Genomic DNA, 72089 nt, shown 5'->3' with positions numbered 1-72089 from the left:
GCACAATTGTCATAATTCTACTTGATCAATAAGGTTGATGACCGAGAGATCAGATGTGATGAGAGACAAAGATGCGACACATTGTATGTGTCTGTATTCTTGTAAATCGTTATTTGTCCGTCTTTGTTGTAATTGTTTAACTTGAATTGTTTATATATATATATGTATATATATATATATATATATATATATATATATATATATATATATATATATATATATAACATTTAAGTGCATATGCAAATAACACAATTTGACACTGACAATTTGCGTTCAGGCTACTTATGCTTACATTAGAAATGTTCAACTGCTTAGTAGTAAATATGGTTAAATATGTTGTTCTTTGTGTATGAGTTATAGTATCGTGTCAGTCTTACATTGGCTTAACTATATTGCAATTGAATTGTTATTACTGCTGCACGCGTTTGCATAGAAGAGGGCAGTGATCCCATGAAAGGCGTGGAGCATAATTGGTCAATACAAAATATTCGGCAATGTCCGTGCTACATTAGTCCTCATTCTTTTCGTAACAAGAATCGCTACCATTGACATTACTAAACTGCCAAGTCTTGTAACAATTTGTGATTTCCCTATGCCACAAATAAGGCGAAGAAACTTGATATGAACTACTGCTCCTAATCTCCTTTTCAACTTTCTACAATCAGGTTTTGGTTTCGTTGTTGACGTCCGAGATGGTTTTATTGTTGTATTAATTTTTAAGTCGCCTCTTCTAAGATTTGCAATAGTGCGGAGTGTTCAAGACAAAACGTTTGCATGTATTAATGTCGTTGAAAAACGATATATTTTGATCTTTTTTCAATTTCTTTAAACGTGCGTTAGTTTCTTTTTGTGTATTTACATATACGGCAGCGAAGCATTAACGTTTGTAAAAGCGCTGTTTTGAAGACTGCGGAGGATAAACACTTTTATTTTCATTCTGTTCTTTGGTTTATTTTTATTCTTGTTTGTTGTTTTCTGCGTTGTTTTATGTTATTATTATTGAATTTGTGCATTCAAGCAAAACTGGTTATTAAATTGGCGCATTTGCAAACATGTATAGCCCATAGCGACGATAATAATGACCAAATCATTACGATTAAAGAATATCATGCATCTGGAATCGCGTGATAGCGCATGTTCTTTGGAATCTTTAACATGCATAATATGATTATTTCTTACCATGACTGTTTCAAAGTTCAATTTCTTACAGAAGCTTTACGAGTCGGCATTTCACAAGGTATTCTTTTTTTATTGTTCAATTAACATTGTCATTCGTTAAAAAGTTCGGAAATAGTTTGTACCGTCATGTGTTCAATATACCCAAGTATTCGCGTATAGCGGACAAAGAAAGCAGAAGTGTGTATAAAAGCTTCATCCATGAAATGGGTTTCTAAAACCAGCTGATTTATATGCTTATATCATGAAATTTTAGTGAAAATATACAATCAACAGTTTAAGAATAATCAGTAATTCAAAGCACAACCATACTGTAAAAGCATTGTTCTTGTCCGACAAAAAAATAATTTTCTGCTAGATTAATGCCAAAGTCGAAACAATTTGCCAATGGCCATGTACGTGATTATACTAGCATCAAAGCGCTGAAGGCACTGAAGTTGCTCGCCTTTTGCATGATCTTAGACGCAACTCAGTTTTCAAAATTATGTTAAAGCTTTTTATATCGCAAGTTTGAAAAATTGATAATCCACCGAATCCAACAAATATCCTCTATATATTCGCAATATAATTATATCCAAAGAAATGATGCATACGAAATGAATTAATGATTAAAACCGATTATATAACCATAATGTTTAGATTGTTATTTTCTTGGTGGAAATAATAAATTACAGTTGAGAAACTCCATGTGACATACACATGACATAATTAATTCTCAAACATTATAAACCAAATACAATATATACTTCGGCTCACTAAAACGGCTCTATGCTAGAAGTATCCAATATCTCTTACAATACCTTTAATAACACTAGGTGCAATAATAGAAGCAGCAATATTCTGTTAAAGAGGGCCTCGTTACATATTGTGGAATGTATTGAAGTTTGCCATTAAATTCTTTAAATTTGTAAATCTAAACATTGGAACGAAATAGCTCCAGTAAAAAAAAATGAATAAAATTAAAGAAATGAAAAAAGTAATCCTCAAGTGTACTCGAACCCCTAACCCTTGCTGTGTGTATGCCATAGTATATTTACAGGTCATGTTTTCCATTTTGTTTATTTACGAAAATGTCAAAAGGTCATTTAAGCCTTTAAGTGTAAAGCTAAACTGCACATACCAGTGCATATGCACCATCGATGTTGACAAACGTCTTGTCTCGTAAATAGTTTAAAACGACTTTCACCTTGGCACACATAAAATTGTACATATATCACTTGAATATGTTCAACAACAAAAAAATATAAACATTTCATTGGTCGATATATTTGGAATGATTAAAAAGCACCGTTAGATTACTTTTGTCCGTAAACACTGTTGGAAAGTGAAGTGATTACGTGTAAAATTTCACATCAACGATATTTGAGACAATGCGAGGTTGTCACGTTGACACAACACAATGATATAATTGCCGACATGTGCCATTGGAGCTTACTTGATATTACGCTTGCAGACCTTTTAAAGATAACATTTGAATAATTACTGTCGCAAAGAGCTGCCGGATTGCAACGGCCTACTTGCAATATTCGTTCTCTCTGGGAACATGATACAGTATGTTTATCAAACGAACAAATGGCGCTTCGGTGAACCTTTGCCTTTTTTTTATCAACATAAGTAACCGAACTGACAATTACAATGCAAGAGCATTTGTCAGTTAATACGTGCACTTTTTTTCGTATTTGTGGACATGTATACAATGCCTAAAACAATTGATCTTTATTTCTGATTACGGATTTCCACTTGGTTGGTTCAGATGAATAATTTACCTTTTATTCTATATGACATAATTGTGAGTACAGTAACACGCCTGCGATATTCATGGCCAATAAATTAGAGATCTTCATACGTTTCCTGTATTAACTTGACCGAGGTGCACCAATCCGTATGTAGGTTTAAACACTTTTGAATGCCACATACTGTTCGAAACTGAAACTTCAATGCAGTGTTCTTAATGGGTTCGTTTTTAACAAGGATAAGAAAATATGTATTGTTACTTAATTAACCCCTTCAAACGAATACTACAGACACGAATAAAAAAGTTTCAATAAATCGTTTAACAATTAAATTGATTTAAATCATGGATAAGCTTTATATTAATATATGTTATGCAGGCATCTGTCCGTTTAGAATAATTAAAATAAATACAATGCATGCCAATCAAATATAAGTAATTGCCTTAATGTTTCCTTTTTTCTTTTCATATCTCACCGCCATTAAGGCTATGACAGGAACTGTCTTTAAAAGTATCATTTTGTTGTATGCGCGTACACATATAGAATCCTGAATCACTAAAATAGAAAATGGACATCAACTTTTCCATTCCCATGATTATTGGATTCGCCATTGGTTAAGTAAGGAGGACCGAACTTATAAGACTTGAACTCATTAATGACAAGTGTGTTACTTGGTATGTTGAGGGGGTGTTGGTTCGCTACGGGCAATGTTTTAGTATTGTTTACGTTTTAGCAATGTTAAATGAATAAACAGCACACTCTCACGACAAGCAGGCTATCGGAGGCGTCAGTATTGAGTACTTATATAATGCTCTTAATTAAGGCTTCTTTGTATTGTTTGAGGTTTGCTAGTCTATATCGTCTGATCAAAGAAAACACTTCTAATATTGTATCAGGGTCGAAAATGAAATGCATGATGCAGTGTTTACCTATTTAATATTTCGCGAATTATTATATAAAACATGTAAAGAGGTGTGCGCTATTGTATAAAATTAAATGAGTTTGAGTAACATAATATTCACTCAGTAGATGAATCAAACATTAACACATGCATGAACGTTGTTTGGAAACTGCAATTTGTATTGTCTTGTAAACGATCTTAGAAATGATGTTGATATACATATCACAGTTCTTGCTACCTTAAACATTAACAACGTTTTAAACCTAATTATTTGACGCGCGATATAGCTACATTACTCGCTGCTACATACATGTACAGTACTAAGAGCTAGGAAAGTGTCAATCATAAAAGTAAATGTCTAAATCAACATCAAACTCATATACTGAGTATTTTGAATCAGCGATTTCTATGAAGCATATTTATATGTCTATCGCTCATAGTCCGATTTCAATGTTAGGTTATTTTGCAGAACGCATCTAAAGGTGATCGATGAACACTGAGATATTACACCGTCTGTTATGCAGACACATTCATCGAGCTGTTCTCAATCTACGTGGGTTGCTCCAGTTACTGACTTCACAACAACACGATACAGCAGAGAGAAAGGCTTTAAAGCAGTGCACACAGGTAAAAAATAAGTACCCGCCTATGTGTTATTACCTGAAGTACGTATACCATTATAATGTCGGCAGCTGAACTTGCATTTATAATAAGAAATTATTTAAAGAAGGCATTAATGCACTTTGTTGATAATCAACCGCGTCATTTTGATGACTTTTATATAACTGAATCGGTAACAGGACAATGGTCAGTGAATTGGTCAGTGAGAAGCGTGGTCAAACAATGACATTATATATGTATGGTACAAATGTCAATGTCAATAAACAAGTCCAATTTTCAGACTGGTTACTCAAAATGACGACTAAACACTTTATAGAAATTAGTATATTCTGGTGTCAAAGTAGTGATCATTTATTTTTTAATGAACACAAAACGCAGTGTGGTTCAACACCGTTACACCTGGGAAATATTAACCTTCAAGAACATTTGCTTTCACGTACACAAATACTAAAATGTCCTGTTATGACTTACCTGATAGACGCGTCCTATTTCTGGATTTGTTTTCTATTTTCGATATAGATAGCGCGCTTTTTTGTTTGCGTCCAGTATGAAACAAATATTAAAAGTGCACAAACAAAATTGTACTTAAAGCGGGTATATGCGATTTTGTCAAATATTTATGAATTTATAAAAAATGTGTAAAAAAACTTATTATGTATATATTTCAATATAAATTAAAATAAAAGTTAACAAGAACATGTGTCGAAAAATGCGAAATAAGCCAGATATTTAATTCTGAAATTGAAAACGGCTGTACAGCCGAATTCGCCAGCATGTATACCATACATGTACGATGTGAATCTAAACTTAGTTTAACGGTTTATTTGAATTCCTGCAACGATATCTATTCATACGACACACGAACACTAACTCCGATCCTAATACAAAGACGAATGCTTCGGTTATTGTAGGAAAATATGTACGTCACAATCGGCTCGGGGCGCTAATTTGTCTTTGCTGCATTTTATGAAATTCGGCTTTGATGTATATTTTTTCTTGCCTATTGTGTGTTATTGTAACGTATTTTATTAATATATTACAATTAAACTCATATAAAAAATCGTATATACCCGCTTTAAAGTTCGCAATCTTATTCGGTGAGCTGATCGACTCTCATGCGTCCACACTTCCCAATACACAAATTATTTAACAATTTTTTTTTCAAGGTAAGTTTGGCCTTTTGAGTCTTGCCGTAATTCATCAAAACGTTATATTTAATTGTGTCCTTAACACATTTTAGACCTGTAAATTCTGTTAATGAACGTCTCGCATTTCTTTAGGACTTGTCGTGCGGGTCTCACATAAAAATTTGATTTATAATCCAGTTTTAGCGCTTCAGGTAAAAATTAAAGGAAAGTTATTTATTTGCTATAAAAGTTGTGTAGTTATTTTGTATCTCTTTATAGTCTCCCACTCGGTAATAGTTGCATTGTTCACCCCATGATGACAGTTTTCAGACTAGAATATCAGCACGTTTCCGTGATACACCATATCATATCCACTTTTCATTTCTGTTTTATTTCTAACAATGTCATCTTACATATAACACATTTTCTTTGTGGAAATAGAATGTAATATTAATAAAACAATAACAATAATATTGTGGAATAAAATTATGGGAAATATGCTGATTTATTAAAGTTTATCGAATGTTCCTCGTGGACATAAAAGAAACATGCATAATTATTGTTTGTTCATGCAATTAAAAAAACTAAGCCATTTAATTATATTTTAAAGCATGATTGAATGTTATGCAATAAAGAGACACAGAAGAACTAAATTTTTATAAAACAGTACCAAATCATCCTGGACTTGTCAGCTGCATGATAAATCACATTCCTGTGCGTGGCATGTACGACAAGAAATAGTAAATGCTCTAGTCCAGGATTGTGTCATTTACATTACAAGCTTTGACGAATAAGCCAAAGTATTTAAGGACAAAACTTACAGTAGAGAAGCGCCCTATAGTGGTTAACATTTAACCTTTTTCATCAAATATTATTCAAACACAAATAAATTTCTCTATGTTTCTTAGTAGCAAAAGCATGATCCGTCTGCCATGTATTAGCCCCTTTTATTGTTTACATAAACATAGGTCGCATTAGAAAGCTGAAATAAACGTGTTTGTGAATGTTTGTGTAAAACGCTATTGAACGCAGTACTTGTTAGATGTACCTCAATGCAGTACTCATGCTGTACATTCATATACGTATGTATGAACTAAAATTATCTTCAACGCGCGGCATGTAATTGTCGCTTAGTGGCATTTTATAGCGTTTCTTTCACGTTGTGAACAGTCTCCTCTTAACAAAATGCAAAATTCAGTAAATGTGTTATAATGCTGTCATATAACAGACGGCCAATGGCATAAACTGACCTTTCCTATGCTAGTGTTTCTTTCACGTTTTGAATATTGCCGTCTTATAAAGATTCACAAATATACAGTTAATGTGCCTTTCAAATGAAGCTTTTCGTTATTTATGGATATAGCGTCCGATTTATCATATGCCAAAAATAACGCTGGCAATGCTTTTTCAATGCGCTTAATTTTTAACATTATAATGAAATGCAACCAATGATGTGAAGTTCATAACGTAGTCCGTCACTAAGTCACTTTTGCCGTTAACCCTTTGCATGCTGGGAAATTTGTCGTCTGCTAAAATGTCGTCTGCTGAATTTGAAAAATAAGCATTTTCTTCATTTTTTCAAAGAATACTATCAGAATAGCAAACAGTTTGAATCCAGATGAGACGCCACGTTCTGTGGCGTCTCATCTGGATCCAAACTGTTTGCAAAGGCCTTTAAAATTCGGTTCCCGCACTGAAAGGCTAAGCTTTCCAACCAATGATGATTGCCATTAATTGCTAACGTCGTCAAATGCTTATCTACAACACTTACAACATATATAAGGCAAATGTATTTTGGAAGATAAGTTCTTGATCAATCTTACGTCAAAGCAAATATGCATTTATATTTAAGAAGAATTGTGGTTCAATTCTTTATTATTCGACAGGACATTCATAAGCATGCCCGAATATTCCAACATTCTATCGATTACTGTACTGCATAACTCAACGGTGAGGCCGATTTGTTCTTGACGCATTATATGCAATCTTAAAACAGGAGTGCACCCTTTAGTTCTACTTGCGGTTAACGCATTTAACTACGTGCAGGAATGTGAGCCTTGTTTGGAATTCAAGGACAGATAACAACAGTTGGTAACGTTTCAATCGATTTAATAAAAGAACTTGTCAATTGTATACAACATATTTATTCCAAATTTGAACAAAGGGTATGTATGTGCAAATACGACATAGATTTAAGGCATTGTTCTGCAAATTACAGTTAAACACAAACATACTATGTTTTTCAATTATTTGTTTATACTGTAAAATTATTTATGTAAAAGTTCATAACACAAGCTTTGACGCAAAAATTGCTAATACAGAATTAATACATTCTTCAAATAACTCGAATGGTCATACACGAGACACGAGTCTTCACGAATCTATACCAAAAGTTCATATAGTTTGACAGTCATATGGTGAAACAAAGCAATTTCAATCCAGGCGCAATGAGTCATCTAGGCTACCTTTATCACAGTGTCAAGTGCAGACAGTGACCGAATAACAAGTCGTGATCAACGTTGTATAAGTGACGATTGGTTTACCTCTGCATTCGTGATAAAAGCCCCACGCCGCTTGATAGGATCTGCACTAGACACCCAACCAAGAGTCACATTAGACAATTGTCTCCATGCTATCGCTTCACATTCTTTCTAACAACTCCGCTTTGGTAATTTGTCCAGAAGCTCTTTCAAATGCGTACGCAATTGTTGAATGTTATGTAACGTTTTTGATGATGATGATGATGTTAAGATCTCGTCCTGGTATGGCCACACCATAGTCCAGGTAACGTCACTTTGACGCTGCGTTGCTTGAACCGATTTGCGATTAAACAGTTTATTGAACTGGCGATGCTGTCGGTTGCATAATAAAGTTGTTATTTCGTCCAGCTTAATGGGGTGATCGAAGAACGTCAGATCCTCTCCTAATGCAGATTCCTCACGCTTGATGCCATCGGTTGCCAACCTTCACTAGCAATAGCTGCTGTTCGTAATCATGATGAATGGGTTGGGCTACCCTGTAAACAGACAACGAAAAATACAATTAGTTTTCATTGACATGTGTTATAAAATGTTATTTCACTTAATGATCTATTGACTTAAAGTGATAGTATGGGCATCAGTTTATAGGTGTCTATCGCAACCGTTGTTTATATTTGGTGTTTTCACTTCATGTACACTTATATTTGTTACTGCAGCATCAACATACTAAAACAATATCACGGAAAGAGAAAAATAATGCATTTGAATAACAACCGTACTTTTGTTTGACAACTGATCATGCATGTACGATGCGAAACTAAACTTAGTTTTAGTGCAGATTCGTTCATACGATACAAAGACACAATTTTGTTTTACGGATCATTTCGGCTTAAAGAACTGGGTGAGTCATGTTAGAATATAAAATATATTCTTATAAACAACTGGTAGCAAGATGAGTTGCAGATTATTGGTCAGTGACCACATTTTAACTCTTTTGACCTGTTAATTCTTTTCAGCTCAATGAAATAGTGAAAAATGCCCATAATATCACTTTAAGCAAGAACTAATATTCATATCGTATTTGATTACAAATCAAAACAAAACCAGAGAGCAAAGTAAAGAAAGCAATAGAAACCTACATTAAATGATTGCGTTTTGACAGGTGACTATCAACTAATGCTGTTGTTGATATCACTATCATCGATATCCGTGATGCTTGCGTCGCATGGCACAGTGGTCAACAAGACGCAGGTCAGATCAGTCACGGAATGCGCCTTCTTTCTGTTGACCTTCGCGATGCTTTGAAGGACCTTCTCCTGGATGTTGGCAACTCTGATGTCGTTCTCCCAGCAGTAAGCCTCAATCAACGTTTGTTGAATGTGCGCCGAGATGTCTTGGCTTTTCTCTTCTGGCAGGATGCACAAGGCTACCAGCTCCGGAGAACTTAAAACATAAAATATCAAAACAAATTAAGGGTTACGCCAGGGCAGCTCTTTAAATGCATGCATGTTTCAAACACATACCTATATGAACCGAATAATATATTATATAGATCTAATATCAGCCCCTCTAACATTAGTTTCTAATTGAATGGCAACTCTGAGCTATTTAATGCATCGATATTGTTCAAACATTAATCATAATGAACAGAAAAATAACAACTTAATTGCAACTCCACTCCAACTAGTTTTGAATAATAGCAACTCCAAATAATATCAGAAGATCATCTAGGTAATCACTAACAGTATCAAGAAAAACTTACTGCTCAAGAACGCTGGCGCACTTAAAGACCCCTTGCATGCATTTCGCCTCTCTCACCGCCTGTGAAATGACCTCCTCTATGTTGTTTATTGCTTCGTCACAAGACCTGTAACATAGAACAGGTACAAGGTGATTAGGTACAACATCATTCGATTTCCTCTCTAAGAACCATTCAATGCCCACGATAAACGAAATTAAATCCTGATGAAATTCTGTGTACTTATTAATTTAACTTTGTATGTTTTTTTCTATTTCAATTTAACAGTTGTTTACAGTTAAAGATATCATTAATACAATAAATCAAAATGTTACATTATAAGATTGCTTATATAATTTTGTTTTATAGTTTAAACAAAATATAAAGCAAATGCTTACATTTCACTGTCAGATCCAGATTCCACAGACATATTCCTAATGTAAGATTTCATTGTCACAATATTCCTTTTCATACTTTAATATAAACCTTGCACAAAGCAAAACGATGAACTCAATGTTGCGTATGGTGTTCTTGTTCGTAGCTCTTCGCTTTACGTTATGTTAAAAATAACTGAGCTGGTGGCTTTTATATCAATGACCTTAACGACGATAGTTATCGTGTTTTCATTGGCTGTACCGATGTACACAGTCACGCGGTTCGATCGACCTTATATTGAACATTTTATAACGAACAAAAGAAGTAGTCGCTATCGGGTGCAACGTTCTACTTTGGTGTTACCTGTTTTGAAACTAGAAGGTATATAATTATACATTAATAAGTTTCCAGGTACTTGATTTGGACTGTTTGCACGCGAATAAATTTGATAAATCGAAGCGAAATCTTTATATGTTATGGGCACATGATAAATATTAACCCAGACATTGATTATTCAATGTCTCAATATTTTCTGAAAGTTAAAATTATTTTTGAAAAATTCAGTACGAAATGTATAGATTGGTTTCTTATTAACCTAATAAATGTTAATGACGTGTGCTATATAGTATAAATCGTATCAATAATTCATAGAGAGATTTTGCGTTGCACATTTCAAAATAATATTCCCGTCGGTATCTTTATTATCTAAAATCAGCACTTCTTGTTCAACAAATCAACTATCCTGATTTAATAAATATTGCGTTTTATGGCATGATGTATGTTTAGCAAAACCATCGTTCTCTTGGTCATTAACATAACCCTCCAACTTATTCAGCTTAAGGCCCTATTCGAATGTAGGTCTTTGGGTCAGCAATATCTCACGGTCTGTCTGTTTTGTTAGTGTTGTCTGCTTGTATATTTACCATAATAACCCTACTCATTACATCGTTATTGGTATAAGTATCTACTCTCTTCTATACTATTGGTATAAGTATCTACTCACTTCTCTACTATTGGTATAAGTATCTACTTTCTTCTCTACTTAAACTACTCATTACATCGTTATTGGTATAAGTTTCTACTCTCTTCTCTACTTTACCTACTCATTACATCGTTATTGGTATACAAATCTACTCTCTTCTCTACTTTAACTACTCATTACATCGTTATTGGTATAAGTATCTACTCTCTTCTCTACTTTAACTACTCATTACATCATTATTGGTATAAGTATCTACTCTCTTCTCTTCTTTACCTACTCATGACATCGTTATTGGTATAAGTATCTACTCTATTCTCTACTTTATCTACTCATTACATCGTTATTGGTATAAGTATCTACTCTCTTCTCTACTTTACCGAACAACTTAGGCTTGAAGGCATCGCCCTTTCGATCTCGGGCACGTATGAGTGCGGCATCGTGGCTTTATTACATTTTTAATGATATTGACTCCATGTTTATCTACTTGACAGCACATTAAGAGAAATAACTGCATATATAATGATAGCGAGGTCAATTGCCGCCTGTGCGCTACTGACCGACGGAAAGTTCGCATAACATTATATGATATGAAGAACATAAATCAATAAAACGTTCCTTTTTCGCACGGGGCTAGTATACCATCGACTTAGAGAACAACGCATAATGAACGTAATATTTGTATGTAAAGGTTGCCATTTTGTTGACGTGAGTTGTCCTATATGTGAATGTTGTGATTTGAAGACTTAATTGAGTGGTTGTAGTCAAATTATTTCATCTCAGGGTAAACTATGTATTTATTGTGTTATTGGGTCCGCATGTCTATTGACTTCTTCTTCAAAAAATAACAACCATTTACATGACTGTACTTTCGGTGTCTATCAACAATTTATAAGCCTCAGTACATCAAAATGACTATGAAAAGCATTGACTTGTACTACTGTTTTCAAAATCCGTTTCCAAATTTCTGACGTTAGGTTTGTTTTGTTGTTGTTGAAGTCGGTGATGATTGTGTTGTTTTTAATGTTGAAGCCACGCAAGGCTTGCAATAGTGCGGAGTGTTCAAGACAAAAACATATGCCTCCTTTGACGTTGCGTTAATGTACAGCGATATGTTTTCATCTTGTTCGCTTCCTTAAAATGGACGTAAGTGTGGCATGTGCGTATTGACATGTACGACAGCGAATCGAGTACGTTTGTAACGGCGCTGATTTGAAATCAGCGTTTGATAATACGTTCTAACGTAAATCTAGTTTTTCGTTCATTGTTAATGTTGCTGTTGTAGTTTTTGTTTTTTTCCTGTGTGTTTTATGTCATGGTGTCAAGTTTGTTTTGCTTTCAAGCAACGTTGGTCATTTTAGTGGTACTGTCGCAAACACGCGCTCTGACAATTAGCGACGATAATAATGACGTCGAGCTGCACGCAAATGCAATTCAAGAGTGCCATGTCCCTTAAGTCACATATTGACGTTGAAGCTTAAAGCAATGCATAATATATGCATTATTGGGCATGAAAGTTTCCAGGTTAAATTTTCTCCAGAGACTGCATGTCAGAATGTGCTCAGGTAAAAATATTTATGTCCTCTTTTTATTGTTCAATTAAGATTTGTGTTCATTAAAAACAAGTTTGATGCCATTGGCAAAGACTCGATTGCAAAGTCATGTTGCTGACGTACATTAATTGAAGATAAAAACACCTTTACAGAAAAATTCATATGTGCGCAGATGTTTCGAAGAGAAAATACATTTTCTTGGAAAAGAACATGTAACACTTTGTTAATGGAATTCTAAAATATTTAACTCCAGATTTTAAAATTTAAATTTGACCAACGTTACCCTAAAGTTATAGGAGACCGACTTCTCGACATTTTATTTAAACAATGTTGATGCATATATTTTAAAAACAGCATTATGAATTGTAGTAATAATATACATATATCAGGTTAAAATCCTCTCTATAGCGAACATTACGACCCTTTTTCTTTGTAAGGAAGGCGTCGTGTGAGAATTTCCTTCCTTGTTGTATTTTAGTCATATTTTATACCTTCAGGTCATATATGTAAGTATCTAAAAATTGTATACAAATTCTCGTTAAATGGAAAAATAGAGGAAGGGAGTGTCTAATTTCGTCATGCAAAGAAAATTTGTTTCCAATTCCAGCTCAAAGATAGGTTTATATAATGAAAGAATGATGACTACATAAAATCGACAATTTAAGAATAATAAGTTACAAGGAAAACACAATTGTTCATGAATGGTTTTCATTTTCTGCGAGATTATGCCAAAGTCAATACAAATTGTCAATGACCTGATATGTCGTTATTCTAGTCTATCAATCCCGTAGAGAGAATTTTGTCCGATTGCTATTGAATTTATTCACCTATTTGTCCGATTGCTATTGAATTTATTCACCTATTTGTCCGATTGCTATTGAATTTATTCACCTATTTGTCCGATTGCTATTGAATTTATTCACCTATTTGCCGATTGTTGTTGAATTTATTCACCTATTTGTACGATTGCTATTGAATTTATTCACCTATTTGCCGATGAACTTGTTGCACTTCTTCACATCGAAATAGTGAACAACTGAACACGTGTACGTCTATTGGCCTGCACAACGAAATAGTGAACAACTGAATACGTGTACGTCTATTGGCCTGATAGTGCGTTCAAAAGCATAGTTGTAAACATGAAATTCAAACGGCCGCTTAAAACATTGGCCAAACTGCATGTAAGTCATATTTAACCTTATAAATTCAAAACAATATAACACACGTATTTATAGGCTAGGTCAATGACCGTCTGCAGCCTAAGCCTACAGCATTATTTGTATAGCTTTCCTCAAATTTAAAACGATCATAGCGCTATTATATATAAACAATTTATAGTCCAACAAATGAATAATATATACAAAATTAACTTAATTACAAACAGAAATATAATAATAATGCATACATTGTGATTTTCTGGGTGTAAGTTGTAAAACTACAGGTATTAAAAATTTCCATCGCATTAACGAAGTAATATAAAAGATATTTTGTAACCGGGTGACACAGTTCCCTTGTTCCAACACAAAGCGCGAACAGCAGTGGACAACATTACGTACATATAAGGGGATTATTGTATTAGTATCAAATAGCTATCACAGTTCCATTTAAAGTGAGATTATACGATTTTTATATACAATGTTAAATTGTACTAAATTGATAACAATACGTTACAATAACACAAAATAGGCAAGAAAAAATACATATTGAAGACGAATTTCATAAAATGCAGCAAAGACAAAATAGCGCTCGAGCCGATTGTGACGAATACATTTTGTACATACTTTCCTACAATTACCAAAGCATTCGTCTTTTTATTAGGACCGGAGTTAGTGTTCGTGTGTCGTATGAATAGATATCGTTGCAGGAAATTAAAATGATCCGTAAAACTTAATTTAGATTCACATCGTAAATGCATGATTTACATGCTGGCGAATTCGACTGTACAGACATTTTCGATTTCAGAACTAAATATCTGGCTTATTTCGCATTTTTCGACACACGTTCTTCTTAACTTATATTTTAATATATATTGAAATATATGTATAATAAGTTGTTTACACATTTCATATAAATGCATTAATATTTGACAAAATCGTGCATACTCGCAATAATAGAATAAGCAATAGTATGTTAAGGGTCACAATTGAACACTTCCTATATCCGTGCACATGTATCAATGATGTTGTTTATCAAAATACCGGATATCTATTTCTTATATTTAAAACAGACGTCGTGTTGTTTTCAATGACTGTTTATGCCTAGCGTCCTGAAAAAGGACATTGCAAACAGCGTAGACCCAGATGAGACGCCGCATAATGCGGCGTCTCATCTGGTTCTGCGCTGTTTGCTTTAAAGGAATTTCTTAATGAAATATTCTAAATATAGAAATAAATATACTTGAAATCCCTAATTTTGGAAATAAATTGATCCAATTTAGAAGGATGGGAGAGTCCACTAGGCATAAATGGGCTAAACTGTGCATACCATGCATTGTATGAGCATGAGTCTCGCTTGAAAAAAGGTGCATTGCAATTGTGTAAAGAATTGTCCCAGATAAGACTGCTCAGTCCACGCTGGCTAATCAGGGACAACACTTTCCACTTGATATGATTTCTGTTAAGAAGAGACTTTTTATACAGAAACAAATACAATACAGGCGAAAAGTTTTATCCTTGGTTTGCCTGTGCGGACTTTATAGGCTTATCTTGTACGACATTTTACGCATATGCATCAAGTCATATTTTCCCAGCACTGCGAACAAATCACTTGGGGTACTGCTCAAAATTATAAGTACACATTTCATTGCATCATTCATGTTAACAAAACAACGCTGATTACATTTTCCGTAACGAACGTTTGAAAAAAGAGCGACAATGTGTTCGATTGAACATCACCGATATTTGATACACTGACGCCTCCGTACTTGTCACAACTGACGCCTCCGTACTTGTCACATCGAAACAACGATATTTGATACACTGACGCCTCCGTACTTGTCACAACGATATTTGATACACTGACGCCTCCGTACTTGTCACATCGAAACAACGATATTTGATACACTGACGCCTCCGTACTTGTCACAACGATATTTGATACACTGACGCCTCCGTACTTGTCACAACGATATTTGATACACTGACGCCTCCGTACTTGTCACATCGAAACAACGATATTTGATACACTGACGCCTCCGTACTTGTCACATCGAAACAACGATATTTGATACACTGACGCCTCCGTACTTGTCACAACGATATTTGATACACTGACGCCTCCGTACTTGTCACAACGATATTTGATACACTGACGCCTCCGTACTTGTCACATCGAAACAACGATATTTGATACACTGACGCCTCCGTACTTGTCACAACGATATTTGATACACTGACGCCTCCGTACTTGTCACAACGATATTTGATACACTGACGCCTCCGTACTTGTCACATCGAAACAACGATATTTGATACACTGACGCCTCCGTACTTGTCACATCGAAACAACGATATTTGATACACTGACGCCTCCGTACTTGTCACATCGAAACACCGATATTTGATACACTGACGCCTCCGTACTTGTCACATCGAAACAACGATATTTGATACACTGACGCCTCCGTACTTGTCACATCGAAACAACGATATTTGATACACTGACGCCTCCGTACTTGTCACATCGAAACAACACTGTCAGTTAATGGTTTTCGGCATGTGCTCTTGAAGCATTACTTGGTAATACGAGTGCAGACCTTCTTAAGATCGCCATAGAAAAATTAATGTCACAAAGAAACTGTCGGATTACCAACGGCTTACTTGTACTACTCATTCTTCTTAGAACCAGTGTAAACAACATTGTATCAAACGAACAAAGGGGCCCTTCGGGGAGCCTTTACACTTATTATTGCCCAAAACTGACGTTCGAATGCAAGAACATTTTGCAGTTTTAATTGGTGAATTGCTTTTGCCGATCGCCTTTTCTGATATTTTTAGTTAAAATGAGTAATACCTTAAACAACGGGCCTTCATTTCTGACTACGATAATCCATGGCGCACATTCATTTGCTAAATGCACGTTTTATTTAGTGTGGCAACATTGTGACTACAATTGCATACCTATATAATTCCTTGCCGACCAAGCTGTGACATGCATTGCTTTGTTGTATAAACGTAATGCAAAATTCATGATTAACGCTTAAGACGGTTTCTCACTTATTAGGTGCACACTGCGTCGCCGCTGTAAATACATAATACAAGTCTTATCAAAAGAAATATCAACACCTAAAATTAACCAAATTGACATATATCAAGTGTTGCTCACGCTTAATATTGCTTTTAAGGATTTTACACGCAAAATGAACCAGTTTTATATCAAAAATTAAATTTCCGTTACTGTCGCCACATTTGAATTCTCGAATGAAATAACGTTGATCGTATTATAAATTCGATTATTTTTCAATTACTAGTTTGGACTTTGAAGCAGTTATATTCAATTTACTTCATATAAAGAAGTTCTTGTTGTTTGTCCCTCTACTGCTTAAAATTACACGATTATGTTTTGCCGGTTACGTAAATGCTTTTGCTGGAAATTGGCGTTACTGCAAAAAGTCGTCGCCAATATATAATCAATATCACTTTAAAATATAACCGTTTATTTAAAATGGCATGCATGATTTATCAACTGTATTACTGGCAATTAAACTAACGACTAGGCTTTCTTTTGTTTTGTTTTGTTAAAGTCAAAATTTAAATGAATATGATTTCCTCATGTACAATGGAAAATGTCCGTGACTGGCAAACTATTGATGAACATAAAGAGCAACGGCTAATGTTGCCAATGAAAATTACCACATAGCTGTAAGCTTAATATTATTAAATAATAACCGCCATACTTGCAGTTTCAAGTTGTATTTCTGTCTACTTATGTTATCTATTTAAATCTCCGATACAAAATATCCGATACCGAAAATCAAAAGCAGAGTTAATATGACGTATTTGATGATGTAATAACTGATGTCATCGAGATCTTTTACGTGGACATGTTAATAGAGTTTCTCAGAAAAATACACTGTTGGAATTTGGAAAAGTTTATGCTCACGGAAGGCATGAATTTCCGTAATTGTGAGTATAATATACCATTTATATATATCATATTTTAGTTGTTTTGTAGCATATCGAATAACGTCCGTGTTTTTTGTGAAAAAATATGTTTAAACCATTACATATGCAAGTTAACGAGATCAGCAGAGGAAGGCAAAAGGCAGCACTGAAACGGTGGAAACGAGATAGATCAGCTGCAGAATCCCGAGTAAGAATCCTTGAGCAAGAAAGAGACAAGCTTAAAACGAAGCTGAAAAGTGCACAAAGAGCATTGCAGAGAGTCAGAAAGAGTACTGAGGGTACTAAGCATATATCAAGTGTGGAATTGACACCGAGTAAACAGACAGAACGAGACATGTAGGCTGCAAATCTGACTGCTGAACAGAAGGAGAAACTTAGGCGTCCCATTCTGCTAAGTAATGTATTAGGAAGTGAAATTAGGGCGTCAAAAAAGAACACACCGAGAGATAAGAGAGCAGCAATTTACAATATAGTAGCTGGGAGAATAGCCAAGAAGAACAGAACAATTAAATACTTGTCTATGAAAACCGGACTTGGGCGAAATCAACTAGGAAGAGTCAATTGCAAAGTGCATCAGATTGGAATTAAGAAGCGCCTGAGTAAGCTTGAAAAGAATCGTGAACATGAAGCGTGAAGACAGCAGTCGCACACAGCCAGATAAAAGTGACGCAAAGAAGACTGCAACAGGATGTAAGCAACAGCCTACAGGTACATATATTAACAGATTACCTGAAACATTTGTATCTGAAATTCAAAGCAGAAAACCCAGCAAATGACATTTCCTTTGCCACATTTTGCCGATCTAGACCATCTTACATATATAAAACAGCAATGCTGTCCAGGGTTTCATGTTTATGCTTTTAACACCAAAATGCATCGCTTTTGGTGAAGGCCCTGCGAAAACACATTGAGATTGTCGCAAATCCAGAAACAATTGTTGAAACCAAGATTTCTGAAGACATGTTGAGAGAGAAGCTACCAGTTGAGGTGTCGGTAAGTCAGTGGACGCGTGTAGAAACAGAGGATAAAGGCAGAAAACGGACCGTGACGCGGATAGTAAAAACGTCGTGCGCAGAGATAAGTTTATTCAGCAGACAACTACACAGCTAGAAGGCTTTAAAGAACATGTACGAAAAGTTAACATTCAGTATGAACAAATAAAACTGCTGTAGCAAACATTACCAGAACATCATTTTATCGTACAACTCGATTTTGCAGATAACTACACTTGTCATTCTCACGAAGAAGTGCAGAGTGTCTATTTTAATCAGTCAGCCGTTACACTGCATCCTATGGTTGCATATTGGAAGAATGCTGATGATGAATTAGTGCATAAAAGTTTTGTTACGGTCTCAGATGAGGCCTCACACAAAGCGTCCACGGTTTTGGCCTTCATTGATGACCTAATTCCAGAGTTGAAATTGATTGATCCGCAACTGAAGATGGTTCATTACTGGAGCGACTCGCCGTCATCGCAGTACCGCAACAAATATATATTTTATGCAGTTGCCAACCACTTTGAAACATATGGATGTCATGCCCGGTGATATTACTTTGAGAGCGGGCATGGCAAAGGTCCATGCGATGGATTAGGAGGCACAAGCAAACGGATCTCTCTCTCTCTCTCTCTCTGTCTCTCTCTGTCTCCTCTCTCTCGTCCTCTCTCTATATCTTTCCTATCTTAGAGTCTCTTCTCTCTCTCTCGCTCTACTCTCGCTCACTCTCTCTCTTATGTCTCTGTTGTCTGTCCTGTTCTGTCTATCTCTATTTTCTCTCTGAGATGGTTTGTCCTTCTCTACTTTCTCTCTCTCTCTCTCTCTCTCTCTCTCCTCTCTCTCTCTCTCCTCTCTCTCTATCTCTGCTCTCTCTCTCTCTCTGTCATCTCTCTGTCTCTGTCTCTCTCTGTCTCTCGTCTGTCTCTCTCTGTCTCTCTCTGTCTCTCTCTCTGTCTCTCTCTCTCCTCTTGTCTCTCTCTGTCTCTATCTCTTCTCTTCTCTCTCTCTCTCTCTCTCTCTCTCTCTCTCTCTCTCTCTCTCTCTCTCTCTCTCTCTCTCTCTCTCTCTCTCAAAGAAAATATATCATAAACGCGGAAAGTGTAGTCCCTGCACAGTCTAACCTGGAAAGACACTTTACGCATCTTATAACGAAAATATGATTATATCGTTAACTGAACACTTGTCGGTGAACTGGTTGGTGAGGAGCGTGGTAATGGTAATGACATGAGATTGATGGTTACATGTCAATTAACAGGTTCGCATTCATCAGACTTTCTAAACAAAGAATTATGTTCCGCTGAATATTTTTTACAGCGTAAGAAGATACCATGCATGCTTTCGTTTTTGTTTACATGAACACGAAACGTAGGGTATTAGAACACCGTTACACCTCCAACGTATTAAATTAACAATATTAAACGCACTACAAGTCTAGGTTATGGATTACGTGATAAACCCGACCCATTTGTAGATTCGGTGGCCATTTTCGAGACAGATAACGCTATTGTTTTGTTTGTGTCAAGTATAACACAAGCACGTAAAGGGAACAAACAAAATTCTTGCTTCTAGTTCGCAATATTATTCGTTGAGACGGTCGATTGCGGAGAGTCTTAACTTCCTCATAAACTAATCATGTTAGCGAATGTTTAATCGGGCCTTGTACAGGGTAAGTTTGGCATTACTAGTCTTGTCTTATTCATTTTTTTGGATCTGTAAGATTGTGGGAGAGAGCGTCTATTTAACGTAACTTGTATAGGGGATCACACACAGAAATGTGATGTATTATCTGTGCTATTTTTGCATTGCCTACATGTTTGTTATACAAATGTATGTAGTCGACGGACTAATAAGCCAAGTATGGGGTTATAATATTGTATTAGACTTAAATTAACGCTAAACTCTCAAACCTATAACAATGATATTAAATGCATACACGAGTCTGCATATGTGCTGTCTGTATCTATTGTATTGCTAACCATTTGGTATGTTAATTACCTTTAGACTTTTTCTATGTATGTGAATCATTTTGCAATTTAGCCTCAGCTAAATATTAACTTCTTAATAAAATGCAAATATAGTCAGTTAATGTGTTTTATGCTTTTCAAATTGAGCATTTTATTAACAAACGCTTCACTAATGTTACAAAAAAACGTATATGCTTTTCAATGATCGATGGAAAATATTTGTGTATGAACTGCAAAAAAATGTAATAAACTATTTATTGTGCATAACGTTATATGTCAGGAAGTCACATTTGTTGTGACACTTTCCTACCTATGATGATTGAAGTGTATGTATTTAATCCTTGCTAAATGCGTATCTGAATATCTAAATAAGTTTTAACCACACTATTGCCATTAAATGATAACCACACACTATTGACATTAAATCATAACCACATAATTAAATTCACTTGAATAATCACAAAAGGCACGAGTCTACGCCACAAGTACACACAGTATGGTTTAACAATGCTTTGGTATCCCGCGCCATTAGTCATGTGTTCGATCTTTTTCGCACACGGTATCAGTGCAGACAGTGGCCGAATGAAAATTCGTGATCCACAATGTATGTTATATGTGATGATGTGTTGCCCTCTAAAGCACTCGTGATAAAAGTCCGCGATACTGTCCTCAGCGAAAATATTAACCCATTTATGCCTAGCGTCTAGAATAAAGGCTTTGGCAAACAGCCTAGACCCAGATGAGACGCCGCATGATGCGGCTTCTCACCAGCGTTTACGCTGTTTGCTTAAAGGAATTTCTGTAACAAATATTCTAAATATAGATAAAAATATACTAGAAATCCCTAATTTTGGAAATAAATTGATCCAATTTAGAAGGATGAGAGAGTCCACTAGGCATAAATGGGTTAAACCAGAGTCACACCACATAGCTGTGTCCGTTTATTTTGTTCACATTTGTACAGCCGACTCCACTATGTCCATAACTCCAGAAGTTCATTCAAATGCTTATACGCTTTTTGAACGCTATTTAACCCATTTATGCCTAGCGTCCAGAAAAAGGGCATTGGCAAACAGCGTAGACCCAGATGAGACGCCGCATGATGCGGCGTCTTAACTGGGTCTGCGCTGTTTGCTTAAAGGAATTTCTGTAAGAAATATTCTAAATATAGAAATAAATTCTTGACATTCCTAATTTTGGAAATAAATTGATCCAATTTAGAAGGATGGAAGAGTCCACTAGGCATAAATGGGTTAAACGTTTTTGATAAACATGATGGTGAGATTCCTTTATAATAAAATAATATTACCGTCCACGCCAAAGTCCAGGCTACCTCACTTTGCTGTTGCGTTGCTTCGAACGGTTTTGCAAGGAACCAGTTCAATAATCTAGCGATGCTCTCGGTTGCATCAAAAGGTTTAAATAATTCCACACTGCAGCTAACAAGAGCGACTGAAGTACATCAGATCATCATCTAATGCAGATTTCACACGCTTGATGCCATCTGTTGCAAGCACTGATTAGCAACCAACAGTCTCTGTTCGTTTTTGTGATGAAATGGGTTGGGCTGCCCTGAAAAGAGGAAAACGAGACTTAACATAAGTTTGATTGACACGTGTTGTTATAAAGTAATTGCATTTAACTATACGCAGGTCAGATCAGTGGCGGAAGGCGTCTCCTTCTGTTAACCTTCGCGAGGCTGTGGAAGACCTCCTTCTCCTTGACGTTGACAACTCTGATGTCGTTCTCCCAGCAGTAAGCCTCGATCGGCTTCTGCTGAATGTGCGCCGAGATGCAAATAAAACCTGGAATATATAAATCTGTTTCCAGTCTTTTACTGAAACGTTTTGAAAAAGAGAAATATTAGATTACATTATGTGGACAGCATAGGCTTATATTGGATGATACATAATTCTTTCATTAAATTAATGACAGCCCGTTTTCGTGGTAATTAACATATCCCTCATACTTAGTCCGCTAAATGCCCAATTCGACGGTTGGACTTTGGGTCATCAATACCTCACGCTCTGTCTGTTATTGTGCTTTTTGTCTGGTTTCAAATTTATATATAATTACATCGCGATTGCTTCAAGTATAATCTCTTAACTCCTATATTCTTGTTTCATCTTCTTTACCTGCTCAACTGAGTCCTTGAGGACATCGCCCGTTTGATGTACTGAACGTTTAAGTGCAGGGTTGTCGCTATATCAATCTGTAATGGTATCGACACCATATTTATCTCACTGACAGCGCATTAAGACAAATGACCACATATATAAGAAAGGCAATTCGAGGTCAATGACCGCCTTTGTATCACTGACCGACGGGAAGCACGCGTATTATATTACACTTTGAAGACATATCAAGAGATATGGACATTTTACTCGTAGATATAAAGAAAAACTGAAATTGAACTCAAAATTTGTATATCAAGGGCGACGTTTTCTTGGCTTTAGCTGTCAGATATTTTAATGTTGCGATTTAAAGACTTTGCTAGGTAGATTTTGCTCAATGATTTCATCTGAGGGAAAAATATGCCTTTATGTTTTTTATCGCCAGATTTCCCCAGGATCCTTGATGATTGTAAGAAAGAGTCCGTTTTTAGTTGTTCGCTTGCGGACAACTAAGGTTAAGAACAGATTTCGCAAGTCGGTTTTTGTCTTAACTACGCTAAGAACGAGAGCCACCGCATCAGTCTGTTTATACTTTACCACTGGTACACTGCAACATTGAGTGTGTGTATGTAATCAATAGTGTTTAACAGCTTGTGCGACGACATTTACCAGTTTGTCATTGAAATCTGTACATATTGGCTGAAATCAGGGAAAACGGGGCTTAATGCATGTTAAATTAGTGGTGTCCCAGATAAGCCTGCGCACACCGAATAGCCTGTGCAATGCGCACAAGCTAATCAAGGACGACACTTTCTGATTGTATAGCGTTTTTCGTTTAAAGAGAGTCGCTGGTACTGGGATGACAATTAATGCATATGCGTTCAGCCCTGATTTCCCAAAATGAATTATCTTTTCTATAAATGATTAGAAAAAAAAGATAAAAGTGATAATAACTGCATAGCAACCTCGCTGACAAGGCAAATAAACAAAATAACTTTTAAATAAAATGAACAACAAATGAGTTCTAAATTTTTACCTTGTGGCATTTTTAGTAAACATCTAAAAGGGACCTTTTCACAGTTTGTCATTAAATGCTTAATATTGATAAATGTAATCATTGGATCTTAAAAGCTCAATTAAAAACAAACAATAATAAAATAAAAGAAACAAAAACAAGTTGCTCTCAACTGGGCTCGAACCACTGACCCCTGGAATAAAAGTCTATCGTTTAGACCAATCGGTCATCCGTGCTCATACAATGAGAGATGTAGTTTATACTTTATATAAGCAATCCTCGTAATATGAAAAAATATAACGACAACAACAGAACTCTCCAAATTATTAAATCACTCTTCAAATTATTAAATCGCTTAATTTACCGAAACGTGAAAAGGTCCCTTAAATGTCTTCAGACTTGCAAATTGAATGAGTTCAATACACTGTCAGATCTTACATCATGAACAACTTACATGTTTAGTGGATTTTACCTGTTAGCCTGGGCCAGTAGATTTAAGCACAGGAAACTCAATTTCAAACTTTGGTTACAGTTGGGCTAAAAAGGAGGGCAACCAGCTTTTTCAAAGCTTGACCCAACTCAATCCAATTAAACATAGAATACAAATTGGCGACTGTGGATCAATTAGGCCTAGGAAATAATTTTATTCCGACCAAACACAAGACATGTTGTATACAAAGTCTGTCTTGTCATCAAAATTGATGCTAAATAGTTTTAAGAAAATAAATTAAGTATTAGATACACATAACACAACATTTACATGATAGTATGCGTGTTTTTCTTTAGCAAGGCAACCAAAATTCTAAAGATGGTTGCCAGTGTAGCAACCAATTTGAAAAAGAGACACAATTATTGTTGTTAGTTTGTCTTAGTTATCTCTATAACATAAATATGAGGATAAACTGTGCACACACATCTCGATCTGTGCTTTAAGACACAATCTTTATAATTTTGAATGGGTTGTGTTCATTTCAAACTTGCGATATAAAAAGCTATAACGTAATTTTGAAAACTGATTTGCGTCTAAGATTATGCCATAGCGAACAACTTCAGTGCCTTCAGCGCTTTGTTTATTATTGTAATAGTAACATACCAACTATAAATACATCTAATTTTTTGTTACACGGTTAACGATATAAAACGTAACTAAGAGTTTAAGCATGTCATAGAAAATTATATATTTCCTGGTAGCTCTTAATCATTATGTTCCTGTTTTGAAAGAGTTATGCCACTTAACACCCAGTATAACTGACTATGAAATATTGTCCAGATAGTTTCAAGATTAAAAAGAGGCATACATAGAAGACAAACATGTTTAATTTCTATAAAAAAAATATTTGTTATTCTGCACTAGCTCGCTCAAATGTGTGGAGCCAAAAATACAGCTGATCCATTTATTGACGCCTTTATAACGAATCTACTTTATTACAAAGACCAATCGAGATTTCATTATATTTATGGTGATATCAGACGCAAAGGCTGAAAAATTACATCGATAAATCATAATGGTTACGTTTTATCTTCATGACATACGTGACACATCCTTATAAAGAGAAAGGAAGTCTCTGAATCATAAAACCTTATTAGTCAGCAGGGAGTTTTTTTTATTCAATTCACAATGGTCATACTCGTGCTTGATCAATACGGTTTTTGACCGATTGATTAGATCAGAGAAAGACAGATAATAGGGGAAAATATGCGTGTCTATATTATTGTAAATCGTTTCTAGTCCGCCGATTTTCTCATTCTTTAAAACCGTTAGTTTGCATTTATATGTGACCGGCAAGTATATTTATAAAAAAACACTTACTTATTAATGTATTGTCTTCAAGTTAGTCATTTTTATTTAAAAAATAGTCAACTGATTGATGTGGTTTAATCTTTTGTTGTTTGAGTAGTTTGATAAGTATAATCGTGTCAGTCTTTGCTAATATTATTTCACTTATAGTACATTTGTATTGTGCTTTCTGTTGCAAGGGATATCTTAAATTGACCATTGTCTTCAAGTTAGTAATAATTTTATCAAAACTACCCACCTGATTAATCAATATTGTTGCATCTTTTGTTCTTTGTGTATGATTAATATAATCGTGTCAGTATTTGCTGATATGGATTAACTTATATTGCATTTGAGTTCTTATTACTGTTGCTAGCGATGCGATAGCAAAAGACAGTGATCCATGTGCTTTGTGCAAAAGGCATGCAACATTATTAGTCATTATAAAATGTCTAGCAATATCCGTCGTAACAAAGGTTCTTAGCTGTTTTTCTCCAAAACTCGGAACCAGTTACATTACTGTACTTTTCTTGTCTTTCAAACAGTTATAAGTTACTGTTCTTAAAACGAAATTCCAACTTTTTCTCCAGAGTATTCAGGAATGTGCTCAGGTGAAAGAATGCATGGTCGGCTTTTATTGTTCGATTTGCATGCCATTCATTGAAAAGAAGTGCGAGTTTAATTGGTAAATACTCAATAAGCTTGTTATTTTGGTGACGAGCATTCCTTTAAAAACTTTAACACCATTTCAGAAAAATGAATATTTGCACAGACTTCTTGAAGGTAAAATAAATTTCCAAAGCAATGAACATGCTTAATATAAACTACGTTTTTAGACGAGATCTTAAATATTACATTTCATACGTGCTTCCTTGAAAAGTGTTTCTAAATACAGCTTAATAATAGTCTGATATCATTAACCAATTTATGCCCAGTGGACTCTCCCATCCTTCTAAATTGGATCAATCTATTTCCAAAATTAGGGGTGTCAAGTGTATTTATTTCTATATTTAGAATATTTCATAAAGAAATTCATTTAAGCAAACAGCGCAGACCCAGATGAGACGCCGCATTATGCGGCGTCTCATCTGGTTCTACGCTGTTTGCAATGTCCTTTTTTCAGGACGCTAGGCATTAATGGGTTAAATGTCGATGACAATTGTTAAGACGACAGACTCAGAATTTCTAGTAATTCTCAGAGCAACCATAGCGTTCATCAATTGTCTATTGTGATTTTGTTTCTGCTACATTTATTCCAACGTCCATACACATTGACAAAGACCTTGTATATGATAATGGTAATCTAAAATCCCGGAAAGAGGTTTCTGTCCTATTTCCATTGAATTTCTCTGGAATCGTTCAGTGAACTTGGCGCACTCCTCAACAACATAATTGCCTACAACTGAACACTTGTTCGTGTATTGGCCAGATGGTACGAGTCCAAAAGCATTGTTATGAACGTACAACTTCAACGCCCGTTTAGGCATAGGCCAAACTGCATACAATTATTATTTAACTGAATTAAGTTAATAAATTGGTCTGTATATCGAATAATTATATAGTAAGTCAGTGACCTTCTGAAGCCTAAGGCAGTTACATATATTGATATTTGTATAGCTTTTCTCATGTTTAAACCATTATAGCGTAGAAAAGCAAAAACTAATCGCATTTTTCTGTTCAAATGAGTACTTTATAACAATTCACATAATGAATAAACGAGAGGTATATATAAAAAATGCATTGATTGTAGTGTCCTATGTGTAAGTGATTAAATTAATGTGTTTTAGATATTTCATCTCATCAATTAATCAATATTACGGATATTTTGTTTCCAATTTGCTTTGTCATTTTCCACACACCAACGACTGACTTTGCCCGTCCCAGTTTAAAGCCAGAACAGTAGTGGATCATATCTCGTAAACTAAAAAAGGGCTATATTTTAAATATCACAAACATCTTACAATCCATTTATTGAGACTATGCGCGATGACAGAAGATACAATATTTTTAAGATTGTAATGTTAAACCAATTGAAAACAGCACATATCCATGCACATGTATCAATTATGTTGTTTATCAAGATTCCGGATATGTGTGTTAAATATAAAACAAACAACTTGCCTCATATGAAGTTAACAACGACTTTCGACTTTGTTTACAAAGCACTTTATGAGCCTCGTCCTTAGAAAATTGGGTGTATTACCCATCAGGGAAGACCAATTCCGCCTTTTTTGGATTTTCTCTGAGAAAAGGTTTCCTTCACACAGGCTAATCTGCGCCGACACTTTATGCGCATTAATTAACCCTTTGCATGCTGGGAAATTTGTCGTCTGCTAAAATGTCGTCTGTTGAATTTCTAAAATTAGCATTTTCTTCGATTTTTTTTCAAAGAATACTATCAGAATAGCAAACAGTTTGGATCCAGATGAGACGCCACGTTCTGTGGCGTCTCATCTGGATCCAAACTGTTTGTAAAGGCCTTTAAAATTCAGCTCCAGCGCTTTAAGGGTTAAGCCCCGTTGTTCCAGAGCGAAGCCAAATAGTATTGATATCAATTGCAGCACTTTGACACAATAAACAAATAATAACTTCAATGGGCAGATATATTTGGAATGTTGAAAAACCACGCTGATTACATTTTCCGTGAACAACGTTTTTAAAATGAGTGACCGCGTTTTCGATTGCACATGGACGATATTTGAGATACTGACTCCTTCGTATTTGTCACGTTGAAACAACACAATGACATGGTTTCCAACATGTGCTTTTGCAGCAATAATTGGTATTACGATTCTTAAGACCGCCATACATGCAGGATAATCACTGTCTCAAAGAGCTTCCTACTTAGAAATGGCCTTTTTGTTCTACAGTAAATATTTTCCGATGAACAAAGGGGCGTTTCGGTGAATCTTTACACTGTTTGTGGAACCCAAGCATCGAAATGACAATTCCAATGCAAGAACATTTTGCCGTGTTTGTGAATAGTTTGCGCAGATCTCTGTTTCTTGTCTAATTCGTCACGGAATTTAATTTTGGACGTCGCGGCTGCATTTGCCCATCCATGTAGGATTCATTATTCGTGGCATTATCATGACCACAATGCCGAACCTCTATAATATATTTTTTTCTTGTTCATATCTCACTGACATAAAGATATAACATTTTGTCTAGAGCAGCATTTAGCTGTAGGCGCGTTTACTTATAGAAACATCAGTAACTAAAATAGAATATTGGCGACCGTATGCGTACACTTAACAACACAGCTTCCATCCCCACGGTAATAAAATACGTTATTGGTAAACTTAACGAGGATAACGGACCCCTTGACACTGAATCTATTTAATTACAAGCTTGTTAATGGTACATCTATGATGATTTTGTGCATAAAGCGCAATGTTTAAGTATTTTCTATGGAGCGCCATTACTGACTTCATATGACTGTTGTCGTTGTTTGCAGTACATTAATCATTATGTCTTTATGTTCGGTACATTCGTCATTGTATGAAGTAGTTAAAGCATTACGCGAAGTAGTAACACATTGTGTTCGGTCCAAACTTCCTGACGTTATGTACATTCAACATTATGTGTAGTAGTTTTATCATTATGCGCTATGCAAACGTCTTTACGTTCGGTACATTCGTCATTACGTGCAGCAGTTACATCATTATGTGCAGTAGTAACAACATTACGAGCTGTGCAAACTTCTTTCCGTTCGGTACATTCGTCATGACTCATTATGTGTAGTAGTTTTATCATTATGCGCTGTGCAAACGTCTTTTCGTTCGGTACATTCGTCATTACGTGCAGCAGTGACATCATTAAGTGCAGTAGTAACAACATTACGTGCTGTTCTACAACGGGATTCCAATGTCATGATATTAAAACCAAAAAAATACACATGTTAAATCATACGTTAACAAACGCAATTACGTTGTTTGAAAATGAAAATGAAATTCGAATCGTCTCGCCCATGTCAACAGAGACCATATAAATGATGTTGGTAAACATCTCAGAGTATGTGCTAGTTTAAACGTAAACATCGTTTTTAACAAAATAATTTTACGCAAAATATAGATTAACTGTACACCGTTACATGCAGTACATGTACTAGGAACATTTAGAATATCAATGACATAGGTTCATTTCCTAGTCAACATCAAACTAAAATATCTTCAATCATTGAGTTCAATGTATCATGTATCTTTTTCTATCGCACATAACCATGGTTCACGGATACGTTATTTTGGAGAACACTTCTCAAGGTTATCACCTCACAGTCCAGCGGTATTCATCCATCGAGCGGTCCTAGATCTGTCTTGTTCCAGTTAATGACTTCACAATAACACGATATAACATGGAGCTATGCTTTAAAGCAGTACGCACAATACTACAAAGATGTACCGCAAAGCTGCTATGACCATGGGTACGTTTTACATATAATGTTCCAAGCTATATCTATTCGTGCAAGTAAACATTGTGTTTATCATCAATTTCTTTACATTGACGAATGTATTAAAAACAGCCGTTCTCTGGTAAAACGGGACTTAATGCATCTAGGGAAAAAGTGGTCCCAGATTAGCCTGTACAATCAGTACTCAGTGACGACACGTTTCGCTTTAAAGCGGGTATATACGATTTTTTATATGTGTTTAATTGTAATATATTGATAAAATATGTTACAATAACACAAAATAGGCAAGAAAAATTATACATTAAAGCCGAATTTCATAAAATGAAGCAAAGGCAAATTAGCGCCCCGAGCCGATAGTGACGTACATATTTTCCTACAATAACAGAAGCATTCGTCTTTGCAGTAGGATCGGAGACAGTGTTCGTGTGTCGTATGAATAGATATCGTTGCAGGAATTCAAATAAACCGTTAAACTAAGTTTAGATGCACATCGTACATGTATGGTATACATGCTGGCGAATTCGGCTGTACAGCCGTTTTCAATTTCAGAATTAAATATCTAGCTTATTTCGCATTTTTCGATACATGTTCTTCTTAACTTTTATTTTAATTTATATTGAAATATATATATAATAAGTTTTTTACACAGTTTATATAAATTCATAAATATTTGACAAAATCGTATATACCCGCTTTAACTGGATTTACATTAAGATGACAAATGCTTTTAACGGAATATTTCAGACAATCGGAATGCACATTAATTAAGCCCATGTCTTCCAAGATCCAGGCTCCAATTATATCGGTCACTTGACAATTGGCTTAGTTCTGGTCTGTGCAAAGCGTGGTCAAGACAATGCAACCTCATTTAGATCTGCGATATCGATGGTTCAAATGTCAATAAACACGTTCTTTTTAACAGACTGGTCAGTTTGAATTACCACTGTACTTTCTAAGGAAATAAGTATGCTGATCTGATTACAATTTCAGTTGTAAGTAGTTACAATGTGTGCTACTTATTAATGCACACAAAACGTAGGGTGTAATAACACTTGCATCTCCGAATTTTTAAATTAACCATCAAGGAAGTTAGCTTTAAAAATACTGCCGGTTATGGATTACCTGAAAAACTTGCCCGATTTGTAGATTCGGTTTCTATTTTCGAGACCGATAACGCTATTTTGTTTTTGTGCCAATTATGAAACAAACACGTAAAGGGCGCACATCAAATTTAACCTCTATTTCAGCATCTTTTTCGGTGAGACGATTGACTGGCAAGCGTCTACACTTTCTCATAAAAAATAATGTTTTAAAGCGGGTATATACGATTTTGTCAAATATTTATGAATTTATATAAACTGTGTAAAAAACTTATTATATATATATTTCAATATAAATTAAAATAAAAGTTAAGAAGAACATGTATCGAAAAATGCGAAATAAGCTAGATATTTAATTCTGAAATTGAAAACGGCTGTACAGCCGAATTCGCCAGCATGTATACCATACATGTACGATGTGCATCTAAACTTAGTTTAACGGTTTATTTGAATTCCTGCAACGATATCTATTCATACGACACACGAACACTGTCTCCGATCCTACTGCAAAGACGAATGCTTCTGTTATTGTAGGAAAATATGTACGTCACTATCGGCTCGGGGCGCTAATTTGCCTTTGCTTCATTTTATGAAATTCGGCTTTAATGTATAATTTTTCTTGCCTATTTTGTGTTATTGTAACATATTTTATCAATATATTACAATTAAACACATATAAAAAATCGTATATACCCGCTTTAAAAGCCCTAATGGGGTTTTCTTGGGATATTCTTCCTGGTCTCTTTGGCCTTACTATGCATGCCTTATTCATCCAAACTGTTTATGCAATTGCGTCAACTATGCATTTTAGACCTTTGTGACAAATTCTGGAAAGGAGCGCTTTCTATTGCGAACGGATTCAATTCAGAAATGTGATTTATTATCCGATGAAAATCCTGCACATAACAAGATCGTTGCATTTTAAATATGTGTGGTAACAAATGTAGCTGTTTTGTTCCTCTATAGTCACTCCTACACGATACAATTTTCCTTATTCATACAAGGGCTGAACGTGTCTAGAATGGTAAATAAGCTACGTTTATGAGATTCACCATATCATATCCATCTCAGTCATTTCTATTGAGTTCTTAACAATGACGTCTATCATATAAACCGTTTATTTGTGCAAAAAGACTGTAGTGATTTTAAAACATATAGGAGATTAAATGTGGAATAAAGAATGGATCATTTGCTGAGTTATTATATGGTTTCGAATGTTTCTCATGGAAATAAATATACCTTATCATGTATTTTGTTCATACAAATAAGAAACACGAAGAAAATCATAATTGATTGTTGACCTGTTTAAAGGCACACTAAAACATTGTTATGAAACCGTACCAAATTGCTCAGGATTATTCATCTGCGGGCTGCACGTGCATGATCAATCACATTATTGGGTGTGGCATGTACAACAAGACCGTCATTATAAGAAAATGCTATATTTCAGGAATGCGCCGTATACACCACGATAAATGTGTAAAAGCCGCATTGACATGGACAGTTTTGACGAATAAGGTTTTAAGCAAAATCTTCTTATGTCCGAGAACCCTATAGCGGTCCACAGTCTATCATGTTTTTTCACAAATAATATTAAAAACACACATAATCGTATGCGTTTTTAGTATAAATTAATAAAACTTAAAATGACTTATGTTTCTTTTTTCATGGTCAACATGGAAACAACTATAATAATTCGGCAAATCATCTAATATCCTTCTCCCATGTATTAATACTCGTATTTTGTTTCACGACAACACAGTCAATTTGCTCAACGAAACATGTTTTATTTAAAAGTTTTCATTAATAAGTATAAAATGAAAATAAAAGAGTTGAAAAGGGCATGGTGTATCATGCAAACGTGCAAGAATAGCCAGTATGAAAGAGTAGTATTTGATATATAAGGTATTTAAGGTTGTTCATAATCGTATTCGTGAAACCGTGCAAATCCAATGGTTTTGTTTTGTTTATAACTATGGTTCGATTCGTCGTGAACAATAAGTATTCCTTTTAAAAGTAGCTTAAATTTTGCTTTAGGCCCTTACACATGAAATTCTGAAATGGTGAAAGTAAAATATTTAGAAGAACAAATACAATGTTATATCCGTAAAATAGCTCATTTTAATTATATCAGCCGATCAAGTAATAGGATCAGGTATGTTAATTAGTTCACATAGATCAAAAGCAAACAACGTCATATCCCTACAAAATATCAAATTAAATGCAGCCGATCTGATTACTTGAATCCTGTCTATTAAAGAGTTCACATGACAAGACACCATGCCTTGCAAATACCATGAAATTACTTGTGTGCAAATACTTTGGCCTTATAAGAAAGCTGAAATCATCTTGCATGTGTTATCAAATATTAAACTCGGCGTATCTCAACCTAATAACCATGCAATACACATTCTCTAAACTCTTTGAATTTAATAAAGTTATCATCAAGTTTCGTACCAACGTATCACTTGGTACAGACTTTGAAAGCCCAAAGTACAAAAAACTAGCCTAGGCCAATATTATTGATACATGACAGAACGAGCTCTTAGCACGGCATGTACTGGTCGGACAATGGACTTAATTGAGATGTGTTTCTTTTGCTTCGTGAATAGTGTCCTCTTAGTAAAATGCAATAAGTATTAGTGAATGTGTTTTACAAGTAGCATGTAACGTTCGGTCAACGGCCTTAACTGACCTTTTGTTGCACTTCTTATTGAACACAATAGTTTTGTATTAACTGTAATTTATGTATATAAAAACAAGCATAACGTTATTGGTCAGGCAGTAACATTTGTCTTTAAACATTCCTCACCATGATGATTGCAATGTATTGCAAACCTTGTAAAATGCTTTTTTGCAATATTTTTACGTGTTATTATATTTTGGAAAGAAAGTGAATTCTCAAGCTTACGTTAGAGCGAAGTTCATTCATTTCTACGAGAAATTATAATCTTGTTCTAAATTGCTCCACAGAAAAGTTCTGCATAACCCAACGGTAAGGCCGCATTGTTTTAATGCAATATCTGCACTCTTATAACCCAACGGCAAGGCCGCATTGTTTGAATGCAATATCTGCACTCGTATAACCCAACGGTAAGGCCGCATTGTTTGAATGCAATATCTGCACTCGTATAACCCAACGGTAAGGCCGCATTGTTTTAATGCAATATCTGCACTCGTATAACCCAACGGTAAGGCCGCATTGTTTTAATGCAATATCTGCACTCGTATAACCCAACGGTAAGGCCGCATTGTTTGAATGCAATATCTGCACTCGTATAACCCAACGGTAAGGCCGCATTGTTTTAATGCAATATCTGCACTCGTATAACAGGAATGTTCTTATTGGATCAACATGCGATTAATTGCGTTCAAATCTCGTTCAAATCTTTGCGGGCTTTGTTCAAGCGTGTGAACAGTGTTTAGAATTCAAGGACAGATAACAACAGCTAGAAACGTTTCAATAAATTTAATACGAGAACCCAGCAAGTATATACAACATTGGTTGGTATGTACAAGTATGACATAGATTAAAGAAAATTGTTACAGAAAAAACAAGAAGATTGTTCAGTTACTTAAAAATACTAACAAAAATGTTGAATGCGTAATATCATAAAATAAATTTTTAATAAATCATAACCAGTTCAAATATCTAGAATAGTAATGTAAGAAGCAGGAGTCCCCACCACAAAAGCACACAGTATGACAGTCATACGGTTGAACAATACGGTTTTCGTCCCGGCACGATGTGTCGGTGTTGGATCTTCATCGCACACGGTGTCAAGTACAGACAGTGACCGAATGACTATTCGTGATCAACGTTGTATAAGGTATGTGATGATTAGTTGACCTCTGACGAACTCGTGATATAATTTCACGATATCGTCCTTAGCGATAAAAATCAACCAAAGAGCCACATGAGATAACTGGTCTCATGCAATCGCTTCACATTCATACAAACAACTCCACATTGTCAATTGCCCCAGAGGCTCACTCCATAGCGTATGCGCTGGTTGAATGTTATTGCAACGTTTTGATAATACTGATGTTGTGAATCATTCATGTTAAATGATATCGACTTCAACAGCATTGCAAAGGCCACGTCACTTCGCCGCTGGTGGCTGCATTGCCACGAACAGTTTTACGACGGTCCAGTTCAGTAAACTGGTCATTGTGGGCGAGGCTGTCAGTTGCAACAGTCGTTGGTGGTTTGTTAGTCCACACTACAGCTTACAAGAGCGATTGAAGTACGTCAGATCCTCTCTTATGCAGATCACACACGCTTGTAATCATCTGGTTCTTGTATTGACTAGCAAAAGCTGCTTTTCGTAATTGTGATGAAATGGGTTGGGCTACCCTGAAACGAGACGAGAATCAAATAAGTTGTCATTGGCATGTGTTATAAAATGTAATTATATTCAATCATTCATTAACTTAGGTGAGAAATAATAGTTATATCGTATAGAAGATTAATAATCAAAACAAAACCAGCTAAAAACGTAGAGAACTAAAAAATATATTTGAAACCTACCATTAAATGTGTGCGTTTGACAGGTAACTATCAACCAATATTGTTGTTGACATCACTATCAACGATATCCGTGAGGCTAGCGTCACACGGAACAGTGGTCAACAAGACGCAGGTAAGATCAGTGGCGGAAGGCACCTTCTTTCTGTTGACCTTCGCAAGGTTGTGGAGAACTTTCGCCTGGATGTAGACCACTCTGATGGCGTTCTCCCAGCAATAAGCCTCGATCAATTTCTGCTGAATTTGCGCCGAGATGTCCTTGCTGTGCTCTTCTGGCAAGATGCACAAGGCAACCAACTCAGGGGAACTGAAACATAAAGAGAAATCCAGGTTAAGCATTACGTAAATCTTAAATGCATCGACATCACTAACGCCGACCGAAATGAGACGAAATATATAACCGTTATATGTGCAACTCCGTTAATATAAGTATTTCACTTTATTTAAACTTAAAGCAACCCAAAATAATTATATATAAACATCTAAGTATAGCAACTCCAAATAATAATAGAAACACTCGTAAGTAATCAGTAACACTGTTAAGATATCTATTTACTTCTCAAGAACGCTGGCGCACTTAAAGACCCCCTGCATGCATTTCGCCTCTCTCACCGCCTGTTTAATGACCTCCTCTATGTCGTTAATTGCTTCGCCACAAGACCTGTAACAGAACATGTACAATGTGGTTAGGTTCAACTTTCTTCGGTTTTCTTTCTAACAGTCACTCATTGCCCACGATAAACCAAATTAAACTTCTCAAAACCTGGACAAATTATTTGTAATTGTCGATTTAAATTTCGTGTGTTTCATTTAATCAATTCTTTACAGTCAAAGTTAGTGTCGATAAACATCTTCCGAAGTAAGCTACATGATGAGGTTGCTTTTAAAATTGTGTTACAAAATTTGAAAAAAAGGTCTACATAAAATTTGAAGCAAATGCTTACATTTCACTGTCAGATCCAGCATCCACAGACATATTCCTTACGTACGATTGCATTGTCACAATAATCCTTTCATATAAACCTTGCACAAAGTAAAACGATATACTCAATGTTTCGTTATAGTGTTCTTATCCGTAACTCTTGAACGTTATGTTATAAATAACTAAGCTCGCGGCTTTTATACCAATGACCTGAACGAGGGCAGCTACTGCGTTTTCATTGGTTGTTCCGATGTAAACAAAGTCATGCGATTCGATTATCCGTATAGTAAATTTTTTATAATGAACGAGCGTAGCAGTCGTTATCGAGTGCAGCGTTCTACATTGCAATCACGTGTTTTGAAACTGGAAAGTTTATATACATGAAGAAGTTTCTTGTTACTTGATTTGGATTGTGTGTATGCAAATAAATTAGAAACATTCATGGGATACCTCTGTTTATGGTGGGTACATGATACATATTAATGCAGACATTGATCATGCCATGTATATGGTTGGTTTCTACATTATTTACATTATATAATTATATTACTGACCTGTGCTATAAATTTAGAATTGTACCTTTATGCATGGTGAGAGGTTCGTAGTTTCCGTTGCAACGGCTTGTTTGCATATTTTCAAATACCATTCACGTGGGTCTCTTCATTTTCTTAAATCAGCACTTCTTGATCAACAAATCATTTTCCATATTTAAGCAATTGCTTATGAATGTCGTGATGTGCGAATGTATTTTTTTATTCAAGAATACGTATATGTATGCACGTTACGAAAACGTGTTTCATCCCATTCATACCGATCTGGTCTCATGTTTTCTCCAGTATTGTATAATTGATTCAATTGCTCAACAATAGTATAATTTTCATCTAATACTTTATTCATCCTATGCACTTTTGTAAACGCAGTTTTCAATGGTCGCATATATTCTGACACAGAAAATTCACCATTAATGTCAATTCAAGCAGAACCAATATTCTCTTGGTCATTGACATACTCCTCCAACTTATTCAGCTCAATGCAAAATCGAATATAGGTCTTAGTGTCATAATTATCTCACGGTCTGTCTGTTGCTGTTTCTGTCAGCTTTTTAACTAACCTGCATTGACCTTACAAATGCATTACCGATGTATAAGTATATTTCATTTTCTCTTCTTCACCGTTCAACTTACGTCTTGAAGTCATTTTTTCATTTAAAATCGTGTATATTTAAGTACCAGGTCGTCTCTTTATGACTTTTTAATGATATCGACTCAATAATCAACCTGCTCGACAGCGCATTAAGAGCAATGACTACATATATCAAGAAACCAATGCGAGGTCAACGGCCGCCAGTGTACCACTGACCGACGGGAAGTTCACATAGTATAATATATTTGGAACATAAATCAAGAGATAGATACATTGTATTCGCATGGGTCTAGTATTCCATTGACCTATAGAACAACGCACATTAAATACAAAGTTTGTATGTCAGTATGTCAAGGATGGCAGTGTTTTGGCGTGAGGTGTAAAATATTCTTATTAGTCAGCTTTGAGGTTAGAATTCAATACACACTAGTCATTATGTTACTTGATCAATAAGGTTGGTGACCGAGAGATGAGATGAGAGAAGGATGATGCGACACATAATACGTTTCTGTATTCTTTTAAATCGTTACTAGTCCGTCTTTGTTTGAATTGATTAACACCGTTTTTTTTTCTATATTTAACCGCTAGTATCTTTAAAAATAACACGAAATGACAATTATATTCAAGTTGCTTATGTTTATATTAAAAATAGCCAAGTGCCAAGTCAATATGGTTATATACCCTGTCTTTGTGTATGATTATTATAATCGTGTAAGTCTTTGCTGATATTGGTTCACTTATATTAGTCATGAATTGCCCTTACTGTTGCAAGCGATGCGATAGAATGGGACAGTGATCCGTATTATTTGTGCTTTACTGGTCAATATACAATTTTCAACAATAGCCGTTGAAAATAAGGGCCTTTATATTTTCTCCAAACAAAATCGCAACCATTGACATTACTGTACTTTGCGTGTCTCTTTATAAGCCTCTCTACTCAACAATGAAGGTGAATAACCTTAATTTGGACTACTTCTCTAAACATCCTAACATAATAACGTTAGGTTTGCTTTGTGTGTTTTTTTGGCGTCGGCTGTATTCAAGGCAACAAGGTTTGCGTGCATCTACGTCGTTTTGTGTATAACGACAGAGTTTGTCTCTTTTTCAATTTCTTACAACGGACGTAAGTGTCGTATGTGCGTATTTACATTTACGGCAACAAAGCATTAACGTTTATAAAAGCGCTGTTTTGTAGACAGCGATTGATAACAACTATTGTCAATAATATCTTTATTGTTATTGTTGTTGTTGTTTGGTGTGTTGTGTTGTGTCATCGTGTCAAGCTTTTTGTGCTTTCAATCAAATATAGCCTTGTAATTGACGCATTAGCAAAATCCATCTTACCATTGGCAACGATAATAATGACGCCGTCAATCAGATTTAAAAAATACCATGCATCTAGACTCACGTAATGACGTTCATACTTCGGGCTCTTAAACATACATTTATATAATTGCTTTACTAAAACATCAATTTTGCTGGTTTCATTTCCGTCAGGGGCTTTTGAGAGTGTTCTCTGGTGAAATAAGTTATGTTCTGTGTTGTTGTTTTTTCAATGAACATTGCCATTTATTGAAAAGCAAAGTTAGAGTCCCTGACAAGCACTCGTTAGCAAAGTCATGGTGGTGACGAACATTGCTTTGCGATTTATACACCATAACAGAAAAATGCATATGTGCGCCGATATTTCGAAAGGAAAATGAATATCCTTGGCACAGAGCATGTAAAACATTTACTTTGTTTTTAAGAGAAACTAAATTATAACCCATTCATACAGATCTCAAACGTAAGATTTTACATACGTTCCCATATATTTCTGGAATGCACACTGCTCGATTTCTTATTTATTGAACGTTTATGGAAATATTTCAAACTCAGCATTATTGATTTCAGCAATAATTTTACTTATATGATGTTAACATCTCCTCCATAACAAACAAAACATTAAATACATAAGAAGTAATCGTTTTATAATTGCTTTGTTTGTTATAATGTTTAAGGCATATTGGATACCTTCGTCGATATATACAACCCATTAGCGTATACAAAATGTCATATAACAAACACCGAAAGCAAATGAATGTATAATTGCTTCAGGCAATAGGGTTTTTGAAAGTCGGCTGATAAAAAGGCTGATCTCATGTAATACCGATGACAATTAAATGGATAGACTCTAAATAATGAGAAATTAAAAAAAAGAACCGTATATTTCAGTAATGATCTATTATGACACCGTTTTCCGTTCTGCTAGATGTATGCCTATGATTGTGTATGTTCGTCGGGTCAGTATACACATTGAACCCCAAAACATTACTACAAAGGGTAGTTAAGCTTACTTAATAACAGAAGTTTTCCTAAATCGAACCTCCTGAAAGTGTTTCTTTTCATTTTTTCAAGATGGCCGCCAAAACAAAACTATGTAACAATTCACTCACATTTGACGATTTTGACGGTATACAAAGGTTGTTTTTCGGAAGAGGGGGCAAATAACACATTTGGACATTGTGAGTTTATTATGTTTTACAGAAACCAAAACATTGCGCCTAAAATTGTTATGTTAAACGCAAGAGTTTGGGAAACAAGGAATACTTTAAGTCAATTGTTGATATCACTAAGCAGTTAAATAATCAAAAAGTCTAATCATGATTCAAGTCGAACAAACACGGAAAGAGGTGTCCTCTTATTGCCATTGAATATGGTGTGTTCAGTAAACTTTCTGCACATTTCTACGACAAAATTGCATGCAACTGAACACCTTCAAGTTCGTCTATCTATTTTCCAGATGGTGCGAGTCGAAAGCATTTTTTAAACATGAAATTCAAAAGCACGTGGAAGTATTGGCTGATATGCATATAATAATATTAACCGTATATATTCAAAACAAGTTAGGTCAATGACCTTCTGGAGCTAAAGGCAGTTTCGTTGTTTAAAACGATTATATTATAGATAAAGATCGTGTAGTCGAACTATTAGTCATTCCTAATGCGTTAAGTATAAAAATTAACCTCTTGACAAAAAAATGAATTATATGAAAATAATCTCAATATTGCGATTTTCATGTATATAGTCACTATAGTTGTTGAAAAATGCCATCTCATAAATGAAACAACATTAGATATATTATGTCACCACGTGTTATGGTCATTCCCAAAACAACCCACACACGTACGATATGCTTTGCAAACGTTAAGCGCGAATAGTAATGGATCATATAAAAAGGGTGTTTGTATTTAGTATCGAATATGTCTTAAGATCCCTTCAGTGAGACGACATGCAATAAAAGAAGCACCAATGTTATGTTGAGGGTTGCGTTCAACCAATTGAACACTGCACATCACCGTGTTCATAAATCATGATGTTTATCAAAATCCCGGTTATTTTGTTAAATGTAATACACGTGTCTTGTCTCGTATGTAGTTTAACCCATTTATGCCTAGTGGACTCTCCCATCCTTCTAAATTGGATCAATTTATTCCCAACATTAGGGATGTCTAGTTTATTTATTGCTATATTTAGAATATTTCTTACAGAAATTCCTTTAAGCAAACAGCGCAGACCCTGATGAGACGCCGCATCATGCGGCGTCTCATCTGGGTCTACGCTGTTTGCCATGGCCTTATTTCTAGATGCTAGGCATAAATGGGATAAAACGACTTCCAACGTTGCATACATAGCGAGATAGCAATACCTAAGCCTCACTCTGGTAAAATGGGGTTTACTTCTTGTGCGTAAAATGTCGTCCCAGATAAGCCTGTACAGTTTGCACAGGCCAATCAGGGAAAGAACTTAACATCTAACTAAATTTTCGTTAATAAGAGACTTTCTTTAAATGAAACATACAATAAAAGCATAAAGTGTCGAAAGTGTCTTCCGTGGTAAGCCTGTGTTGACTACACAGGCTAATCTTGGAGGACAAATGCAGTTAACCCCGTTTTCTAAGAGAGAGGCTTATATTGTGTCTTGTTCTGATAAAACTGGGCTTAATGCATGTGCGTAAAGTGTCGTCCCAGATTAGCCTGTGCAGTCCGCACAGGCTAATCAGGGACGACAATTTCCGCCTAAACTTGATTTTCGGTAAGGAGGGACTTCCTTGAAACTAAAAATACCATTAAAGCAAAAAGTGTCGTACTTGATTAGCCTGTGCAGACTGCACAGGCTAATCTGGGTCGACAATTTACGCACACGAATTAAGCCCAGTTTTCTCAGAACACGACACTATTGATATCACTTGGAGCACTACGAAAAAAAAACAACTCTTCAATGGAATATATCAAACATGAATTACATAGTCCGTAAACAACGTTCACAAACGGACTGACGCTAATAACAATCTCCGTAAACATCGTTGGAAAATGGAGTAATAACGTGTTCGATTGCACATCACCGATATCATAGACACTAATGCCTTCGTGCTTGTCACGTTGAAACAACACAAATCTATAATGCTAACATGTGCTCTTGAAGCATCAATAAGTATTACGATTGAAGACCTTTTACAGATCGCAGAAGAATACTTCAAGTCACACAACGCTGCCTGCTTACGAACGGCCAACTTGCATTATTCGTTTTAACTAACCTGAAACGTGTCAGTCAGTCGTTGAACAATAGAGTTCTTACATATTTAGCCGGATTTTTTTCGAAAAAATCTCGGCTTATAGATTGATGTTGTCGGGCGGGCGGGGGGGGGCGGGCGGGCGGGCGGGGTGGCGGCGTGCTCGAAAATGTTAAAGTTCTTATTTCATGGTATAACTTTGGTATGCTTGGACCTAGAGTCTTCAAACTTGACATGAAGGTTGGCCAGGATTAACAGATGACCACTGGTCATTTCAAGGTCATTCATTTGAAGGTCAAGGTCACTGTGACCTTCAATATAAAAAATGTTAAAGTTCTTATAACTTTGGTATGCTTGGACCTAGAGTCTTGAAACTTGACATGAAGGTTGGCCATAACTAGTTAGTAACCACTGGTCATTACAAGGTCATTCATTTGAAGGTCAAGGTCACTGTGACCTTGAATGTAAAAATGTGTAAGTTCTTATTTCATGGTATAACTTTGGTATGCTTGGACCTAGAGTCTTCAAACTTGACATGAAGGTTGGCCAGGATTAACAGATGACCACTGGTCATTTCAAGGTCATTCATTTGAAGGTGAAGGTCACTGTGACCTTCAATATAAAAATGTTAAAGTTGTTATAACTTTGGTATGCTTGGACCTAGAGTCTTGAAACTTGACATGAAGGTTGGCCAGAACTAGTAAGTAACCACTGGACATTTCAAGGTCATTCATTTGAAGGTCAAGGTCACTGTGACCTTGAATGTAAAAATGTTAAAGTTGTTATAACTTTGGTATGCTTGGACCTAGAGTCTTGAAACTTGACATGAAGGTTGGCCAGAACTAGTAAGTAACCACTGGACATTTCAAGGTCATTCATTTGAAGGTCAAGGTCACTGTGACCTTGAATGTAAAAATGTTAAAGTTCTTATTTCATGTTATAACTTTGGTATGCTTGTACCTAGAGTCTTCAAACTTGACATAAAGGTTGGCCAGTACTAGAAGATCACCACTGCTCATTTCAATGTCATTCATTTGAAGGTCAAGGTCACTGTGACCTTCAATGTTAAAATGTTAAAATTGTTATAACTTTGCTAATAAAAAAATTGAGATCAAACTTTCCTAATTGTCAATTCAAGTTCATATTTGTGACCTTAAATGTTATTGTTGTTCATGTATATGCATGCATTCAAAACATAACACAAGGTTTGCTCATGCCTTGAAAAGTACTTACATTTCATTTTGACCTTTGAACAATATTTCAGTAATTTAAGTATTGCATTGACAAAAACACGAAAGGTACTTTCCTGTCATTTAAATCAAAAATCCGGCTTCAATGCGGTCATCTCCGACCGCGGAACTCTTTTTATTTATTTATTTATAAATTTATTTATGCAGAAATATTTTCCTTTGCATTCCTTTGCATTGATTTGTAAAATACCATGTATGGCAATCAAAATAAATAAAGTTATATGTTGTTAATGTTTCCTTGTTCACGATTCATATTCAACCTACAGAATATCTATTACAGAAATCGTCAATAGTATCATTTAGCTCCTGGTGCGTTAAAATATAGAATCCTTAATAGCAAAAATAGAATATTTACTTCGCGTACAATTAACAACAAAGTTTCCATTCCCCATGGTAATAAAACACGTAACTGTTAGAAGCGACAAGGAAAATCGAACCTATTATACAAAACCTATTTAATGGCAAGTTTATTAATGGTATTTCGTGTGGGAGTAAAGGACCGTGTATCAGTACTCGTCACGTTTCATCAATGTTAAATGCATTAACAGCACAATTTAACGAACACATTTCCAACTACCAGGCTATAAGAGGCGTCGATATATAAGTAAAATCTTCTTTTTAAGTTGTGTTGTATTGCTTAAGGTTTGCCTTATATTGGTGTGTGATCATAGTCAACAGTTCTAATATTGTTTCACGTAGAACAAATGTAATACAGGTTGCGCATGAAAAGTGAAATTTGCATTTTTCACTTATTTACATTTCCATTTATGATTAAAAAACCATGTTAAGAGGTGTGTCCTATTTTGTATGCATTCAACAAAGTGTGTTAAACAAAATAAAAATCACTTGATGAATAAATAAAACGAAAACAAACGAATAAAGAATGTTTGAACATTAAAATATTTCTGTCTAGTGCATAGGCAATTGTGACCATAGACATCATGTAGGTATACATCTTTAAATTTAATCTTGTTTAACATCGTTTTGCAAATATATATTTGGCTAAAAATAAAGCTGTATTGCACATCATAATATACGCCATTATATATATGTAGTACATGGTCTAATTAGGTAGGAATTCATAAAAATGAATGTCTATAAAAGCAAACATCAAACTAATATATCGAGACTAATGGAGTTTAGCGTGTCGTTTATCTTGCTACATGTACATATATATTGCTCATAGCCCAGTCTCAAGGTTACGTTATTTTGCAGATCTCATCTCTACCTGATCGATACACACAGTGATATTCCTGCCGTCTGTTATTCAGACAAATACATCAGACTGTCCTTCATATTGGCGTCTTTCCAGCTACAGACTTCACAACAACACTTTATAACATATAACAATACTTTAGAGCAGTGTACAAGTACCGCCTAGGTCCTTTAACACTTGGTACTACTTACATAAAATGTCGACAGCTGTATAATCCAGCACATTTAAGATTGTATTAAATGTAGGCATTCATGCTCTATTTTAAACATTAATTTATGTTCATACTAGACACATTCAAATAATTAAGCGTGTCTTTCTTGGAAAAAAAATGGCTTAATACATGTCGTCCCTTATAAGCCTATGCGGTCCGCATATGCCAATTAGGGGCGACACTATCCATCGTAACTGGATTTTCCTGTGAACGAAAACTATCAATTAATCGGTAAGTGTCGTCCCTGATTAGCCTATGCGGTCCCCACATGCCAATGAGGGACGACACCGTCCGTCGTAACGGGATTTTTGCGAAAAAGAAACTTCTTTTCAACGAAAACTTCCATTTAAGCGGAAAGTGTCGTCCCTGATCGGCTTGTGCGGATTGCAAGTGCTATTCTCAGACGACACTTGCATTAAGCCCTGTTTTCCCAGAGCGAGACTTAGATTATATCGATAACAGGACAAAGGTCTCGCAGTACTGGGTCGCAGTACTGGTCAGTTCGAATCGTGGTCAAGACGTTGACACATAATTCAGATGTGTGATATCTATGGTCCCATATCAATACACACGTCCTATATCATCCGACTGGTCAATTTAACTGACCACTTAACTGCCTAAGGAAATGCTTGTGTTAAGATGACGACTATGAAAGGTGTTAGTGGTGATCATGTTTGTTTAAATGAATACGACAAGTAGGATGGATGTAAGAACACCGTTACACTACCTAAGTATTAACCTTCAAGGAAGTTATCGTTAAAACCCTTAAATACGGAAAGTCCCGCTTATGGCTTATCTGATAGTTTTCTCTTTTTTTTTAATTCGGTTTCTAATTTCGAGACGGATAACGCTTTTCGTTTTTTGTGTGAAATATGAAACAAATACGTATATGACGGTAACAAAAATATATTTCCAGTTCACAATCTTCCTTGAACACCAATTATGTTTGCAAAGTCACGTTTTTAGCACAAAAACGAACAATTTCATAAACGTAAAAGAAACCATGTAATCAAATGCATCCGATCAAGTTTCTAGTATCTGGTCTATTAGGAAGTTCACATGACAAGACAACATGCCTTGCTAATACCATGAAATTACTTTTTCACTATCCGTGCATACATTTCGGCCAGATAAGAAAACTGAAATCATCGTGTGTGTTTTATTATATATTTAACGCAGTAAATGTTACATGTATCTCAACCTATTGTGTGTGTTTTATTATATATTTAACGCAGTAAATGTTACATGTATCTCAACCTATTACTAATGGAATATTTTTTATAAAACCAAGCATTCAATAACGTTATCATCAAGTTTCGTACCAGCGTATCACTTGGTACACACTTTGAAATCCCAAAGAACAACAAACTAAACCTAGGCCAATATTGATACATTACTGACAGAACTACTAGAACGGCATGTTCAAGTCGGTCAATGGCCTTGATTGAGATTTTCCACGGGAGTGTTTCTTTTCCTTCGTGAATAGTGTCCTCTTAGTAAAATGCAAAAAAATATTCAGTAAAGATGTTTTAAAGCGAGCATGTTACGGTCGGTCAACGGTCTTAATTTACCTGCTTTTAAAATTAATATGCGTATCGTGATTTATGGATAGAGTGTAATGTTTGTCAAAATTATGTAAAATAACTGCACAGTCATTTTGAACAGAGGACATAATAAAGTGTGAACTGCAATCAATGAAATAAACATGATGTAGTACATCAAGTCGTCCGTCAGTCAGTCACATTTGCCTTTAGAGATGTCGGTTGCAATCCGTTGCTTACGTTCCCAAATGCTTATCTTCAAGATTGCTATTAGATTTTGGAAAGTGTTTGACCAAGCAAACTCCATTCATTTCTAAGAGTAAATTAATAAGTGTTCGACAGGAAATTTCTCAGCGTGTTCAAACCGTTTATCGATCGTACTGCATAACCCAACGGTGAGACCGCATTGTTCTTTATGCAATATCTGAACTCTTAATACATGAGTGTACCATTTGGTTCGTCTTGCGGTTGAATATTAACGGGCTTTGTTCAGGAATGTGAGCAATGTTTGGAATGCTATGAAATATAACAATACTCGGTAACGTTTCCATTGATTTAATCAAAGAATACAGCAATCATGTAAAACATTCGCATGTTTATACTATGTCAAAACATAAGTAGGTTTTTACACATACGACATAGATTTAAGATTATTGGTTAGTAAGTAAGTTAATAAAAGAAAATTACTTGTTATATCAGTTGTTTCTAATTACTATTGCATTTATAATTCGTCATATCTAATGAGAATATTAAATTAAGTTCATGCGAATAAATCTTTAACACATGCTTCCAATATCTAATATAGTCATGCAGGAGGCATAACTCTATACAGCACGTGCTTAAAATATGACAGTCATATGGTTTAATCATACAGTGGTGATCCCCGCGTGATGAGTCATGCGCTCTATCTATATCGCACACTGTGTCAAGTACAAACAGTGATCGACTGACAAATAGTTCTCCATGTTGTAAATGTTGGGTGATGAATTGTTGAACTCTGAAGCACCCATGATTAAAGTCCGCGATACTGTCCTGAGCGAGAAACCAAGAGTCACATGAGATAACTATCCCCATTCAATTGCTGCACATTCGTTCCAACCACTTCATTTTTGTCCATATTTCCAGAAGTTCATAGTTCCTTCATTATAAACGTATCAACGTCCACCCCACGGTCAAGCCTACGTCACTTCGCCGCTGCGTTTCTACGAACGGTTTTAACCAGTTCAGTGAACCAGCCACTGCCGACGATGCTGTCTGTTGCATCAGATGGTGTTAACTAAATCCACACTGTAGCTCAAACGAGTGATTTAGCTACGTCAGATCCCCAACGATCAAACACGCGTGATGCCATCTGTTGCCAGTTTGGACTGGCGACAGCTGCTGTTCATGATTGTGATGTAATGGGTTGGGCTTCCCTATAATGAGACAACAAGAAATCAAATAAGTTTTCATTGACAATTTTTCTTAAATGTATTTCATTCAATTATTCATTTTCGTAGGCAATACATAATATTTATATCGGAGCTATGATTGAAAAATAAAATAAAACAAAAAAATAATAAATAAAAAAAATACTTGAAACCTACCATTAAATGTTTGGGTTGTGACGGGTCATCGTCAACCAATGTTGTTATTGGAAATGTTGTCGTTGAAATCGCCATCATCGATATCCGTGAGGCTTGCGTCGCATGGCACAGTGGTCAGCAAGATGCACGTCAGATCAGTTGCGGACGATGCCTTCTTTCTGTTTGCCTTCGCGATGCTGTGGAAGACCTTCTCCTGGATGTTGACAACTCTGATGTCGTTCTCCCAGCAATAAGCCTCGATCAACTTCTGCTGAATGTGCGCAGAGATATCCTTGCTTTGCTCTTCTGGCAAGATGCATAATGCTACCAGCTCCGGGGAACTAAAAACATAAAATATCAATTGGATTTATGATAACGCCTTGGTAGCTTTTTAAAGCATCGACATTTAAGACACCTTTCGACATGACCAGAAATATATCAACTTAATATTTGCACCTCCTCTAATATAAATATGAAAATTGAATTAGAGCAAATCAAAAACGAAATAGATACACCTCTAGGTAATCAGTCAAACTATCAATTAATACTTACTGCTCAAGAACGCTGGCGCACTTGAAGACCCCCTGAATGCATTTCGTCTCTCTCACAGCTTGTGAGATCACCTCCTCAAAGTCTTGAACTGCTTCGTCACACGACCTGTAACAAAGAACGAGTACAAGGTCGTTAGGTACATCCTTTTTCAGTTTCCTCGTTATTAGTCATTCAGTGCCCACGAGAATCCAATTTAAACCTTAGTTCTTAAAACCTGATCAAATGCTTTTTATTTGTCGATTTAAACGTTTTATTTTGGTATTTCATTTGAACATTTCTTGACAGTTTTATATTTATTGTTTACAAAAAATATTTCAAAACTTTGCAACATCATCATGATACGATTATAATTTATAATTGTGTTACACAATTTTTAAAAAGTCCAAATAAAATTTAAAGCAAATGCTTACATTTCACTTTCAGATCCGGATTCCACAGACATATTCCTAATGTAAGATTTCATTGTCACAATATTCCTTTTACATAAATCTTGCACAAAGTAAAACGATAAATTCAACGTTGCGTTATGAGGTTGTTGTCAGTAGCTTTTCGTTTTGCGTTATGTTATAAATATCTGAGCTCGCGGCCTTTATACCAATGACCTTAACGAGGGCAGTTACTGTATTTTCATTGGTTGTTCCGATGTAAACAAAGCCACGCGGTTCGATCGACTGCTGTATAGTTATCTAACGAACGACCGTAGTCGCTATCGAGTGCAACGTTCTACTTTGCAATAACATGTTTTGAAACAGGAAGATATGTATACATGAAGCAGTTTCTTGGTACTTGATTGGGACTGTTTTCACGAAAATGAGATAGATACATGCCTTGTAAAATCTCTGAATGCGACGTGTGCATCATAAATAACAACGTTGACATTGATTATGCAATGTGTTAGTATTCCATGAAAGTTCGAAGAAAAGAAATCAGTACGCAAGTTATATAATGATTTCTAATTTGCATAATATATGTTATTGATATGTGTTATATAGTTCTAATTTGTAATATCAAATATATTGGGATATGTTGGGGCTTGAAAGATAATATTTTAATATACGAGAAGGCAATGACCTCTTGTACAGTGGTTGAATTATAGACAAACGCATTAAACCCAACGAGCAATAGCTTGGGGCTTTGTTGACAAGGCTTAACAGCCTATAGTTTCCAATTTTTCATCGATATGTGATTCATATGATATTGGAATATATTATTTTCTTTTGTGGGAAAATGTGGTTATTGAACCTGACGTTCTTGCCATTTTTGCCATATCGGTCAGTTTGAATGACCTATTCAAAAGGGCTTTCTATCCGTTGGCCTTTCTTGGTGTTTGCCCAGTATTTTGCATTGACCGAAATTCCTTCAAACGGAGATGTCGTCACATGCCTGATGGTATGCGGTCTAATATGCACAAACAATAATGCATAATGCTACATCTGTAAAAAAAAAAAAAAAAAAAAAAATACGTACAAACCAATATGTGGTATGGTCGAAACATTCTAATTGCCAAATAGTTGTTCATAGTCGTTGTGATTTGCTTTCATTTAAGTTTGTTTCATTTGTAGATTAGGAGTCGACCCGAGTCCTGTGAATGACAATTGCGAACCCGGTGAAACATTTAAGAGTTCCTGCAGCTGATGGGTGGCTATTTTCTGCACCTTTTTGACAGTTCTGAAACGCAACTACCTATGTTTTTGGCATTTCAATGTAACTCGGGTGTGCCATTGTCTTGCAAGTGTTTCCATTTCTGTCACTCCATGATGACTAAACTCCTTGTGTATTTGACAGCGTCAATGAGTTTTGAATCGTCTATTAAGATGTTGTTTAGGTGGTGTGCTTTTGTCATTTGTTTGACTTTCATGTGTGTTTCGTAACTAATACACTAACACAGTGTCCAGTTGAACTTTTGCATTCAGTCAGTACATATCGAATTTAGTGTAATGATTTGTAAATAATTGAAGAAAAATGCCACCTTTTGTTTTGATGTTGCTGTATTTCGTCACTACGACACTTGCGCCTGTAACGATTGAAACATGCAGCCATTCAGTACGTATCGAATTTACCCAAGTACTGTACACGATATGGTTAAACATGCCACCTGTTTAATAAGTAAATTTTTATAACTAATTTAAAACATTCCGCTAATCAGCTGAAAAGCGTTCTATCATGGGTTCTAGATTATCGATCAGGTGGTATTTAAATCCCCGGGTGTCGTCTCATGTGAGCATATTTATCGCCTGGTGTTACCCGGTTAGTCGCATTCTTATTTCAGATAGCAGGAAACCATGAGGTCGAAGAATACATTTAAAGTTTAAACCTACGTACATAAGGCAAATCATATAGTTTACACAAAAAAAACGCAGTGAAACAAAATCAGTGATTGGAAATTTGCCTTGGGTGTTGCCCGCCTGTCATGTTGGTATTAAGTCAATCTAAGCAGAGCTATTTATGGTCAGTCATTGTATAACTACCCATAGGATTGCTTTGATTACCTTCAATGAGTAATTGACAGATTAAAAAAGAGGCAACTGTGGGGAATGCCCGTGGGGATTGTTTGCCCTCCATATACTTTAGGCGTTGTGTTTTGATAATTCGGCGTAGGGGGTTTCCACTTTGCTGGTCTAGAGGAATAGAACCTTATAAATCATCCTGACTGTGAGCCTCATACATAGGTTGTAAACATCGTTGAGTACTTCTTTATATTTGATGTACGATTAACAAGTATATCCCGATGTTTGATGCACGATTAAAAAGAATTTCCTGTTGTTTGATTTACAATTTACAAGTATGCAGGATTCCAAACGAATTTGTTATCATAAGAAAAGCTTCCGGGCAGTCGCCGATACCACCGATCGCTTTCAAGGGTGTATCTTTGTAAACGTGCGTTTTGTGCATAACATAATTATAAACAAAAAGTGTAAATTTCAATTTGTCAATATATGAGTAAGTGGAAATGCACTTCTGTCATCGCATATATTTTTTATCCTTATTTATAAGAGTCGCGTTCTGAGAAAACAAGAATGCATATGCGGAAAGTGTCGTCCCAGATTAGCCTGTGCAATCCGTACAGGCTAATCAGGGACGACACTTTTCGCATACATTGGATTTTTGCTATGAAGAGACTTCATTCAAACGAAAAATGTAATAAAAGCGGAAAGTTTCGTCCCTGATTAGCCTGTGCGGACTGCACAGGCTAATCTGGGACGACACTTTACGCACAAGCATTATGTCCATTTCATAATATTGGTAAATATTTGCGGGAATCCTTTTATTACTAGAACCTTGTTCTCGGAAATCTGGGTTGAATGCATGCACGTAAAATATCGTCCCAAAATTAGCATGTGCACTCCGCAAAGGCTAATCCTCAACGATACCTGCCACTTCGTTAAAAATAAGTAACGAAAATCCAGTTTAGGCGGATAATGTCGTCCCTTATAAGCTTGTACGACACTTTACGAACATGCATTTCGCCCAGTTTTCCGAAAACGAGGCCCATGATATAAACTAGATACCATGATAGTTTGGCTGGTGGCGATAATGTGTTAGATTTGTATAAAGAAACTGTTGATTTCATTTTCTGATACCGATGATTATCATCATAAACTATGTATTGTTAACTTAACCCAGTAATGCCTAGCGTCTAGAAAAAAGGCCTTGGCAAACAGCGTAGACCCAGATGAGACGCCGCATGATGCTCATCAGGGTCTGCGCTGTTTGCTTTAAGAAATTTCTGTAAGAAATATTCTAAATATAGAAATAAATATACTACATATCCCTAATTTTGGAAATAAATTGATCCAATTTAGAAGGATGGGAGAGTCCACTAGGCATAAATGTGTTACCTATATGATACAATGCTGATGTTTTTGCAGTTGATGGTGTTTGCGACACCAATTAGGACCACCATAAGCCACTTAAGAAGAAACTACATATTGTTAATATAATATATATTACAAATGTAATAACTAAATTCGAAACACATGTTTTTCAACAAAATTTAAATAACTAAAGCGTTCATCAATCACCCCACGTTAACACAAAATATTTATTCATCGGACGAGTCGTTTATTAAATGAAGCAATTAATCTTGTAAGCGTTTTCTGCGTATGCCGTTTTCAATATAGGATGTTCTTCTTATTGTTTGTGTTAACATATTAATTTCCCCAGCTGTTTTCCTAGTTTTCAAGTTGTTATGATAATATGCCTCTAAACCGGTACCAGTTCAGAGATAAATTGACGCAAACACAAAACACTTCCCAGAAAACACCAGACCTGTTTAAAAGTGCTCAGTTGCTACTTTGTTGTTGTCATGTAATTTCGTAAAATCGTGTTTATGACGTTTATTCGTGACTGTTATAACAGATAGCATAATTAGAATAGAGTATTTAATCCGTGCACATTTAAAATGCAAATGATAATTTATCTTGTATGGATGTCATCTGTTCATGAACTGCCAAATTAATGATGTATAAGATATCATGTTTATGGGAAAGCACGTCACGTTTATTACTGGAACAATTGTATTTGTAAAATGTGGTCTTATTTGTCATTATGGTGTTTTTATTTTACAAAATAGGGTAACAGTTGCGTACGTTGCAAAGTACATTTCGAAACTCCGCTTGTTTATGTAAGATAAATGCTGATTGTCTGTCTACATAATAAAATATATTATTGTTTTTGTTTAAAAATAAACGAAGAGATATCAGCGCATATTAGTTTCGTAATGATGTCCACAGTGTCGTTATTTATCGTACAATAAATAAGTCTTTGAAATTCTGATCTGCTATTTTTTATTGACAAATAAACAGCGACAAAGTTTAAAGTAACATTACTACTTAAAATCAAAGAACATTTCGTACAATTGTTCGTAAAATAAACTTAACCAATTAAAAATCAGTGTGCCTTATAGCAATTGCCGAAATTTCAACGCCAGATGTGGACTGGTAAAATAGATGTTTGTAGATACAAAATGCTCGTTTTCATTATTGTTTTGCATATCTATTCATTCGACACATGGACACTAAAATGGTGTTCGTGTGTCGTATGAATATATATATTTGCGGGCATTAATTGTGGCCACAAATAAATAAACACGAGCATTTTGTATCTACAAAAATCTATGTAATCATACCACATCTAGCGTTGAAATTTTGGATATTGCTATAAGGTACACTGATTGTTAAGGTGTTAACTTTATTTTACGGAATACTTAACGGAATTTTCGTTGATTTTGAGCGTTATAGAGACTTTAATGGTTTGCTTAAAAGCCTAGTTGAAGGGAGTGACTCCTCTATTTTGTCTTCCAATCGGGGTATTAACTCTTTCAGTGCTGGAACCGAATTTTGAAGGCCTTTGCAAACAGTTTGGATCCAGATGAGACGCCACAGAACGTGGCGTCTCATCAGGATCCAAACTATTTGCTATTCTGATAGTATTCTTTGAAAAAACATAGAAGAAAATGCTAATTTAAGAACTTCAGCAGACGACATTTTAGCAGACAACAAATTTCCCAGGATGCAAAGGGTTAAAGCCCCATTATATATGAGCATTTCTCTGTGAATAGAGTGAATGCGTGTGCGTAAAGCATAGTCCCAGATTAGCCTGTGCAATACGCTTGTATGACATTTTTCGTTTAAAGAAAGTCTCTTCTTGGCAAAAACCCCGTTTAAGCGAAAAGTGTCGTCTCTGATTAGCCTGTGAGGACTGCACAGGCTAAACTTGGACGACACTATACGCACATGCATTAACCACCTTTTAACAAAGCGTGGTTCATATATCGTTATGTGTATTATTTTCTGTCACCTGACTCATCAAAGCTTGACTGCACTGTTTTCTCTCCGTATATATCGCCACACAGCGGGTGCTAGGACAAATAGATATACTTTAATAGTACCTGTATAAGAAATTTGTATATAAAACAGATATGGGCCTCGCTCTGGCATCACAGGCTGATCAATGAAGAAATTGTCTGCCTTTATGGAATCGTTCGTTTTAATTATATTTAATGAACTGAATATCCAATCAAGGCGGAATGTGTCTTCCCTGATTAGCCTGTGCGCTAGTCTGTTACGAAACTAAGTCAAAGTCGATGATGTATTGCAGTAACGTAATTCATTTCGTTATCATTCACCATGGGGGTTTTAATTACATTTGCTCGCGCCCATTAAACTCATATATCAAGAATCGTATTACGCCAGAGAATTATGAGTTGTTTTTCCCTCGCGGTAATGTAAAATAAAATAAACATGAGGGAATTTCTATGCGCGCGTAAATGGAACGTCAGACGCGTTACGCAAGCGCTTATTCCATGAAATTTATCACATGTACGGTGCACATTTTTCTGAGAATTACGAATTTCATTCATTATATAAAAGCCATCCGTATTTCTGCCAAGTTTAATTGCGCAAAGCGGGGCTGAAAGTCTAACAAGAAGCGAGAAGACAACAAAACACTAACATTAAGTGCGTTTTAGACATCCTTTATTGCCCACTTAATTCAATGGTTTCATCAAGGTCGTGACTGGTTCCGCTTAAAGTGCGTCATCATGATAAAGTCCGGATACGTACACTTCGCATGATCTTTCAACTTTTCGAAGTAACTGCTGATGGTGTGTACTTCTCAAACGGCTGCTACATATTGCTGGTGATCATGAAGATGATGGTGTTGTTTATATTATTGCTGCTGATGCTGCTGCTGATGAAGAAGAAGAAGAGAGAAGATGAGGATGAGGAGGAGAAGGAGGAGGATCATGATAATGATGATCATGATAATTATGATTATCATGATGTAAAACACGACTTTGTTTATGTGTGATACACGCTTATTTCATATTAACGCGTGCATTTGAGCCATAAATGGTCAATGTCAAAGCATTTCTAGACAGTAATAATGAAAATGAGAATTACGAGTGTCTTTCAACAAATCATTTTAAGTGGTATGTGAATTATATGGAATGCATAATTATTATGTCCATGTGGTGCGATATTGATAATAAACCCCAGATGCTTAGGCTTTTAAGTGCTTATGATAAGAAGATAGAAGTGTACATACCGAGTTACACTTGTCCATGTTGAAAGTACATGGTATCCAGTACATTAAATAGATATATGATCCCAGACAAAACTTAAAGTACACTTAAATAGATGTTTGTTTGGTTGTTGTTTTTCATCCTTGTTTTTCATGTTTCGGTCAGATTAGGCAAATAGGTCACATCAGGCAATATCTCACACCAAATGCCACAAAATCATTGGTCAATTCACTTGTCACGTCTCGGCTAGACTATTGCAATGCACTGCTGTATGGAACACAAACATCAGCTATCAAGAAACTACAAAATGTTCAAAACACTGCGGCGCGTGTTATCACAAGAACATCCCGCTATAGTCACATAACACTGATCCTAAAAGAATTACACTGGCTCCCAGTAGAAAAAAGAATCCACTTCAAAATACTTACCAATGCGTTCAAAGCCTTTAATGGACAATAGCCTGTATATCTGAAAAACCTACTTGAAGTCTACGAACCAAGGCGAAACTTAAGATCAAAGAACGAAGCGACTTCATTAGTGATTCCAACGAAGATTAAATCCGTATCATACGGAGAACGAAGTTTCATGTACGCTGTTCCCAAACTCTGGAACTCACTTCCATCAAACATTCGAGGTTCTTCAACACTGAATTCATTCAAATAGGCACTGAAAACACACCTCTTCCTCCAATCTTATGCAATATAAGCAGTGGTTTATTCAATTCATTATATAAAATCTCAATCATCATGAACTTGAATTAACCCTTTTAAAGGGAGCATAATTATTTTTTATTGTTTTACGTAGTACTTATTGTTTAAGTTTTAGATTTTATTGTTTCATTAATTGTCTTATAGCTATACACATATGGTAGTTTGATAGTGTCTTGTTGATCTTTCTAATCTATGGTTACTGTGCATGTTTTTACGTAGTACTTATAGTATAATAGAGTAGTTTTATAGTATAATTGAGTAGTTTAGATCGATTTCTTTTGAAACAGATTGCAAAATGTATTCGTATCTGCGATACGTCAAATGTTCTTATGTAAAGCGCCTTTGAACGTGCACTCTTGCATGAAAAGGGCGCTATATAAATCCGGTATAATAATAATAATAATAATAATAATAATAATAATAATAATAATAATAATAATAATAATAATCATTGATTTCAGATTCATAGAAAAAACCCTGATACAACTGAGTGTAAAATATTAAGGTCGAAAATTAATATTGTTTTCAGCCAAGCAACTTACATGTTTTTGGAAGCATTTTGAAACAAAGTAGCATAAGTGAGGTGTTTTTATTATTTAATGACGAAAATTCCCTAGTACAAATATCGCGGGTGATATTATTTCTAAGCATAAATTATCATTTATAAGTGCATATTTTAATACAATTTAAGCAAGAACTTTATTAAATGAAATCTAATTGAAAAACACGTTGAGCTCCGGAAAAGTATTAAAAGGAATAGCCGCTGGAACGAAATGAGTGCTTTTAGCTTGCGAAACAAAGTTAAACATATACGACACTTAATTAATTAAACGTGCCTTGGTTTAACTTTTATATAATAATTACATGAGTGCAACCATGTTTTGAAGTTACATAAAACTGATATAAAAACATAAAACGATTTCAAGCATATAAACGTATATTATTGCACAATGACATATTCTCCCCGTTTACAAGTTGTGAACGATTATGGGCACACAAATGCAATAGTAAGCAAAATATCCGATTAGCATAGCTTGGCGAGTTTTTAATTCTAAGATCGTCTACAACCATGTTTGAATAAAGGAATTTTTAGCAATACGGTTACTTCCCACGATGTTTTTAAGTTACAAGTGAATATAAAGCTTTATACAGCATTGTTTTGGTTTCAGACATACCAATATCCATACCAAAGGCAAATATGTCCGCTAGAAGGTTAGTCATAGGCGCGTTAGTCATGCAATCAGGAAACGCCTTCCAGGTAACAATCGTCAATGCATTATTTCAATGTTATAACTCTAAAATATGGTGTTATTCCTATGCTAATTACTAAAAATAAGGCAAATTGATTAAATTTTATACCCATACATTATTCCCTTTAAATAACGTTGGTATTAATTTGCACGCAAAAATGTTTGGCTCATAATTATTAGACGCTTCATTCGAAAGGGAATCAATACATGTGTACATGCATCAACGTGACTGCTTTTATTTTCTATAACGCAGCAAATCACCAATGTTCAACCTTGATCACTTATTTACCGCAGAGCGGACGATCAAAGCAATTACTTCTCGGTCTGTCGGCCTAATTTACCAAGTATCATCGACTGCTCGTGCGTCATACACTTTTGTGTGAAATATACATACAATAGTACGAGTGGGTTAAACTGCGCGATAAGTTTAAAATTATCCCAAATCGTGCACCGATGGTCTGGATAACCCGCGGTTCAAAGAAAGGTTCGTCGTGTTATCGAGGTTGAAACAACATTTTTACATTGTTACGTATTGTAAAATGTTTCTATGAGAGGTAAAAACTCTGTCAAGAAGTGCGAATCATAGTTTATCAATGCAATAATAATATAAGCCTTATTCTCCGAGAACGGTGCTTAAAGCATGAACGTGAAGTACCGTCCAAGATTAGCCTGTGAAGTCCTCGGAGACGACACTTGCCGTTTAGGCTGTAGTTTCGTATAGAAGAGACTTGCTTTAAACAAAATATTCCATAAAAGCGGAAAGCGTCGTCCCTTATAAGCCTGTGTGGACTGCACAGGCTAATCTGGGATGACACTTTACGCACATGTAATCACGGTTTTCCGAGAGTGAGGCTTCAATATATTATATAGAAGAGAGGCCGACAAATGTCAGTTTTTTTTATGACGGCGGAATTAATATTTTCTTCTGGAATTAAACTTTACTGAAATGCGGATTAGGGGAGTATGGTATAATCTTAATGAAGCGACTGCAATTGAATCCTGGATATGAGTTTCCTAATTAAAGAAGCACAAATGGTAACGTTATAATATTTCCAGGTTCATCGGACAAATATTATAGAGAAAGTATTTACCTTATGACTCTAAATGCAATCAGAATATGGGAGGGGGGACTATACCCATATGAACAAATATGCGATATTTGAAGTACATTTGGAATTAAGGTTTCTTTGTGAAATAAAAAATGACATAACATCGTCATAAATTAAAGAAATGTACAGCCAAATTGTTGCAATTGATATACAGCACTGGATTACGTGTTTCATGTATATTCGTGTCTAAGTTGTTTTGTATTATTTGTTTGTCAATCGCGCGATTCTTTTGGTACTTTAAGCAAAACCTTATTGTTTAAAACGAAATATATTTAGTTACAGACTAACATATGACAGTTGACTCAACCCATATCTTTTAACAAAGGCTAATTACTTACGCAATCAATTATGAATACCTATAGCTCGTTATATTTTTCGTCTTCAAAAATGGACCATCGTCCCGAAAATAACCGCGAAGAACTACTTGTTGAGCAATACCTAGCCGACTTATATTTGCGAGTGTATGTGTCTTTTTTGTTGCTCAAAATAGTAAAAAAAGTATCTTACTCTGGCTTCAAACACACGAAGAAGTCATACTGTATATCGGTTACATTTTGTCAATATGACGTATTTACCTTGGGTTAAGGATGCATGTACATGCTAACACACGTTTTATTCTTAAAGGGATCTTTTCACGGTTTGGTAAATTGACAAAATTGAAAAAAGTTGTTTCAGATTCGCAAATTTTCGTTTTAGTTATGATATTTGTGAGGAAACAGTATTACTGAACATTTACCATAGTTCAATATAGCCATGATATGTATCTTTTGACGATTTGAAAACCTAAAAATTATAAAGCGTTGCAACGCGAAACGATTGAATAATTGAAGAGTTCTGTTGTTGTCGTTTAAATTTACGAAACTACGAAGATTGCTAATATAAGGTATAAAATACTAAAACTGTTTATACCTGGCGGAATAGCCGAGAGGGCTAATGCGTATTTACTTCAGACTAACTCCAGGACTCCGGGTGTCACTGGTTCGAGCCCTGGTACCGGCTACATTTTTTTCCTTTTTTTTAAATTTTATTCTTGATTTTTTACTGGAGCTTTTAAGATCCAATGTTTACATTTATCAAAATAAAGCATTTAATTTTTTTTTTTTTTTTTTTTTGAACAGAACAGAACTTTTATTTTCACCCAAGTATATAACATATACAATAAGGGCAATATAACAAAGTACAATTTTTATAACAATATTTTGACTTCCGATAATTTAGCAACAACAGCACATATTATCCAGCGAGGGTGGGGGTATTCAGAATGAGCATATATAAATATATTGACTACGAGAATGTGGGAAAAGTTAATCAATTACAAAAAACACCAGATTATCATACATAGTGAGCAATGCATGAGAATGAAATAACGGTTCGTAATTGTGTAGCCTAATTTGTCGAGGATTCTAATATTATTAGTGATCTTTAACCTTAATTATGCGGGGTTGTCTTGTTCACACGTCACTTAACTTTGCACGCGCTGTTACCGATAGCAGTTTTCAGGTTATATTACACTAATTCCGATTCCCATAGGGTCCCATTATAAAACTGACAACTTTCACAGCATTTTTCTTGCCTTTCCGACGTATCAATTTTTCCGAACCTGGTATCATTTTAAAGATGGATCTGTCATCTTCCAATAATTGCAATCAAAAACATACCGTCTCGCAACTTCTAAGAAAGTAAATCGCTGTCGAATGAACCCACCGTAGAAAAACGTGTTTCGGAATCCTAATTTCGACAAAAGCCCCACACAATAGAAAACACACCCTCAAAAGTTCATCTTTTAAGTTAGCTTCCAATCCAAGGCATCAAAGTACTCCAGACACATACAGGATATTACAAATAACCACAAAAGACATGTCTCACATTGTTAAATGGCTTATATTCAAGAAGAGAAAAGGAACTCTTTAGAAATAGGCACTACTTTCGAATGGACCACGGAGGGATACACAATGATTTAGTGTAATGTAACCTTTAAGGGAACTCAATTTTGTCCTATCTTTTTCAAACTTTCTCCACATGAGATTTCAACTATTTCCACAATGAATATGCAATTTCAGTGCATTCGGATGGGGGTAAAGGCCTTAAAATGGCCATTAAAAGCGGTGACTAAATTGGCCGCAGTCAAGTCGGAATGCATGATTTTTAGTCTAAGTGACGACAGCTGATTTTGCGTCTCCAATTATTGTTACGCGTAACTTTCATCGCAAAAACTGGTATCATTGCATGCGAAATTCACCAATATATCAGCAAAAGGCCCAAATAAATGTATTGATTGTGAATCAGTGTACTTTTCTTGATGAAATAGGAGACTTTTTTTAAATTTTAAGCACTTTTTTCAATAAAAAACTCACTGACAGCATATAAAATCATGTTTTTTAAGAAAATTATTATTAAAAGCTTCACTTACAATCTAAACATACACATTGCAATTACAAAAATTAATGGTATTATGATGAGAGGCATAATTTTCAGCTTTCAAGCCGATACAAGCCGGCTACCCAAAATTAACACTTAAAAAGGCGCAAATCACTCCTTCAACAGCTTACGACACAAAGTGACACTTAATGCGCATCCAGATAGTCTCTCTCATATAAATAAGTCCTGTTAGCGACATTTTATTAAGTATTCTCTTTAAAATCCAGTGCTGAAAGCGTAAGTTTTGCAAAAATGTCCACAGTCACCATGCAAAAGAGCATGTTTGCTAAGGAACTCCTACGCGAGTGGCCACACTAATGTCGTGGCAGGAAAGTCATTTGGGTGTGATTCCTCTGTAGTTCAGTGAACATTCATTCCACTACCTGGGGATGACTATCAGGATCAATTTTCCCAGCTTGGTGTAGTGTTGACCTTTCAGGATGTTGATGGATCGTCCACAAGCGCTGCACCACTGCGGCCTCTGTTCAGGACTCAGAGTCGGATTGAGGTGTACACAAACCCGCAGTCAGGCAAGGATCATCCAGACCTTTAATAAAATAAAATGTTTAGGCCCCTGAAACTGGCAATTATGTTCAACACTGAGATAAGGAAACACATAGAGGAGACATCATGCCATGGCTTTCTCATTATTGACACGGCAAACTCGAGCAGCCGGGGACTTGGCTCTAAACAAAAACAGGTATGCTCCATCAATGTGAGCAAGATGGCATGTCAGAGTTAAAAAGGGCAAACAAACATACAAAACAGATATGTAGGATATTAGAAATTAAATGCCAGAAGTAATTTTAAGTATTGTTTTTCTGTCTGCAAGGGTTGCTGTGGAAAATAGTGCTTAACGCATAGTTTGGCCTGTAGGGGTTCTGCTAGCAAGAACAAATCGAAGTCATATCTGCCCGCGAACTGTAAGCTTGAGATAACCATATCTGATGAAGTACTGCTTTGAGAATGCATTCTTATTGTACTTGAACCAGATCGCATTGACAGCACAAGGCTTCAGACCCCCAAAAGTGTGAGGCTTTCAATAGTGCTTACCTGATACCAGACCGCATTGCCCGAGACAGTGACTTTCTCCCGGAACTGCACAGGCTGCATCCGCAGCACAACCCTTAAGCTCAATCATGGTCTGGCTGACTCTGAAATAGTGAAATCTGAATTTACAGATGCTCATTTGTCTAAAGGTTATGAGTTTATTGCCTATCTTATTAAAAGCAAACACAATGACATGCTTAAAAAGACATGTGCATTTCTGAAAAGACATACAGCTGCCCGATACTTGACTAGGAAAAGGCGCTATGGTCTTCACTCTGAAATTCATTACTCTAAGGGCTTAACAGAACAAAAGCCAGATCTTACAGCTAATTGGCCCCAACTACAGCTAAATATGCTTTATAGGTTGAAAATAAAGTTATTTGTCTGAAGAACTAGTGCTATTAACTCATCAGCTATGTTGCTCCACTGGCCGCAATTCTGTAAACATAGTGTATATATGGAAATACCTAGTCTACCACCTGCACCGCACCACTACGTCCACTGTAAAAATACACAGCTAAGTTAGTACTTTAACGAACAAACTGAAATTCATGTGTTAATTAAACAATCAGTATGATGACTCACATTGAAATCATGTCCAGTGCACCAGTCAGAGCAAGACAGCTAGCAGATTGTTGACCATCTACGGCTCAAGGACAAACGATCAGGCCTACAAACAAAGAGAAAATGGCATAAATGGGTTGCATGCATGTAATTTTGCATATTTTTCATCTTGCTCTCCACCTGAAACTTCAATCTATGGACATAATAATATTTACATTTAAGATTTGTTGGAAATGTTACCCTTACTTGTCCATACCAGGTCCCCCACCCATCCGGACAGTCCAAAACCACCTAAAACATCCATTTGGACCAAAATATTGACACCTCTCATCTATTTTAGCACCCAAATCATCAAAACATTCATTAAAATTCATTTTCTACTTGTCTCGCGTGCAGACGAATCCATGTGACCTTGACATTGCAGTAAATGTGCTTTTTAAAGGTTATATTACACTAATTCCGATTCCCATAGGGTCCCATTATAAAACTGACAACTTTCACAGCATTTTTCTTGCCTTTCCGACGTATCAATTTTTCCGAACCTGGTATCATTTTAAAGATGGATCTGTCATCTTCCAATAATTGCAATCAAAAACATACCGTCTCGCAACTTCTAAGAAAGTAAATCGCTGTCGAATGAACCCACCGTAGAAAAACGTGTTTCGGAATCCTAATTTCGACAAAAGCCCCACACAATAGAAAACACACCCTCAAAAGTTCATCTTTTAAGTTAGCTTCCAATCCAAGGCATCAAAGTACTCCAGACACATACAGGATATTACAAATAACCACAAAAGACATGTCTCACATTGTTAAATGGCTTATATTCAAGAAGAGAAAAGGAACTCTTTAGAAATAGGCACTACTTTCGAATGGACCACGGAGGGATACACAATGATTTAGTGTAATGTAACCTTCAGGAAAGAAAAATGTTTATTTAAAAAGTGCAGGTTAAAACAGTGCGTTTAAGGCGATAATGCAACTTGCAGTTTGTAGCTTTAATTTCTGTATTCGGAATAGTTGCAGACATGCTTTTTCGTGATTTATTCGCTCGACTGCACCCGCACAATGAAATTTGCCAATGGGCGAATGGATAATGTCGGAGCAACCCGAGGCCATGAATGATAGCTGTACTTCTCAAGGACAGAATAGATAAGGTACTACCGTTAGGATTAAGCAAATTGTGTGTACTGCATTCAAAAGGAATGAGCAAGGCCTAAGCGGTATCAAGAGGTGATTTTTTGTCAACTTACTATTATAATGGCTTATTTAAAACAAAACGATAATTCGTGAATCGAGACGGTAGTCGGTACAAAAATATGAAAATCACTAGCAAAAGGAATTGTTATAAGTTATAAACTGATATTATTATTATTGCAATATATTCTTTTTTTCTTTTTTTTGTTTTTTTTTTTTTTTAGCTGGTTTTCCGAGAAAGTATTTGTTTAAGAAGCCAGGGTCATGAAAAGCAAATAAATATATGTACAGATTTTTAACATATCAGAATGATGCAAAAGTAGACGTAGTCATGATATATAAATTATCAGTTAGCGAGTGAAATAAAGGATATAACAAATTTATGTACATTTCTCACATTGATACACATTTTAAGTATTATCAAGTAATTAAATAAGCATAAACGTTCCTCATGCTTAACAATTAATGTTTTTAACGGTAAAGTGTAGATGTACATAGGACTGAAAATGTGTCATGTAAATTGAATTTATGGAATTTATTTAATTTCAAGTAGGTAACTACAGTCAACTTTCTATTATACTGGTGGTATAAGTCGGCTATTTAAAACAAAACACAAATTTGTAGATAGAAATGGTACAGAATTATAAAAATCACTAGCAAAAGGAAATTGTAATAAGTTATAAACTGGTTATTATTATTGCAATTTATTCTATAAATTTTTGGCCGGTTTTTCGAGGAAGTATTTGTTTAAGAAGCCATGGTCATGAAAGCAAATAAATATTTGTACAGATTTTTAACATATCAAAATGATGCAAAAGTACACATAGTCATGATATATAACATTATTAGAGAAACACAACCAAATTAATATAATACAATCATCAATTAGCGATTGAAATTAAGAATATAGCAAATTTATGTACATTTCTCACACTGGTACACATATTAAGTATTAACAAGTAATTAAATATAACTTATAAGCATAAATGTTCCTCATGATATATAACATTATTAGAGAAACCCAACCGAATTAATATAATACAATCATCAACTAGCGAATGAAATTAAGAATATAGCAAATTTATGTACATTTCTCACACTGATTCACATATTAAGTATTAACAAGTAATTAAATATAACTTATAAGCATAAATGTTCCTCATGCTTAACAATTAATGTTTATAACGGTAAAGCATACATGTACATAAGACTGAGAATGTGGCATGTAAATTGAATTTATTCAATTTCAAGTAGGTAACCACAGATTATACAGTAGTAAACGGATGTAAGAAAAAAAGTAGACTCTTTGAAGAAGCAGTAATGTAGTTATCATTAAAGGGAGACTATTTAGACAAAAATGTGCCCTAATTAATAATAAAAAGGATGGCTATACAGGTTTTGAAATGAAATTCATTTCCAAGTACATAATAACGCATTAGATCGAGACTTAACAAAAAACTAACAGTCAATTAGTGCACTGTAGTAGAACATATACTATAATTTGGTGGTCTGGTGGCATTTGTATTTATAAACAAATGTGTACTTGTATTGAATCTTTGTTAGCGTTTAAATTTACTGAATATAAAGCGTATAAATTTGCTTGTATTTTTAAGTAAAGGTAAGGATTCTGATGATAAGAATGAGCTAAGAGAAGCATTATGTGTGTCATTACCTAGGAATTGTTCTCTTTCAGTATCAAAGAAATCGCAGTTAAGGAGGTAGTGGTGTTCGGTGCCAACCTGACCCGAATTACATAGCCTGCAGACTCTATCTTCAAATGGGGTTCCGTCGTATCGGCCTGTCTCGACTGGAAACCAGTGGTTAGCAGTCCTGAATTGGAATAGGTAAATGTATTCTTTTTTGGTGAGTTTAATAAGGTAGTTTTCAAGGGATGGTGATTGTTTGAAGCTGGTATATATTTGTCCTTTGTGTGTTTGCTGTAATTGGTGGTGCCATTGGGTTTTGAACTGAGTTAGTAACTGTGATTTAACTAAGCGGTGGATATTAATTTGGTTTATTTGAAACTGATTATCCCATATGCTACTTTGGTTAACTGATGTGAGTATTTCTTTTATTTTGTTTGACCACTTAAAATTTGAGTTTGGGAGGTTCATCATGTACTTATAAATCTGATGTGATATTTTCTGTTCTTTGCCTTGAAGAGTTCTACACCAGAAGGAGATCATACGAGTTTTAATATTGATTGCAATTGGATGCCTGCCAAGTTCACCGTATAGAAAAGATATAGGAGTAGATTTTCTGGCTTTAGTAATTTTTCTGAGGAAGTTGTTGTGTACTCTCTCCAGAATGTCTATGTTTTCAAAACCAAATATTTCTGAACCATATGTTAAAATTGGTAGCACTGTGTGGTCGAAAAGTTTAAGGATTAAGTCTATGGGAAGTTCTGCGTTGTTTGCTCTGATATATAATAGGTGCATTGCTTTTGTTGCTTGTTCAGGCCACAATTAAAATATTGTTGGTTTGCCCTTTACCGACCCTAAATTTTACAGGTGGGTAGGTAGGTAGGAAAATTATTTTATTTTATTTGAGAAATTATATTTTTAATACACAAATAGTCTATGAATATTTAAAACACTTTTATTAAAGCACTGTTGCAGTGTACGAAGCCCTATGTAGCTTAACATTATCTTGTTTGCTGTTTCTTGCATATATTAATATCAAATGCATGCTTGTGTGTTATTTATTACATCAAATATTTGTTCATTATATGATTTTAATTGCTCAAATGCATTTGTAATTATTTAACAGCCAGACAGCTTTTATTTTTAACTTAAACCTTTCCCTCAAATTGGGCTTAATTAGCATGCAACAAGCATTGAAGGAGTGTAGAAAGACAGCCCAAAGCCTTTAATGGAAAAATTCAGACGTGGCGAAAGACCATCACATTTTACAGGCCAGACTTGCCTACCAGGAGAAACAATTCACAGGCCTGTTGAAGTTTTTACAGGCCTCAATTTTAAGTGTTTGACCGGTTAGTGCATAGTCTCAGCATGGAAAAGTAAATTCATAAAAGTGCAAACTGAACACTATTATAAATCATTATTTCTTCTTGAATGCTCTGAGCTTTTATGAGTACATACGTACAGCTCAGAGGGTCAATAGCTGGGAGTTGTATTATTGCAACTAACATAAGCATGAAAACTTGATTTGGGGAAATAAATTCTGGATCTGGATAGGTACGTTGCAGGACCTTTCGGTGTAGGCGCAACAGGGGGAGAGGGTGGTTAGTCCCACTGTAGGACAGTGGGTGTTAGTTTCAGTTTGTGGATATACTAACGCTTTAAACATATATACTTGAGTGTTGTCGATGTATTTAGCTAAGAGACATTAATAAATTAAATAAGTTTACCTTTACATATCCATTTCACTAACATGCCATTACAGTAAACTGTTCAGTGTGGCAAACATAATAAAGCAGAATATGCACATGAATCTGATTAAACACAGATCCACTTGCATATAAATCAAATCATGTTTGTCTTTTTTTTTTTATTTTGCATTTTCGACAAAAAAAATCCTGTAACTTTTAGATGTATTTTTCTTTGCGAGTAGACTGCATTCCAATTTTCAAACACTTCATCACTTGTTCTGTGACATTCCACAGGTGGTTAGCGTGTGGCTATGATATTAATTAGTGAAAACATCATTTTGAATGATAAATAATCATATTATAACGAAAAATTAACTTTTCTGAAAAAAAATATTTCACTATCAAATATATATATAACAAGGTATGCAACTCAAAATCAGCCCAAAACGGGGTGCATCGCTTTGAACAGCCATATCTTCATCAATTTTGCAGCGATTTTCACGATCTCGGTCTTATTCAACGCAGAAATGAATTTCCTTTCTGGAAGTGTATATGTCTTGCAATATTTTTACAAATGCTGGGTCAACTTTTAAGAAATAACACGATACACAACACGCATGACCCAGTTGACAGTGATCATGCTGTCTTTAAGACTGAAATCTTCACGGAGTAAAGGGCAACTTCCCTATAAAGTTCATGTAGTTCGATACCATAATTCAATAAAACGTATGAAAAAACATTATTACCGTTCTTGTCGTTACATTCTGCATCAAGACTAACTGTCCAGCGCCGTTTGAAACCTTTGTTTACATACATTTCAACTAACTGACATTTTAAACATACGAGTGATTTCATTGGTCCAATGCGGAGGTGTGTCTTTACAACTGGAGATTTCATTCATAAAGAATACATGATCACTGTCAACTGGGTCATCCGTGTTGTGTATCGTGTTATTTCTTAAAAGTTGACCCAGCATTTGTAAAAATATTGCAAGACATATACATTTCCAGAAAGGAAATTAATTTCTGCGTTGAATAAGACCGAGATCGTGAAAATCGCTGCAAAATTGATGAAGATATGGCTGTTCAAAGCGATGCACCCCGTTTTGGGCTGATTTTGAGTTGCATACCTTGTTATATATATATTTGATAGTGAAATATATTTTTTTCAGAAAAGTTAATTTTTCGTTATAATATGATTATTTATCATTCAAAATGATGTTTTCACTAATTAATAGCATAGCCACACGCTAACCACCTGTGTGACATTCAGTTCATACATTTGCAAAAAAAAGAGAGTTTTATTTGTATCTAAAACCTATGCTCAATCGTAGAATGACACGCTCTTTTCATTAATCGATACTAATTATATGATGTCTGTTGTAAATTCGATAGTTATTTGTTCTCGCTGAGCATCGTTATTTCTTTTAATTGTCGGCCATCTTGGATCACGTTAACAACATGTGTACAACGAACGTAAACTCGTATATGTACGACTACTTTCGCGAACCAATGGTTAAGTATGATGTCGTTCGGCCATTTTCACGGAACACCGCCGATCGCGATGCTGGTTATAGACGCTTGCATTACTGTCTATTCTGGGGCGTATGAAATTCCAACCATCGGAGCGACCTAGATCGGTCAGGGGCGATAATAATAGACAGGGATATAAAAACACGCATGAATAAATATTGCTTTCGGCTCTTTTGTCATCGTCGAAAAAAACGAAAATAAAAAAAATAAGTTTTCAGAAATCGCAATAAAATTTTTTGGGTCGGGGGGTTAAAAGTGGGTCGGTCGGTAAAGGGCAAACAAACTCAATTTTAATTTAGGCCTCAGCTAGGTGTTTTCTTGCGTTTAGGAAAGAGCCATTGCTTGAGAGTGTTATCCCTAGGTAGTGGTAACGGTCAGTTATGTCTATGGGATGGATGCCTAGTGTGAAATGAAAGTTTTGAAGTTGTCTAGCACCGAAGATTATAATTTTAGTTTTGCTGAGGTTTATTTTTAAATGCCAATTCTCGCAGTAATCATGGAAAATGTTTAAGCTATTTTGGAAGTCAGTTTTTGAGTCAGAAATGATAACAGTGTCATCAGCATAAAGTAATATAAGTAGTTTTAGCCACAAAGTTAGGTCTTCAGGATTTGTAAGTTCTATGCCGTTTGAGCCTTGGAGGTGCATATGTGTTTGCAGATCATTAAGGAAGAGGGAAAATAGGAGAGGGGACAGGTTTTCACCTTGTCTTACGCCAATTTCTGATATGAATGGTTCAGATATGTTACCGTTAAGTGAGATACTAGATTTGATATTGCTATACATGTTTTGAACTAAAGTGAGAAATTTACCTGTTATATTTTGTTTGATTAGTTTGTGCCAGAGGCCAGTACGCCAGACTTTATCGAAGGCTTGGGAGAAGTCAATAAATGCGCAGTAAAGTTTTTGTTTCTTTTTTTTCATTAATTCAATTAGTGAGTGAAGTGTAAATATGTGATCAGAGCAGGAATAGCCTTTTCTAAAGCCAGCTTGATTTTCATCTAAGATATTGTTTTCATTTAAGAACTTAGTTAGTCTGTTGTTAAGTATTGAAGTAAAAAGTTTGCCAAGACAGCTGAGGATAGTTATGGGTCTGTAGTTACTAGGATCTTTAGGGTCACCTTTGTTTTTAAATATGGGTATTATAATTCCATTGAGCCAACTTTGTGGGATGAACCCGGTTTCAAGTATGTAGTTAAATAGTTTGCAATAAACAGGCATAAGTAGATGTTTTGTGGACTTTATGTATTCGTTAAGAATGTTGTCAAATGGGCTAGGAGTTTTTGAGTTTTTAAGGTTTGAAATACATTTTTCTATTTCTTCTTTGGTGATTGTGGAATTAAGTGTGGTGCTTGTATAATGTGATTGGTCGTTTGTGTCATTGAAACGGTTGTCATTGATAGTGTTTGTATTTAGTTCTTTGAAGTGTTCCTGTAATTCTTCTAGAGTTGGTGTAGTTGTGATTTTTGATTTTGGTTTTAGTTTGTTAAGATATGACCAATATTGTTTGGGGTTTTTGTCGGACATTGATCGAAGTTTGTTTGACATGTTTTGTTTGTTTGCATTAATATGGTGGTTCATTGTTTGTTTGTATTTTTTGCTGGCGTTCGTCATTTCTTTTTTGTTAAATGTGGTTTTGTTGCTATTATAAATTTTTTTGGCAGTGTGATACTTTTTGCGTGCTTTGAAACATTGAGGACCAAACCATGGTTTATTGTTAGCTGAATGGTTATTTTGAAAATGTGTTTTATTTTCAGGGAAGGTGCTGGTGGATGCTTGATGGAAGACTGATTGCAGCTCATAATGACAAACTTCAAAATATGCCAAAATCTGTGAAAAGGCCCCTTTAACATTGTTTGTTCACATCTTGTCATTCTACATAGCGGACGAAGGGTAAAAGAAACAAACGTAAACAAACAGTATACTAACTGGGCCAGAACGTGTGAGAAAGCAAAAACCGGGTTAATTTTCAGTTGGCTGTTTTGTTTGTATAGAAGTCACTGCAAACGTCTCATCACCCCGATAAGAGATAGTAATAACGCGATTCGAGAGAGTAAAAACGGGCTATAACAAAATAACAGCAACAAATCGTTTGCAGATTTATGCGACTCATTTCGCCGATGTCATTATTAACTGACGGTTTGTTGTGACTGTGCACTGTGTTGTTTTGACCGAATTTAATAACAGATTAAACGCAGATCAAACGACATGGTAAATACAAATAAGATTTTACTGGAAGTTGACAACGGCGCTTTTGTGTACAGGTCTGACGACTTGATTAACTAATGTAGTATAAACAAATATAACGACAACAACAGAACTCTTCAAATTATTAAATCGGTTAATATTGTCAATTTACCAAAACGTGAAAAGGTCCCTTTAATGCCTTCAGACTTGCAAATTGAATGAGTTCAATACACTGTCAGATCTTACATCATGAATAACTTACAGGTTGCCTGTTAGCCTGGGGCCAGTAGATTTAAGCCCAGGAAACTCAATTTCAAAAGTCGGTTTCAGTTTTGCTAAAAACCAGGGCAACTAGCTTTTTCAAAGCTAGAAACAATTCAATCTAATTAAGCATAGAATACAAATTGGCGACTATGGATAAATTAGACCTGGGAAATGATTCAATTTGGGCTCACAACAAGAAATGATGCATTAAAAGTCTGTCATTTCGGCAAAATGTTTCCTCGATAATTTAAAGAAAATAAATTAAGTATTATATACACATAACACAACATGCATACGATTCTGGGCTTGTTATTCTTTAGCAAGGCAACCAAAATTATAAAGATGGTTGCCAGTGCAGCAACCAATTGCGAAAATAAAGAGACTTATTGTTGTTATTTTGTCTTAAGTTATCTCTATTCATAAATATGAGGATAAACAGTGCATCCACATCTCGACCTGTGCTTTAAGACAAACTCTTTATCCATTTTAATGGGTTGTATTCATTTCAAACTTGCGATACAAAAGGCTATAACATAATTTTGAAAATTGAGTTGCGCTCGTAATATACCTACGATTCAATATACTTGATTTTACCGCGTACTATTTTCGTTGAAAAAGAGGTATGGTAAGTACATCATGTACGGTTTTCCGTTGGAGTCACTAGTTGTTTCGCATCGTCGACCTCTGGATTACAAGGGCATGAGCGTGATAACATTATACGAAGAAGCTATCTCACGATTCGAAAACACAAGATCACGATGCGAGAAAGCAAATAACGATACGAGTTCGCAAT

The 72089-nt window shown here is 35.3% G+C and overlaps 3 protein-coding genes and 3 long non-coding RNA genes across 6 annotated transcripts; 2 read left to right on the top strand and 4 right to left on the bottom strand.

Annotated features, from left to right (window-relative positions):
* Window positions 1-7650: 7650 nt before the first annotated feature.
* On the bottom strand, window positions 7651-10345 carry LOC127874059 (growth arrest and DNA damage-inducible protein GADD45 alpha-like). Its single transcript, XM_052418169.1, has 4 exons — window positions 10175-10345; window positions 9801-9905; window positions 9178-9481; window positions 7651-8574 (listed from the first exon to the last, which is right to left on the bottom strand). The coding sequence occupies exons 1-3, from the start codon at window positions 10246-10248 to the stop codon at window positions 9208-9210; spliced, it is 453 nt and encodes a 150-aa protein (XP_052274129.1). The 5' UTR covers window positions 10249-10345; the 3' UTR covers window positions 7651-8574; window positions 9178-9207.
* A 9564-nt stretch (window positions 10346-19909) lies between these two features.
* Window positions 19910-22584, top strand: LOC127874058 (uncharacterized). The gene is made up of 2 exons (XR_008046597.1): window positions 19910-20467; window positions 22418-22584. It is a non-coding gene; the product is annotated as an uncharacterized LOC127874058 (long non-coding RNA).
* Window positions 22585-34636: 12052 nt separating this feature from the next.
* On the bottom strand, window positions 34637-36795 carry LOC127874057 (uncharacterized). Its single transcript, XM_052418168.1, has 4 exons — window positions 36655-36795; window positions 36267-36371; window positions 35714-36017; window positions 34637-35539 (listed from the first exon to the last, which is right to left on the bottom strand). The coding sequence occupies exons 1-3, from the start codon at window positions 36705-36707 to the stop codon at window positions 35744-35746; spliced, it is 432 nt and encodes a 143-aa protein (XP_052274128.1). The 5' UTR covers window positions 36708-36795; the 3' UTR covers window positions 34637-35539; window positions 35714-35743.
* A 10289-nt stretch (window positions 36796-47084) lies between these two features.
* LOC127874056 (growth arrest and DNA damage-inducible protein GADD45 beta-like) lies at window positions 47085-49238 on the bottom strand. Its single transcript, XM_052418166.1, has 4 exons — window positions 49073-49238; window positions 48663-48767; window positions 48132-48451; window positions 47085-47960 (listed from the first exon to the last, which is right to left on the bottom strand). The coding sequence occupies exons 1-3, from the start codon at window positions 49123-49125 to the stop codon at window positions 48163-48165; spliced, it is 447 nt and encodes a 148-aa protein (XP_052274126.1). The 5' UTR covers window positions 49126-49238; the 3' UTR covers window positions 47085-47960; window positions 48132-48162.
* Window positions 49239-59975: 10737 nt separating this feature from the next.
* LOC127874054 (uncharacterized) lies at window positions 59976-66435 on the top strand. Its single transcript, XR_008046595.1, has 3 exons — window positions 59976-60255; window positions 63708-63944; window positions 65678-66435. It is a non-coding gene; the product is annotated as an uncharacterized LOC127874054 (long non-coding RNA).
* Window positions 60252-63249, bottom strand: LOC127874055 (uncharacterized). The gene is made up of 3 exons (XR_008046596.1): window positions 62809-63249; window positions 62227-62327; window positions 60252-61720 (listed from the first exon to the last, which is right to left on the bottom strand). It is a non-coding gene; the product is annotated as an uncharacterized LOC127874055 (long non-coding RNA).
* Window positions 66436-72089: the final 5654 nt, after the last annotated feature.

Source organism: Dreissena polymorpha, chromosome 3 (assembly GCF_020536995.1).
Source record: "Dreissena polymorpha isolate Duluth1 chromosome 3, UMN_Dpol_1.0, whole genome shotgun sequence".
Lineage (NCBI taxonomy): Eukaryota > Metazoa > Mollusca > Bivalvia > Myida > Dreissenidae > Dreissena > Dreissena polymorpha.
Note: the sequence above shows the minus strand (reverse complement) of the source record. Positions and strands in the feature narration are given on the sequence as shown.

Bases quoted from the DNA above. Each gene is read 5' to 3' on its own strand.
- LOC127874059 (XM_052418169.1), bottom strand. From the start codon at position 10,248: ATGAAAAGGAATATTGTGACAATGAAATCTTACATTAGGAATATGTCT. The intron at 9,906-10,174 runs GTAAGCATTTGC...TCTATGTTACAG, and splicing joins TCTGGATCTGACAGTGAAAT to GTCTTGTGACGAAGCAATAA. The intron at 9,482-9,800 runs GTAAGTTTTTCT...TTATGTTTTAAG, and splicing joins TGCGCCAGCGTTCTTGAGCA to TTCTCCGGAGCTGGTAGCCT.
- LOC127874057 (XM_052418168.1), bottom strand. From the start codon at position 36,707: ATGCAATCGTACGTAAGGAATATGTCTGTGGATGCTGGATCTGACAGT. The intron at 36,372-36,654 runs GTAAGCATTTGC...GTTCTGTTACAG, and splicing joins GCTGGATCTGACAGTGAAAT to GTCTTGTGGCGAAGCAATTA. The intron at 36,018-36,266 runs GTAAATAGATAT...TTTATGTTTCAG, and splicing joins TGCGCCAGCGTTCTTGAGAA to TTCCCCTGAGTTGGTTGCCT.
- LOC127874056 (XM_052418166.1), bottom strand. From the start codon at position 49,125: ATGAAATCTTACATTAGGAATATGTCTGTGGAATCCGGATCTGAAAGT. The intron at 48,768-49,072 runs GTAAGCATTTGC...TCTTTGTTACAG, and splicing joins TCCGGATCTGAAAGTGAAAT to GTCGTGTGACGAAGCAGTTC. The intron at 48,452-48,662 runs GTAAGTATTAAT...TTATGTTTTTAG, and splicing joins TGCGCCAGCGTTCTTGAGCA to TTCCCCGGAGCTGGTAGCAT.